Source organism: Lytechinus pictus, chromosome 2, assembly GCF_037042905.1.
Source record: "Lytechinus pictus isolate F3 Inbred chromosome 2, Lp3.0, whole genome shotgun sequence".
In the NCBI taxonomy this organism is placed as follows: Eukaryota; Metazoa; Echinodermata; class Echinoidea; order Temnopleuroida; family Toxopneustidae; genus Lytechinus; species Lytechinus pictus.
In genome coordinates, this window is record NC_087246.1 from 43,467,231 (window position 1) to 43,539,319 (window position 72,089).

General features: G+C 39.1%; 2 protein-coding genes and 1 long non-coding RNA gene across 4 annotated transcripts; 2 read left to right on the forward strand and 1 right to left on the reverse strand.

Moving 5' to 3' along the window:
* Positions 1-9,771: 9,771 nt before the first annotated feature.
* Positions 9,772-22,309, forward strand: LOC129271617 (adenylate cyclase type 2-like). Its single transcript, XM_054908922.2, has 3 exons — positions 9,772-17,071; positions 21,589-21,802; positions 22,176-22,309. The coding sequence occupies exons 1-3, from the start codon at positions 16,961-16,963 to the stop codon at positions 22,307-22,309; spliced, it is 459 nt and encodes a 152-aa protein (XP_054764897.1). The 5' UTR covers positions 9,772-16,960.
* A 7,700-nt stretch (positions 22,310-30,009) lies between these two features.
* LOC129279352 (uncharacterized) lies at positions 30,010-30,939 on the reverse strand. Its single transcript, XM_054915448.2, has one exon. It carries the CDS (start codon positions 30,937-30,939, stop codon positions 30,010-30,012), a length of 930 nt encoding a protein of 309 aa, XP_054771423.2.
* Positions 30,940-51,047: 20,108 nt separating this feature from the next.
* LOC129254221 (uncharacterized) lies at positions 51,048-57,818 on the forward strand. Of its 2 annotated transcripts, XR_010292607.1 has the most exons (4): positions 51,048-52,006; positions 54,348-54,514; positions 56,028-56,140; positions 57,068-57,818. It is a non-coding gene; the product is annotated as an uncharacterized LOC129254221 (long non-coding RNA). The 2 variants fall into 2 exon arrangements; XR_010292606.1 differs by having other exon boundaries at positions 51,048-54,514.
* The last annotated feature ends 14,271 nt before the right edge of the window (positions 57,819-72,089 follow it).

Genomic DNA, 72,089 nt, shown 5'->3' on the forward strand with positions numbered 1-72,089 from the left:
GAAAAAAGGATACAAAGTAAAAGGAAATAATAAAATAAAGAATGAAAGAAAGAAAGGATGAAAGAGAGGGAGGAAAAAATAAAGGGAGGAGAGAATAAAAAAGAGAAAATAATGGAGAGAAAGAACGAAAAGAAAAGGGAGAAGGAAGCAAAGAATAGTTTAAGGAAAGAAAAAAAGGAAGGAGAGTAAGACAAAGAAGAAAGAAAAATGAACAGAGAGAGAAGATCAAGAAAGAAAGATAGAGAATAAAGATAGATGGAATAAAAAAAAGGGGCAAGAGGAAGGATAGAATGATGAAGAAAAAAGGATATGAAAGAAAAAAGTACAATCTTAAAACAAACAAAAAAAATCCCATAATCTGACAAAAATCATAATGATATTTGGTGTTTCTAAATATTTTTTTTAAGAATAGAAATAGAATGTTTTAGAAATGAGGGGGGGGTCGGGTGTCCAGACACTTTATATTTTGGAAGCTTCCTTTTTTTTTTTAGATTAAACTAAAAATATGAATTCAATAGTTGTAATCATCTTTTATTTTGTTCTCTATGATATTTTTAAAATAATAATTATTTTTTGTACTAAAAATTGTAAAACTTCGCTTGTAAATTTTTCCAAATGACTTTGTAACTTAAAATGAATTGTCCTGACACAGAACTGGGTATACTTCTTCGTGGTCCCAAACATGTTAGTTTTAAGTTCTTTATTATGTAGACTATTTTTTTTTGTAATTAGTTCTCCTTTTTACTGTTTGTAAATTAAATTTATTCGCTCCGCGGCCCCTGCTATTTTCCAAAAACGATCCAGAGACCCGAGCTGAGCTCGGAGCTCCCGTCATTCATTACACTCACTTTCAACTTACACAAATAGGAGTACGTTGGGCACCGGAGGGTACTTCACGATGCGACAATCGCCAGAGAAATGCCCCGCAGATTCGTCGTTATATTATCAAGGCCATCGTACCCTCACAAATGATTTTTGCATTAAAATTGAGCTCAAAGTCTACCCTTTCACCTTATTATAATTTCTAAAACAGGAACGGGTAGATGAAGATTTAAATAAGGGAGAAAGACAGACATACCTTAAATGACCAATCTCCAACTTCTTCCGTTTGTAATTTTGTTGAGTCAAATCAGATTGTGACGTATTTGGTATGTATGCAAAGGGGATCATCTCAGAAGTTCAACCATACATAAAGGACGTACATCAGGAATCCATACGAAGAGATATGGATGTCAGAAGAACTGCAAGTCGTGTTTCAATTTTGAACAAAAACTGAGCTCGGAGAGAAGTTATGTGGGAGAACGTCGTTTACGGCGGTGCCTCGCATGGTCCTTCAAAAAATCTCTGACCTCAGATTTTACGAGGGGGCTTATCGCGTTATGTAAGCGGGCTCTAACTTTCGCCTGGCGGCTCGCCGATTGATGTTAGATATCGTTCCTTCGCCCGAAGGAAGCGATAACAAAGGATTAAGAGAGAAATTGGAAGATGGTTCTCCTTCTCGTAATAGCTTCATGCCCCAATCATTCCATTTATTTGATTGCTATAAATAATAAAAAGTGATGCTGCATGGCTGTGTTGTTAAATCTTTTCATGTGCCTTACCTCCCATATCGTACGCTATTACCTTCCATTTAATGCAGTACTTAGGTGATCCTACACAAGATTTATCACTATGGAAGACAGGTTTACTCTGTAGCAGTGGTGATGTGAGTCCATGAACAGTATTTATTCCTCTCTCACCATGCAACTATATACTCACACATATATATACATGTATATATATATATATTGATTGTCAAGTCTCACCTTGCAATTGTATATATTCTTTTGTGTCACCCCACAACTATAGACAGATTATGTTTTATCGTCTCACATGTGTATATGTTTTCTCCACTATTCTGGTTTCATTTCTGTGATATTGTTTGTCAGCTGTTTAACTTTGTATGTGTGTAATATACTAGTTTGTATATTTGATGTTCACATCATAGACAGTTATATATTTATCTATCAAATTATATGAATATGCATGTATTTAATTTTTGTTCTGTTTCTGTTTCCATATTGATAATTCAACATTCCTTATAGTCTCTATATAATTTTCTCTTAAAGAATCAAGTTTGCTTGTTATTTTCTTGTCTTTCATTATGCTTTGTTTTTACACATTTAGGTTAAGAAATGCACTGTTAAAGTTTTTGTTCAACTTGCTCTCATTTCTTTATTTCTGTATCAATTATATGCACACATGTTACATATGATCCTTGGGTAATACATACTACATGTGTGTCCATGAGGATGATTGGGTCAAAGGTCATCTAGGGTTCAAAGGTCAAATGATATGAGGTCATGTTTCAAATTTTTTGTTCAACTTGCACTCATTTCTTTATTTTTTAACCAATTTTGATCACACTTGGTTCAAATGATCCTTTGGTGATACCACATGTGTGTTGTTGAGGATAATGGGTCAAAGGTCATCTAGGGGTCAGAAGGTCAAGTTTTTTTTCAACTTGCTCTCATTTCTTTATTTCTCCATCAATTGTGTTTATACTCAGTACAAATGATCTTTGGGTATTACCACACATGTGTTCATGAGGATGATAAGGTCAGAGGTCATCTAGGGTTCAATAGATTGTATCGCTTTTCTTATTGTTTCTATATTATCTTGTGATTATTTGTTTACATTTTGTTTTTAAACTTTCGTTCCCATTACAAAATAGCTCTGTGTATCTCACTCAACCAAAAGCAAATTAAATAAACACCATGTCCAGATTGTGCACTTACCGGGACATCCCTGGGGGATCTGTGTCTGGTTGTGTGATTGTTCCAGTCATTTAAAATTTTGATTTGAACTTCCTGTAGCTTTTCTGTGATCAAGCCAAGCACTTGAACATGCCTTTGCATTACGCCAAACCCTCGTTGCAGAATTCGCCGCTGCAGATAATGGTTTTGCTACAGTCATATACCCCGATAACAAAATCCTCGGAGGAACCAAGATATTTCATTCCCAAGCGCTATCAATCCTGAATCGCCGATAATCCCTCTTATGTAACATTTCTCCTCTGCAGGCACAAGCCCGGGGTTAAACTATAAACAACAGCTGTGATATTGGTAAGAGCAGCTCTGCCTGTAGACAGAGTAGTGGGCCTTTTGGAATCAAATTGTTGTATTTGATATCTAATCAACTTTTCAAAAGCATATTGTCTTAAGAAATCCAATTTGTTTTCAATTTCGAACGAAGAAAATCGACCCAGAAATAAGGAAACTACAAGAGAGAATAAAAACGCCATGGCAGGCCCATAGACAATGCATGCACTAACCTTGTATACAAACATCCAGTTTGTATACCGTACACACTGATTGACATCTCGCATGGCCCCAGGACTGTGCATTGCTGAGTTCAGACTGAGGTCAAGAAACAGATGTTTAGATAATCAACAAACTTGCCTAGGGGAATTAGATTTAGCAAGCCTCGAAAAGAGAAGTGGTGGGTGTCTAAAGGGGGTTAGAAGTCTACCAACGGAGATTTTCGTCAAGGACATACTGTATGTAACAAAGTGGGAGGTTTGTTTAATCCCATCTCATTGTATCCCCTGAACAGAGTTCTGAGGATACTATGGATTTGGCCTCATCGCGCCGCGTCCGCCACCGCAGAGATGTCCTTGTGAGCGCTCTATCAGCTGCATTTCTTCTCCGATCATCTTCAAATTTGGCATGAAGGTCGAGTATGGTATAGCAAAGCCGCCTATCGATTTTGGTGTGGGTGGAGACATCGTTGCCATGGCAACAAGAGTTTTTGTGGAAATAGCAGAGATTTCCTTGTGAGCGCTCTACCAGCTGCATGTCTTCTCCGATCATCTTTTAATGTGGCATGAAGGTCCATTATGGTAAAGCAAAGCCGCCTATTGATTTTGGTGTGGGCGGAGACATTGTTGCCATGGTAACAAGAGTTTTTGTCGAGACTGGGGGATCCAAACGTCGTCCGTCCGTCCGTCACAAACCTTATGACACATAACTCCACAACCTAAGTCACTTTTCAACCAAACTTGGATGGTAGATGGACTTGGGGGACCTGCATGTTATGCTGTAGTCGGAGGTCACATGGTAAGGTCAAAGGTCATTTTCAGGTCAACGTTAAAGTTTACATGCAAGACTCTCTTATGACACCTAACTCTGCAACCGTAAGTCACTTTTCAACCAAACTTGGATGTCAGATGGACTTGGGGGACCTGCATGTTATGCTGCAGTCAGAGGTTACATGGTAAGGTCAAAGGTCATTTTCAGGTCAACGTTGAAGTTTACATGCAAGACTCTTTCTCCGCAACCGTAAGTCACTTTTCAACCACACTTGGATGGTAGATGGGCTTGGGGGACCTGTATGCTAAGGTCATTGTCGCCATGATAATTGTATTTATTTGTCAAATTTCAGTATGAGCTCTATATATCGCAATGACGGATGACCCGGTGGGTTCGGGGGATACATGTGCTCGGCTGCGCGACCCGCCGAGCATCTCTAGTTTTCATTGGTCTTTCTTTTGCCATTTCGTGACTTTGGATTCTGAAACCAATTGATGTGAGGGGCTATATGAATAAACCAATCTCTTAGTTATTGGCATGTGCTTAGTAAAGATCACTGAAGCTAGGCCGTGTAAAAATATTGTTCATTTTGACTGAGTGAAATTTGTGCAGTGCCCTTGTAAAGTTTGATCAGTTTCTTTTGGAACCCATTTTTTTTTTTTTTTTTGCAATGGTAAACAAAGACCCCCTAGTATATCGATCATCCAGGATGTGTCCTGGTCAGCTGCACGTATGGTCAGCAGCCTCAAAACGATGACAGCCATCTGCAAAGACACGTTCTAATACAAATCAGTGGAGCTTCCAAAAAAGAGAACAAGTCGGGAGAACTTCTTTTAGTGTTGTGTTATAATGTTGCTACCTAGCTACAGGGCCTTGCCTGATATGTCTCCGCATTACAACTTTTCGTGACGTCATATTCTGCATTGAAAATTGATATGCTTATGAATATAAAGTTAATTGGCATAAATGTATACATACAGCATGTAAGTGTGTATATATATATTCTTGAATATTTTCGACAATTATATAACAATACGTGTATTTGATTATGAAAGAAAAAAGAGAGGACTACTATTCCTCGGTGGAATGACACCAGACTCACATGACCCAAAAGTAATGTTGTTTCATGGTCTGTGACGTAATTTCACCACACCCAAAATGGTCGTATGGTGTTAAAAATCTATCACATGAATACTCTAAGCCCGGAGGGGGGTGATTGGTTGAACCGTATCTCCTCCCGGGATCCGCCACGCCCGGGCTCCAAAATCGCACCGCGTGTCGGGCCTGCCACTCTTCACGGACTCGCCGCACTCCCAACCCATCAAGACCTCGCACGGCGAAGTCATCGTCCGTGTTGTAGCCCGACATTCGACCATGACAGACGCGTCACGTGGGTCGTCTCGCTCCGAACGCCGCGTTCTGATTGGTCAACAGCGGCACACAGACTTACTACCATTAATATAGCATTAAAAACCCCGACGTGGTGTAAAAGCGATCTGTGGCGACTTACGTAAGCACAATGTTTTGCGTGTGGAGGGACCCTGGATCGAACCAGCCGAAACGTGTTTTTTTTTTTTTTTTTTTCGGGGGGTGGTGTGGATATATTTTTGCTTTTTCTTTAAATCATATTCCTTCCCCGTTCCTACCCAGCTTTATTCTCTTTTTTACTTTCATGTGAATTTCTATTTAGGCCTGTATTATTAAACCATGGAGCTATTAATAACTATGATTAAATCTTCTTCTTAATCACTTTTCATTTTCAAGTTCTTGATTACACTTATTTGGGCAAGGGTGGGAAGGGAAGTGAGTTAAAGGTCAAGTGCACAAAAAATCTTTGAATTAATAGAGAAATTTCCCTTTTTTAACACAAAACAGTTATATCATACACAAAACAATGGTATGCTAATAGAGTTGATTATGTCACTCACATCACATTCCTTTCTAAATTTTGGTTGCATTTTATTATATCAATTTTAGCAAATATGATATAAAAACTCTTCATCGAATCACAATATGTTACATTCATGGAAACTACGAATGTTAATGGAGGAATTAAAATCCCTCTCAAAATTTGTTAAAGAAAATTAGAAAATTAAAATAAAATATACATGTCATGTACATGTATCAAACAAAAAAATACACAAGAAATTAGAGAGTGTGTGACATAATCGGTTCTGTAATTTGCACATTGACCAAGATGAGCATATAATTGTTTTGTAAAATTAGGCAAATTTCTCAATGTCATGATAGTAATTTTTTTAATTTTGAATCATAGTTCTTATGAAATTTTTGCAATACTTTATTTTTCCTTAAATTCAAATTCATTTTTTGGTGGGGTGGACTTCTCCTTTACTCTTTGCATGGAATGTAGGGAATGCACATATGCAAATCAGTAAATGGACACATGTTCACTTTCCTTTCATCCAGGCCACTCCCTCACATCCACCAGGTTTACAGTCTTATAACAAAAATGATGAATTAATTAGAATACCATCACACCATACATGTATCTCCATGATCACACAACATTCACACAGTGCTTCACAACATATATTTCACTTCTGTTCATACATACAATAATTACTGTGGAAAACAAAAACAAGGTGTAATCACATTCGAATACCGTTTAAAAGGACAAATATATAAAACATGGCGAGTTCTTTGATTTGAATCGTGTGTAGAATTTAAAGTGAACCATGAAATAAGATTTTGGCATTCTGTCACAACTGAAATGCACTTTCGCACCGGGCGATTTTCGCCAATTAATTTTGGCACAATATAATAATTTTATTCCCAAATGTCTAATCAATCCATAACCTGAATTTCAGCCGATCTCGACGCCTTCGTTTGAATTCTCAGTTCGACTTCGCCTTCGCCGTAGTTGCTATATGGACTAAAGTTAGCGATCATAATAATGTGAACCTGCCTCGCGAAGAGTGGGGCAGTTTGCGCCGCGCCGCCTGTGTGTCCGCGCGGCAGGCTCACATCATTATGATCGCTAACTTCAGTCCATATCGCAACTACGGCTTCTTTGTTTTTTCCCCATTGCTTTCATACTTTTTTTCTTTTTCTTTTTATTTTACATTTTTTCATAATAATGTGAACCTGCCTCGCGAAGAGTGGGGCAGTTTGCGCCGCGCCGCCTGTGTGTCCGCGCGGCAGGCTCACATCATTATGATCGCTAACTTCAGTCCATATCGCAACTACGGCTTCTTTGTTTTTTCCCCATTGCTTTCATACTTTTTTACTTTTTCTTTTTATTTTACATTTTTTCCCCCTTTGACTCCTTTCACTTTGTTCTTTCTTTTTTCCCTTTTATTTATCCTTTCTTTACCTTTCGCTTCTTTCTTTTTTTTCCCCTCCTTTCCTTTATACTTCCTAATTATTTTCTTTCTTTAATCCTTTTTTTTTTAGTGATAAAGGGGACAAAAAAATAATAAAAAATAAATAAACTTGCGTCATTTTAAAATGTTTTCTTCCTTCTACATTTTTTGGGACCAATAGAAATAAAAAGCAGTAAAACAAAAATAAATAATAAAATAAAAAGCGGGGGCGATAAAACGAATATCAGCTAATGCAATGAAATATGTTGAACAAGTAAATAAAAGGGTTAATGTAAATCCTCCAAAACCAAATACTTTTTAAACTTCCCTTTTTATAGTTAAAATGAGGGGCAATATTTTTAAACGCTACTTTAACTAAATATCATATTCGTCCAACTTCAATAGCATTTTAATTCTCTTATCTGTATTTCTTTTATTAACCATAATCCTATACTCTTTATCACTTTTTACTTCCTCACTATTACCTTTAATCAATCATATATTTTTCAAAACAAATTACGACTTCAAATAAAAACCTAACTTTCACATTCCTTTCAAACCACAACCTTCTCTTAAAAAATTCAAATGTTTATTTCTTTCCCTATCTTGAATAAACATGTCAATCTACAACAAATTCTATTTAACTTAATCACACCCCCAAAACCCGTGGAATTTCCACGGGCTCTGCTAGTTAATAATAATAATAATCTATTTCATCATCATCCGTTAAAGTACAGTCCACCAGGTTGGTGTATCATCGTACTTGTAGAATTATGCAGGAGTATGTACAGTGCTGTGGAAGATCTATTCTACGTACACATGCGGTAAAAAAAAAAAAAAAAAAAAAAAAAAAAAATCAGGGCAGTCTTAGCGCAATTGGATTTTCTGCACCTCAGCCTTGAAGCTGGCTACTGAAGTGCAGTTAACTGTAATGGCAGGGAGAATATTCCACAGTCTAATGGCATCAGGAATAAAAGTTTTCTGATAAGTAACAGTGCGAGCATGTGAGACGTGTAACCTCATCTGATGACCACGAAGTGAAGTGGAAGTAGTAGCCTGGTTGAAGTACTGTACCTTTGGTACATCAACAATTGTGTTTACCAAGCGATAAACCATCACCACCTTTAACTGGGCTCTTCTCTCTTCAAAGGTGGGCCACCGTAGCTGTCGTAACATATCGGTGACACTACTAGTGCGACGATGGTCTCCCATGGTGAATCTAGCATATCGTCGCTGCACCATCTCCAGCTTCCGGGTGTTGTCCTTGGTGAAGGGGTCCCACACTTCACATCCATATTCCAGGACAGGTCTGAGGAGAGATTTGTAACATAGAATCTTTACGCTTCTTGGGCATGAGTGCAGGTTACGTTGCAAGGAGGCACGTGTAGAGTTGGCCTTCTTGGTGACCATGCTAATATGGTGGTTCCACTTCATGTTCTGATGAATATGAACACCAAGGTATTTTGCAGAGCTGACCTTTTGTAAAGGTTGATCATGAATGGAGTATGTCATGTTTAGTGGATTCCGCTTGTTGGTTACTGAGATAGTTTGACACTTCTGAGGATTGAATTTCATAAGCCAGTCTGACTCCCACTTCTGCAAGGAGTCAAGATCCTCTTGAATTTTGTTGGCATCATCCTGAGATTGGATCTTGCGGTAGAGTAGGCAGTCATCGGCAAACAGTTTGGTTGTTGTCTGAGATGAAATGCAATCAGGCAGATCATTGATGTAGAATAGAAACAGGAGAGGGCCGAGGACACTGCCTTGCGGCACGCCTGACGAGACTGGGATAGTATTTGAGGTACATCCATTGACGACTACTCTTTGAGTTCTGTTGTGGAGGAAGTCTTGAATCCAGCGCAGGGTAGTAAGACGAATGCCGTAGAACTTCAGTTTGTATAGAAGTCGGTGGTGAGGGGCTTTATCAAAAGCCTTCGAAAAATCTAAAAGGATCATGTCGTGCTGTTCGCCTTTGTCAAGTCCTTTGGCAAGGTCATCACAGGTGAAAATGAGTTGGGTGATACAAGAACGTCGCTTACGGAATCCATATTGAGCATCTGTTATAATGTTATTACTATCCAGTTGATCCATAATAGAGCTGCAGAGAACATGTTCTAGGACTTTGCACGAGATAGATGTCAGAGATATGGGTTTGTAGTTCTCTGGAATAATAACCAAGTACCGTAAGACAAAAAAATAATTTTAACAAAAAAATACTACGAATTGTGAGGATTTCCAAAATGTGACCCCCCCCCCATAGCATACACTCTCGGGGATATTTCGTTCAATGTATTGCCGTTGGTGGGCGTATGGGTCTTCCGACTGTTGATTGATAAAATGCATTCGTTTCGTGTGCAATTTTCTTTGCCCAGCGGTTGGTGGATTCATGTGTTGACCAGCCCAATGCTTTTTCTTTCTTCTTTCTGAGAGTGTATGATGTGTGGAGGGAAACAAATATCCATTTATATGTATCCAAGGAAGACAGAAACGTAATCTGGTCATTTGCCTGTGTCGGGGTATAATTATGTGCAATCATTTAAATTTATGTAATGCCCTGGAAGTCACATGTCGTTTTTCTTTCTCTTTCTCTCTCACACCCCCCCCCCCCCTCTCTCTCCCACCAGCCCTCACCCTCTCACTCTCTCTCCTCTCTCTTTTACTCTCCCCCTTTCTCATTCCTTCTCTTCTATTTTTTATTTCACCTTTGTATGTACCATCTCTCCCTTCTTTTATTTCTACCTCTCTTTTCTCAACTGCTTTAGTTCCCGTTTTTCTTCTACATACTGTACTTCTATATAATAATTTCATGCTTGTTTTAATACTTTGATTCGGGGTAATTATAGTAATGTATTGTATACGCTATTATGTTAATATAATCTATGTTATTTATGTATGTCCTGCTTGTTCTGTTACTCAGATATGTCCTGGGCGTTCCTTTCTTCTATGTTTGTATATATTTTATTCCTTTGTTTGAACGATTTGAATGTTAATAAAGTGATGAATTACTACAACACGGGAGCAACATTTGCCATTCTCCAGTCATCTGGGATAATGCCTTGATGGATAGATGCTTTAAAGAGTATCGTAAGCGCTGGGGTAATCTCATTAGCAGGTGTTTTCAGTAATCTGGCAGAAATTCCATCTGGGCCTGTTGCTTTATGAGGATCAAGTCCGGATAGCAGCTTATTGACACCAGTTGCAGAAATGTCAATTTCACACATGGATGGATGAGGACTATCACCTTTATCAGGGATGTTGGTGAGACACTCATCCTTCGTAAAGACTGATGCAAACTGTTGATTCACAGTGTTTGACTTCGAGGTGCAGTCAGATTGGATGATTCCATTTGATGACTTCAACGGAGCAACACCAGCTGTATCACACTTCTTACTCTTGATAAATGACCAGAATCGCTTTGGGTTGCTCTTCGAGTCAGGAGATATGATATTCCTGATGTAGTCATTATATGCCTGTTTACATGCAGATCTTGACTCTTTCTTTAGGGCTCTGTATTTCTCGAAATCTTCCTCGGTACCTGTTTGGCTCCTTGCCCTTGCATACTGGCGCTTCTTTCTTCTTGACAAGCGCTTCACTTTAGTATTTATGTTGATCTTGGATATCAAGAAGATTAGGTTTTATGGACAACCACATATCAGAGATAGAGCTGTCAGAGTTAAATCTGGATGTTAAGGACTGGCTGAAGGATATGCATTTCTCTTTCATCTGACGGACTTCTGCTCGTTTCCAGAGGTAAATCTTTCGCTTAACAGGTTTAGTCCGTTGAGGTGTGATGCGGGAATAGACCATTACAATATCATGGTCACCTAGACCAGGGAGTGGTTTGCATTCAGATACCAAGGAAGGCCGAATAGTCGTGAAAAGATCGAGTATGTTCTCATTCCTTGTTGTAAAATCAACCATCTGTTAGAGGTTACAACTATGAATCATTTCAATGAAGCGTCCACTCAGCCGTGCAGGGGTCCGTTGACTGTCTGAAGTTAGGGTTTCCCAGTCAATTCCTGGTAATTTAAGATCTCCACCGATCCAAATGATAGAGAGAGCAAACTGCTTCTAAGTACGAAGTATCACTGGAAGGAGGTCGATACAGGGCACTAATCACAAGAGATTTGCGTCCACTCAGTGATACTTTAATGAAGACATTCTCACATTGGACATCACTAGAAAGTTGTTGAAATGAAAAGCTGTCCTTTATCGCAATGAGAACACCACCACCAGGCCTGTCTTGACGGTCCCTTCTGATGACATTGTATCCCACTGGAAATATTTCAGAACTGTGCATTTCTGGTTTTAACCATGTCTCCGTTCCAATTATGATGTCAATAATAGACACATAACACCTACAGGTCTGTATGCGTGAAGAAAGCGGAAGATGATGTTATAATTGTAGATTTAAGAATTAATCATTAAATATACGTAATTATAAACATCCAAGAATATTAAAAAATAGATTTAACTTAACTTAGTTACACATTCTGAAAGAGGTGGGTTTTTAATTGTACTTGGAATTGCTCAAGCTGGGTAGTATTTTGTAAAGTCGGTGGGAGAGAATTCCATTGTGTTGGTGCAGCTTTCTGGAAAGCCCGATCTCCTTATGATTTGGTCTTGACAGTAATTTCAGAGAGAAGATTTTGTGAACCAGAACAGAGATTACGCCTGGGTTTATGAACTTTAACAAGTTCTTTAAGATAAGCAGGGGCAATACCATGTATACATTTGAATGTTAATATGAGAAGTTTATATTTTGTCCTTTATCGAATGGGTAGCCAATGAAGGTCAGATAAGATAGGGGTGATGTGTTCAAACTTTCCTTTTTGAGTTATAAGTCTTGCAGCAGAATTTTTGATATGTTGTAATTTGTCAAGAAGTGATTCCTGTATTCCAAATAGCAAACTATTATTATATAAGTAACTTAAGATGAAGGCATGTACCAACTTTTCTGTTTTCCTATCAAGATATTTTCTAATTTTTCAATATTTTTGTAGCCAAATTGCTGCAGCCCTACAAATATTGTTAACATGGGACTTCATTCCTAATTCATTCTCGATGATTAACCCTAGATCCCACGCCTTGGAGACAGACTGAATGATAAAACCAGTGACATTTAGAGTTGAAACATTATTTGAGTCTCTGTGACGAGATGTTATATGCAAGATCTCAGTTATAATTACAAATAACAAATCTAAGTTTAAAATCAAAGAAATTAGTTTGGTCACTACATGACAAATAACACATTTTGACAAATATGTTCAGATGCTCACAAAAATTTATAGCATCCAGCACTGTTTCCAAAAACTCTGAAGAATTTCAAGTAAAAATCTGAATTTCCTTCACATAAAGATTTGTCATTCTTCTTCAAGCTACACTGCCTCCTTCAATCTTGAAGATTCTTGCAGTATTGTAGTACCGGGGACCGGCAGGTGCAATACACCGGGTGAACACCCTACTCTTTAATGAATAGTGTATTGGTTTTAACGTGCATAGGTTGTGACTCCTATACACGGGACCAACATTTGCGTCCTTTCCGATGGACGGAATGTTTTCCAACTGCATTCACACCCGCACTGAACACAGCGGTGAGGCACGCTAACACACAACGCAAGCATCAGTTTCTTGTTAGACGTCTTCCGGCATGCTGCGGGACTCAAACCCACGCACGTTGAGATCTACGATCTTATCCGGAACAGGCGCTCTAACCGACTGAGTTACACTGCCTTTGCTTCCCCTGCAGCTCCGCGCTCTCCTGCGTGCCACGGGCGTTGATCTGATGCTTCCTTCTTTCTTTATATTTCCTTATAATTCTTTTAATTCATTGACTTTACGCTTTTCGCTTCGTCTTGAATTGAATTTGAATTTATTCACCTTTCCACAGATAGGTTCTGCTGGACTGTGAGGAGCGTCCTACCTTCCGTCTTAATCTTGTTTCAACTCTGTTGTTCTTGTTTTCGAGTTGGTTGATTGATTCCTTTGTTTCAATCAATCCCTTTGTTACTATTGTTCTTGTGAATTAATTATTTTTAATTAAAAAGAAAATTTCTTAGACCTTGTCTTAAAAAAAAATTTCTTCGCAAGAATTTTTTTTTCCGGTCTTCCTTTTCAGGAAAGTAAGTTTTTTACTTCTTTCTTTTTCAGGTCAGCTGCCGGTCTCCGGATACTTCCTTTTTTTTCGACTTCTTGTCAAAAAAATTATTTTTTTCTTAGCTGATCCTGTTCTTCGTCTTGGACTTAGAAAATTTTTTGAACAAACTTCAACACACACACAAAAAAAAACTCGTTTTTTCTTTTAGGTGCTCCCTTCTTTTCCTTTCAGGAATTTAGCAAGAGCGTCTCTCCTTGTGTTTTCTTAACGGACAAAAAAAAAGAATAATACATAATAATTTTCGTAATTATTATTGTTTCTTTTCTTGTGATAGTACCTTTCTTGTACTTATCCTCTCAGAGATATTAAATTAATTTAATTCTCTTCAGTTTGTTTTGATCTCTTAATTTGTTTGAAGTCTTTTGACTTCAGGGTTCTGTTTTTTTTTACCCCTTTACCCCCAATTTTCTCTGTTTCTTTCTACTCGCTACTAGATTCAGATTCTATGTCAGCATGAGCCTCGCGGATTCTTCCTTAGACGAGCTCAACATGGCCGCTGAAGAGGTGCCTAACACTGGAGTAGTGTTTCCTATCAGTGCTAATGTAGAAAATAACAGAGAGACCCCTCGTGGGCTCCAACAAGGGTGGAACCGTGGATCCAAGTCCACGTGCCCATGGGGGTGCAACCGTGGAAGCGCGTCCACATGCCCCACAGAAAAAGGGTGGAACCGTGGAACTGCGACCAAGTGCCCGAAAAGTGATAGCCAAGGTATCCGCGTCGGAACCTGAACCTATTTTGGGGAGCATCGTACTAGCTCAGAAAACTTTGACTCCTCCAGGGCTGTCAGACCCACCGGCTATCGGGTCACCTCAAGACCAGGGGGAGAGCACGGGTCTCTCTTCCCGGCAACGTCTAGGCTTGATGCCGTGTCAGACTCAAGGGAGCATCAGCAAAGGGCTACCAGCCCCTAGTCACAAGAGACTTTGTAGTCAGATTCGGCGGACCTTTCTTCTCGGTAGGTAAGCCCCCCGGGGAGAGCTAGGTTGAAGAAATCAGGGCCCGCCCTGTCTCTTGCTCCTTCTTCTGCTCCGCTGTCGGAGCCGCCAAAGAAGAAGAAGAAGAAATCCTCGGCCGTAAGCCCGGCACCTCAGGGCGGTCCGTTTTCACGGGCTCCTGCTTCTCTCGGGGCTCCGCCCGGAGAGGAGACGTGGGTCGATTCCCCCCCTCGGGTGGCGGAACAGGCTTTATCGCAGGATGATTTCATCCCTGATCCTCTGGGTAGCCTGGCTCCTCAGCCCTCTGTCAGCACGGCCCAGGACGCCATAGAAATCTCAAAGATACCTCCCACATATCTACCCCGCCAACGAGCAGGTAGAGGGAGAAATGGATTCCTTGTTTTTCTCGCAGCCACGCAAGACCCCTCAGGATATTCCTTTAACCAAGGATTTCAGGCTGCGTACGAGAGGGCGGCCTCACAGGTCAGCAAGCCTTCCCTGGATGTGTTCTCCCTTCACTGGGGGGGTCGGAGGTGCTATGCGTTTCCTCTCTCCCTGGTGATGATGCTCTCCTTTCTGACACTAGGCCGAGAGCCCATGATACTAGAAGTATCGCTACTTCTTGGGTTGTTTTCAATGGAGACATCTTAGGAGCCGCCTTTTGGCATTCTTCCAATTCCTTCACTTCCTTTTATCTAAAGGACATTCCTTCGGGAGAGACCTTGTTTGCCTCCTCTGCCTTTAAGGCAGCGTCCTCCGTGTCTTAATCTCCCTAAATTTTGCGCCCTTATTTTTCAAGACATGCCTCCTTTCACGTTGAATCCGTGTTGGTCTAGCAAATCAAATGAATATATCCCAGTTATTGACAGTAAATTATGAAAATACTTACCATGATTTTCTTATTTACGAAATAACTGGATATATTCATTTGAACCCTCCCACCTGCGTGGCAACATGTCTTGCGTTCAGGCTCATGAGAGGAAATGGACGCCAATTTGCGCGATGATCTTGGGATAGTGCGTTCATAGGGAGATGCAGTGCGCGCGCAGGAAAATCGTAATGAACTAGCAAACCAAATGAATATATATAGTTATTGCGTAAATAAGAAAATCATGGTAAATATTTTCACAATTTCTAGAAAATTAATAAAATTAAAATGTGCATAAAATGCACAAGCTACTCAAATACAATTTTTGTCTCACCTGCATAGCAGAGTGAGTCTATAAGCGCCGCTTTTCGGACGGCGGCGTCAACATCAGTTTGCTCGATTCCCACACCTTCGTTATTGTCAGGAAGCAAATTGTCGCGTTTGGGTCTGTGGAGTCCTTCTGGCTCCCCTCTCAGACTTTCCTTCTTTTCTGAAGATAAAGTTTGGTGTCCTTTCTGGGCTTTGAAATGCTGTCTCAATTAGACAGAGTGTGTTCGTAATTCTTCCGATGCAAGGCCGAAGGCCCACGATACTAGGAGTATCGGGTCGTCGTGGGCCCTTTTCCAAGGTATTCCACCTGACGATTTTTTGAGGGCCGCTTTTTGGTGTTCTGCCAACTCTTCATGTCTTTCCTTTTGAATGACACTCCATCTGAGGAGGTGAAATTTTCCTCCTCAGCCCTGAAGACAGCGGACTCCATGTCTTAATCTCCGTAGTTCTTTGCGTTCTTACTTTTTGCTTTAGACATGCCTCGTCTAGCATAAATCAAGTAGATGTTTCCTAGTTATTGAAGTAAATCTTTAAGAATACCCGATTTTCTTATTTACAAGATAACTGGATACATCTAATTGAGTCCCTCCCACAGGCCCCTCACCTTTCGGGGCAACATGTCTCAATGTCACAGGCTTAATTTGAGGAAGATGGATGTCAGAGTACATTGATCTCTGTAGTAAGACGCACAGGGAGATGGCGCTATCGCGCAATAAATTTTATGTCTATTGTTTCGGTGTGCGAGTTGATTAGCATAAACTAGCATAAATCAAGTAGATGTATCCAATTATCTTGCCAAAAAAAGAAATTCAAGTAAGTAGTTTCATGTATTTTCAAGTGAGAACAAAAAAAACAGTATCCTTGAAAATGTAATCAGCACAACAAGATTCAGATCAAAGAGCTAAAGGCTAGTTTTCATCTTTGTTGAAAAAATACATGTAGCTATAAATGTACGTGCAATGGCATAATGATAAATGATAAAATGAACAATAAAGTATTAGTTCTATTTAGTACATTGCTCTGCTGACTGGATTTAATTATGTTGCAGTGAAATAAAATATACTCCATTAAGTTGTATTTCAGATGAAAATTCAACTTAAAACAGTAAGTCCTTTCAAACATTATATGTATCAAAAAAATTATCACTGATGTAAAATTATGGATAGATACTAGTCCAAGAAATAATTAAAAATACAAATTTACATGTTTTAACTCATGTTTCTTTTTATTGTTTTGTTAGGAGCTCTATCACCAGTCATATAATCTGATTGCAGTGATGTTTGCCTCCATACCAAACTTCAAGGAGTTTTACACCGAGACTGATGTCAATAATGAGGGTCTAGAGTGTCTGAGACTACTCAATGAAATCATTGCAGACTTTGATGAGGTGTGTTCTCATTGTATCTTCAAAGAAAGATCTTTGCAGCTCTTTTAATGAAGGCTCAGTTTTCACAGTTTGTGTTGGAAAAATAATTATGTTATTGACACCTCTGTTTACATTGCTCTTGCTCAGCTTGATTCCCCCTGTTTTCATCAAATTAGACATTCATACTTAAAATTGTATTCTTATTTCATTTATTCTTGCATATCATGCTTTATTCTTTCATCCCATATTAAACAATATTTCATTAAATGCTTTGAGATTTGTGTTAGCCAATTATTTGTAGAGTGCTATTTTTTATTAATGTGACATATCGTGGCTGGGCTGACAAAACCTCATATCTCAAAATTAAAACATTTTGAGGGCAGCTTCGAAAAGGCTGCATTTAGAAATATAGCTATGGTGGTCTCATATTGTCTGGAAAACTCTTTTGAGGCAAATTTAGGTAGCTACCCATGTTTAACTCTAAAATCTAGCTTATTCTGAGCTGTCATCAGAATATTAAAGTTTTGAGACACAAGGTTTTATCAGCCCAGCCACAATATGAATTTTCTATTTTTAGTGAATATTTTATACGAAGCAAAAAAAACATCTTAAACATGCAATTTTGTAATTGTTAGACATCTGAAATTATCACTCATAAACCCAGTAAAGAAAATGTCAATACTGAATATATTATTCTTACAGTATTCATTCAAAACAATTATTTTTCTAAATCCGTCACAATATGTAATTTCAATATATGAGAGCACTACTTTACGGCAATAACAAGGACACATCTACTCTACACTACTCACATTGTGTTTGATGTGAACTTGACTTATTAATATAATCAGGCTGTTTGACCACCCAATAATTAAGCTATAAGATAGAATTGTAGATTTCAATCAAACTGAATTTATTATGATATAAAATTTTGCCAACATTGAGGCTCACAAGCTGTCAAAACATAAACATCAGCAAATGAGTATCAACGAGTTGTGGAATAATCTGTTTCAGTTCATTTTAGAATGATCTGAATAATCTGCAATTCCTATCCCAAAAAAGAACATAGTTCTGTGTTTATAAGAACAATTTATAAAGTAATTACTTGACTGATTTTTATGCTCCCGCAGACGAAGTCCGGAGGGGGCATTAAGCACTGCCCCTGTCCGTTCGTCCGTCCCCCCACTTGGTTTCTGCGCAATAACTCGAAAATTATTCAATGGATTTTTAAAAAATTTGGTGTGTAGGTAGATGACACCAAAATACAGACTAAATTTGAATTCGGAGTGCGCAGGTCAAAGGTCACAGCTCATTAAATATGCGAGTTGGTTTCCGCGCAATAACTCGAAACTATTTAATGGATTTTTAAAAATGTTGGTGTGTAGGTAGATGACACCAAAAATTACAGGCTAAGATCAAATTCGGAGTCCGCAGGTCAAAGGTCACAGCTCATTAAATATGGGAGTTGGTTTCCGCATGACAACTTATGAAATATTCTGAAGTCCCTCCCACCAGCTCCTCGCCTTGTGCAGCAACATGTCTCAGCTTTACGAGAGCTCGCAACGAGAATGCATGTTGCAACTGATTGCGTTGTGTTGAACGGAAGTGCGTATGATGGCGCTATTGTGCAAATATTTGTGTACTAATTATTTAGAAAGCATATTATCTGACAATAATATATCATATCAATTAGATGTATCCAGTTAGCTCATAAATAAGAAAATCAGGTATTTTCATGACATACATGTACATGTATGTACATTATACACTCTAAAATATATTGGGTAAAAATGCTCCATGAGGGTAATTATCTGTCCAACCAACATTGGGCATTTCTTTTGTGCATTTTTATTTCTCCAGTGTGATGAAATTTTTGCCCATTCTAAAGTAATTGCTGCTTATTTTTGTCTCGCCTGCATAGCTGAGCGAGGCTATAGGCGCCGCTTGTCCGACGGCAGCGGCGATGGCGTCGTCAACATTGAAATCTTAACCAAGGTTAAGTTTTTGAAATGTCATCATAACTTAGAAAGTATATGTACCTAGTTCATGAAGCTTGGACATAAGGGTAATCAAGTATTACTGAACATCCTGCTTGAGTTTCGGGTCACATGACCATGGTCAAAGGTCATTTAGGGTCAATGAACTTAGACCATGTTGGGGGAATCAATATTGAAATCTTAACCAAGGTTAAGTTTTTGAAATGTCATCATAACTTAGAAAATATATGGACCTAGTTCATGAAACTTATACATAAGGGTAATAGTGTATCGCTGAAGATCCTGCCTGAGTTTCAGGTCACATGACCAAGGTCAAAGGTCTTTTAGAGTCAAAGATATTTTAAGCTTTGTCCTGGAGAGTGAAGCCAAATTATTGAAAGCAATGTGAAATTGGTCATTCTATCTACTATGGGGAGTTTAAAATGGCCATTTTAAGACAGGGTATGGAGTCAGTAGTTACTACTTTGACTGGTTACTGGGACATATATATAGGATGTAACATTAATACACCTGTAAACTTCTTATTTGCTGTTATAGTATGTCTATGAGAACTACAATCCACATATACAATTTGGCTCCACTGATATTATTTTTTTCTCGCCTGCGAAGCGGAGTGAGACTCCCGGCGCCGCTTTTCCGATGACTGTGGCGGCGTCAACATCAAATCTTAACCAAAGATTAAGTTTTTGAAATGACAGCATAACTTAGAAAGTATATGGACCTAGTTCATGAAACTTAAACATCAGGATAATCAAGTATTACTGAACATCCTTTTTGAGTTTCAGGTCAGATGACTAACGTCAAAGATCATTTAGGGTCAATGAACTCAGACCATGTTGGGGGAGTCAATTTCGAAATCATAACCTAAGGTTAAGTTTTTGAAATGTCATAACTTAGAAAGTATATGGACCTAGTTCATGCAACTTGGCCATAAGAGTAATCAAATATTACTGAACATCCTGCCCGAGTGTCTGGTAGATGACCAAGGTCAAAGGTCATTTAAGGTCAATGAACTTTTGCCATGTTGGGGGTATTTGGTGTATTACCATCATAACTTTAAAAGTTTATGGATCTGATTCATGAAACTTGGACATAAGAGTAATCAAGTATTATGAACATCCTGTGTGAGTTTCTGGTCACATGATGAAGGTCAAAGGTCATTGGCCATTTGTAGGGGTATTTGTAGAGGCCCTGGCTGCTGCTTCCCGAGCGAAGCGAGGGATTTCCTTATTCGCGAAGCGAATTAGGCCTGGCGAGCGCAGCGAGCTAGGGCCTCTTGACATCTGAGCTGAATTATATATTCATTAGGAACTTCTTCCTACTGAATATACATGAGTCATGAATTTTACCGGTCACCTAGTAAACCAATGAATGTCAAGCTGTTTCGTCTGGGGTTCGGAATACTAGTAGTCCACTATTCTGCAGGGGATTCATTTAATTGCGGGACACTAAAAGGGATATAACCAGCAAAATGCTACAAGTAGTGGTAATACTGCTACTATTAGTACCAGCCGTAACAGACCCATCATCGACCCAAACATCCCGGGAGATCGGCCTGGTCAGACTCGAGTCAAGGGGAAACACCAACTGAACAATTCGACTCCCTCACTGCACCGCGGAGATCGATAATCGACACATGGTGGAATCGCATGAAAGATTACATTTTTTCCATATCCTGTGGGTAGATTTACAATAACATCTCATCCTTTCAGTGCAGATTTAATTTCATCGACTTGCAAATCCTTAAATCTTTCAATATTCAACATTTCAGAGGCATATTCAATGCTCTTTGATATTTCGTCGTCACTCTTCGCCGAGAATCCACGGGTCGCCATTCAAAATTAGCTCATGAATATTCAATATGACGTCATAGCAGCCCGCGCTCTCATTGGATGATTTTCACCGACCAGTTTTTGGTCGGAATATTGGTAAAAGCAATAAAAAAACAAGAAAGTCTGTGAAATTCGGCTCAGATGTCAAGAGGCCCTGGCTAGCTGTGCTGTGCTTCGCTATATCCCTCGCTTCGCTCGGGAAGCAGCCGCCAGGGCCTCGACAAGAGGCTAGGGTATTTGTTGAATTACTATCATACATGTAACTCTGAAAATGTATTGGTCTAGTTCATAAAACTTGGACATAAGAGTAATCAAGTATCACTAAACATACTGTGCGAGTTTCATGTCACATGACCGAGGTCAAAGGTCATTAAGGTCAATGAACTTTGGCCATGTTGGAGGTAATCATTGAATTGCTGTCATGACTTTCAAAGATTATGGATATAGTTTATGAATTGTGGACATAGGGGTAATCAAGTATGCCTGACAAGTCTTAGGTCACATGATCAAGTTCAAATGTCATTTAGGGTCAATGAACGTAGTATTGTATCATTAAATGAATGGTGTTTAAAATTGTGAATACTTATTTTATAGTAGTTTTCAAAGTCAGCACTGCTGCTATATTGAATCGCGTAATGCAGGTGATACTGCCAGAGGCGCTCCACTTGTTCATTTTATTAATATATTGGTAGTCTTTATTCTATTTCAGCTCCTATCAAAGCCTAAATATAGCTGTGTTGAGAAAATCAAGACCATTGGTAGTACATATATGTCTGCGGCTGGTCTGAAACAGCCAGAATCAGGAGTCAGTACCAAACAGTCTCTGTACTATGTAGGAGTCCTTACTGAGTTTGCTATGGCTTTACAGGATAAACTAGAACAACTCAACAAACAGGCTTTTAATGACTTCAAACTCAGGATAGGTAAGAACTTACAGGGTTGTATGTTTGATGATGATTATAATGATGGTGGTGGTGATGATGATGATGATGCTAACTATGAAATTAGGAGATCCAATGTAAATATTTGTTATTTCAGGGTAAAATATAATTTCCAAGTGTCAAAGATTCATGTGTTTTAGCAATTGAAATGTCAGCATTCAACTTAATTATAGCTAAAGAAATAAGTCATTTGAAATGAAGATAGTGGGATATAATGTATTTAAGTTTGAAAAATACAATGGATCCATATTTTGAATTAAGTATCATATGTTGTAATAAGTATCATATTATTAACAAATTATAATTCTCATCTAGGAGAAAGGATATTATTTTCCAATTAATAATTTTCACCCAGGTATTAACCATGGTCCTGTTGTGGCTGGTGTGATTGGAGCAAGAAAACCCCAGTATGATATCTGGGGAAATACTGTCAATGTGGCAAGTAGAATGGATACCACTGGAATGATTGGTGAAATACAGGTACAGTAATTGTTCAATTTCAATTTGATTCAAGATATTTATATTTTAAATTATTGTGGATATGAATTTCAAAATGCATTTTTACCAAATATTTTCTGTGTATTGATATTGTAATGTAGTTTAACCCTAATTAGACTGGGGCTGATTCAGCCTCCCCCCAACATTTTTTGTGATAAATCCGCTGCGTGACATTTTTTGACCCGCTGACATCTGCTCCGCCGACAATTTCTCCGGACAATTGCTCCGCCGACATTTGCTCCGTCAACACTTGCTCCGCCAATATTTGCTCAGCCGACATCTGCTCCGCCGACATCTGCTCCGCTGAAAATTGCTCCGCCGACATCTGCTCCGCCGACATCTGCTCCGTCAATATTTGCTCCGCCGACATCTGCTCCGCCGTAAATTGCTCCGATAATGTGACAATTATTTATTTATTTGCACTTTCATGCACATAACAATTGTAGCACAGACTGAAGGCGTCAATTTACAAATTTGTATATTATAATTTGCATGATATATTACATGACATACACAGGGGCCGTTGAATGGTTTTCAAAGTGGGGGGCTGACCATGTTAAAAATCACAATCATATGGTCATTTTTGTCTCACCTGCATAGCAGAGTGAGACTATAGGCGCCGCTTTTCCGACGGCGACGGCGACGGCGGCGGCGGCGTCAACACCAAATCTTAACCTGAGGTTAAGTTTTTGAAATGACAGCATAACTTAGAAAGTATATGGACCTAGTTCATGAAACTTGGCCATAAGGTTAATCAAGTATTACTAAACATCCTGCCTGAGTTTCATGTCACATGACCAAGGTCAAAGGTCATTTAGGGTCAATGAACTTAGACCATGTTGGGGGAATCAACATCAAAATCTTAACCTAAGGTTAAGTTTTTGAAATGTCATCATAACTTAGAAAATATATGGACCTAGTTCATGAAACTTATACATAAGGTTAATCAAGTATCACTGAACATCCTGCATGAGTTTCACATCACATGACCAAGGTCAAAGGTCATTTAGGGTCAATGAACTTTGGCCGAATGGGGGTATCTGTTGAATTACCATCATAACTTTGAAAGTTTATGGATCTGATTCATGAAACTTGGACATAATAGTAATCAAGTATTACCGAACATCCTGTGCAAGTTTCAGGTCACATGATCAAGGTCAAAGGTCATTTAGGGTCAATGAACTTTGGCCAAATTGGGGTATTTTTTGAATTACAGCCATAAATTTGAAAGTGTGTTGGTCTAGTTCATAAAACTTGGACATAATAGTAATCAAGTATCACTGAACATCCTGTGCGAGTTTCAGGTCACATGATCAAGGTCAAAGGTCATGTAAGGTCAAAGAACTTTGGCCACGTTGGGGGTATTTGTTGAATTGCCATCATATCTCTATAAGTGTATTGGTCTAGTTCATAAAACGTGGAAATGAGAGTAACCAAGTATCACTGAACATCTTGTGCGAGTTATAGTAGTTTTCAAAATCAGCACTGGTGCTATATTGAATCGCGTGATGCAGGTGAGACGGCCAGAGGCATTCCACTTGTTATGTTTTTGTACACAGTTTTGGAAAAAAAAGGGGGGCTGAAGCCTCCCAGCCCCCCAGCCCCTGATACATAACATAAAAAGAAAAAAAGGGATAAGCACAAAGGAGGGGTAGATATTCTTAATTCTTATTCATGGGGGGAGCATTTGTGTAAGTTTTATTACATGCCTGGTGATTGAAATGAAAAAAAAACGTGTTTTCATGTACCCGGTAATTACTATGACAGTACAAAAAACTTAGATATACCCCATTCTTAGCGTCAAAATCGCTCTGGCGAAATATGCTCCGAAGTGGAGATATTTGCTCCAGGTGAAATTCAACGGAACCCCACCTTATTTGTCGAAAACCTGTACTGTAGTCACGCAAAATGTTTACTGTCGGCAAATTTTGTCCCACACAAACATGACCAAGACATTCAGTAAGTAAAATCAATATTCACGAAAATACCAACTTGTGAAAGGCTACATGTCGTGTCACCTTCTCGGCACACCCCTCCACTCTGGTTTCCATATCCTCTCGTATACACAGTGCTCTGGTCTCCACATCATGTCATATACACTGTAGGTTTTAGATAAATATGATAATATATAATAGTGAGTTGCTCATGTGTTTTATGTTGATCATGATTGATTTCTTCACTGATAGGAAAAGGATAATTAAATTTTTTTTTTAATCCAAAAATAAAATCCATATGGTCCGCCAATAGTCGAATTATATTCATTATGATGTTATAATGTAAGTAACAATTTGTTGTTGATGTGGGATATAATTTTACACGTAGTTTCAAAAATAAAACAAATCAATCAAACAAGAGTTTCTTCTATAAATGATATACCTTTATCTGTATATGGCTGCCTATGTATTTTCCAAGAATGAACTTTATGAGAAGAAAACTTGTGTTATTGTACTTATTATCATTATCATTGTATCACCATCATCATCATCACTATTAGTATTATCATTATAATCATCATCATTATTATTATCACCATCATCAACATCATTATCACCACCATCTTCATGACTGGATGTGGTAGTGTTGTTCGTGTTCTGTTGTTCTCTTTAAACATCATACATTACCTCTGCCGTTGCACATCTCGGGCAATGGTTGCCAAGGACCCAATGTTGGCCCTTACATCATCCATTGCATCGAGTATCTCTAAGTGGTTTCCGATCAGCTGCGTGGTAGGGCCAGAGTTTATATCTTGGGCCGCCCTTTTCAGCCCCTGCCTTACATGCAGCACTGTGGCACGAGACTGATCCGGCGGGTGATTATGGGCAACACGCCCCTGGTGGTTGCCATAAGCTGGTGGTCCATCTGTGGCTATTGCCCCACTACAATGGGAACTCTGCTGAAATTCGCACTTCCAGCGAATTTGTCCTATTTGTGGGCTTCTTTTTTTACGTAAAGAAACCCTTCATGTCCGAGTTTGACCCCCCCCCCCTCTGATGTATTCGATTATTTCCATGGTGTATGTACACTGTACCAACGCCTTGTCTTCACATAAGACGTACACGCTGTGTAATGAAAATGACCCCCCCCCCGGCAACGCGGTCTAACACGCATGCCTATACCCCATCATACGTTCCTCGACGCTCCTAGAAAAAAAAATCGCAGTGGGGCGCCCCAAGTTTCAGGGAATATCATGGGCGTCCACTGGCGTATAGATGGGGGCGGCTTAGGGGGCCATGTTTCACGACCAAGAAAAAAAAGAGAAGAAAGAAAATGAAATGGAAAGGGTGAAATGTTATAGTATTTTCTGAATATTATGTCAAACTCTTTAAAAAAAATTGATTTCTGTATTAAAAATGTCAAAAATTTTGCCTGCTCGCTTGCATCTTTTTAGAACTATTGTTCCATCAGTCATTTTTGGCTCACTATGCCACTGTGAGCGTCAGACCAGTAGGCCTATAAATGATCCCAGCTCGTATATCGCGCTATTTAGTAAGATACGGAAAATGATAGTGTTTTTTTTTTAATGTATCGTTTTCATAACCTATGAAAAAAGTTTCAGCTTAGCTCCCCCATAATTTAATTGGCGAGATATGTATCCTTTTGATTAATTTCTGGAACGGATATCAAAATATTTTGAAATATTTTTTAAAAATGAAAGGAAGGCGAAATGAAATATAATACAAATACTACTACTAATAATAATGAAAATAATAATAATAACAATCATCTGGTTATCTATAATGCGCTTAAGACATTGTATGTATCTAAGCGCTGACATATTTATCACCCCGGTCATCATTTTAATCAGCTATTCCAGCCCACAATGTCTCCCTGGGGAGTATTCCAGCCTGTCACCGATGAGGCGCACACAATGCAGGACAAGCTGCAATGACTTTCACATCTTACAATTTAGCACCTGGGTTGAGAATGGCAAAGTGTGGATTAACGACTTGCCAAAGGATGCTACACCGCGTTGGGATTCAAAAACACGACCCTTTAAGTACAAGCCAAGAGTCGGAACCACTACACCACACCACGACGCTTCCACTTTAAACTTTAGTTAGCACTAACCCTAAAAAGAATAATAATAGAAATCTGCTTTTAGCGGCTGATCGGCGAAAATGTAAATGAAAATGCTTTTTCCACCCAAACCCCCCCCCCCCCAACCCTATTGGCGAAAGCTTGGTCCACTCTTTGATTATGTCTCAAGTTCACGATCACAAAATTTCCTTTTTCTGGTAAATATATCCAAAATATTAGATTAGCGCATCGCGCTCTCATTTCTTTTACGAAATATGCTTCATGTTTACAATTTTAAAAAATGTGTATAAATGTCCCTTTTCCAGGTCAATAACAGAGAGAGCAAGCCCGCGCGAATGTATGGTGTATAAGTTGCTGGAAAGCAGAAGAGATATTGTGTCCAGCACCCCCCCCCCCTCCAAAAAAAAAAAATTCTCTCCCCGCTCAAGACCGGAGTGAAACCAATGATAATAATATCTGAACAAAAATCCATATTCATAATTTCAAAGGGGAGTGTGCCATTCCCCTTCTCCGTTACAATTTGTCAAGTGGCAGCGGCAGGGAGAACTATTTGGGGTTTTTTTTGCAGAAAGCTGTGATGATAGAGGGAGAATGAAATAAATAAAACATTAACAAATAACAAGATCAAAACAACAAAACATTTTGTATCAGGATGAATTTCTTATCATTTAACATAGACCAACTTGGAGAAATAAAATGTTCATGCAATTGTCGTTTAATCGGAGCACATGACGGCAGAGCAATTGACGGCGGAGCGATTGTCGCGGAGCAATTGTCGAATAATCAGAGAAGATGTCGGCTGAGCAATTTTCATATAATCGGAGCAATTTTCGGCGGAGCAGATGTCGACGGAGCAAATATCGGCGAAGCAAATATGGGCGGAGCAAGTGTCGACGGGGCAAATATCGGCGGAGCAAGTGTCAACGGAGCAACTCTCCGGAGCAATTGTCGGCAGAGCAGTTGTCATATTTTGCGTAGCAATTGTCATGGAACCGCTGGAGATAGGGGGCTTTATTAAGAATTTTTAATGGAGAAGGATTGTCAAGCTTATCTGGGGTTAAATTTTGTGCTGATTCCAAAAATGTGAGTCTTATTGACCGTCCTCACAACATATTTGCCATTTGGGCCAATATTTGACCTAAAATGACTATTTTGACCTCTCTTTGGAAAATGGTCCCTGAACAGAATGCTTTTGGAATCTCATCCAAAAGGGTCTATCCTAAGTAAAAATGCACCCAGATTCCAGATAAAGTGGTTTTATTTGATAAATCACAATAGTAGTGGTCATTTTGGTCATATTTTGAAATTTAGAAATCCAAATCTCCTTTTTAAATTTACGCTGGATCATAACTATCAACCTCATGTAATTTATTCCATCACTTTGACCTATGAGGGTCATTTTTGCTACTTTAGATATTACTGACCATTCGCGCAGCTTTGCATTTATGCAAATAAGCAGAAAACCGAGGTCTTCAGCATGTTTTATCTTCTTCCCTTATGAAATGAAAATGCATTTAAAGGTCCATCTTGTGAAGAATTTTATGCTGATTCCAAATATATCAGTATTAATGACCCTTTTTATAGCTTATGGTAATTTGGCCCCCAAAATAACCAATAACATCAGTTGAATGAATAAAAAAATATGTAAAATGTCACCAGAATCGTTACAAGGGTGTGCTGTGACACCCAACACTGGTGTATTAATCCTTTAAATTAAACATTTCAAAGGTATTTTGACCTCATGTAATTTATTCCTGTTTTGACCTATGAGGGTCATTTTGGGTACTTTACTGTTCATTTGCGCACTTTTGCATAATAATCTGTGCAAATAGGCAGAACTTGAAGTCTTCAGCGTGTTTTATCTTCTTTCCTTATTAGATGGGAATGCATTCAAAGGTCTGTTTTGTGTAAAATTTTATGCTGATTCCAAATATATCAGTCTTAATGAACCTATTTACCAGCTTATGGTCATTTTGGCCACTTTGACCCCTGCCCAATGTGTATGTTCAGCCTATAGTGAGCATGGTGAGGAGACAAGTTACGACTGCGTTAATATTTATTATTATTAACCGTATCAGACATCTGAGCAGGGCAAATTTAATACATTATTGCTTGCTTATGACTGTGATCAAATGGTCGGTCAATAAGTTTCCAATTGTTTATCCACGGACCCAATTTATTGCCCGCTCAAGAAAGTCAATGAGAAAATGCGTGGCCAATGTAGCGGGCAATAAGGCAGAACTAACATCCGGGTATTCTATGCGCTTTTGTATGCGTCCTTGAATCGTGCAGTGCTATACGGCACAACGTTGAGACAACGCTGGATACTGCGTCCCCAGACCAGGGACGCGTCATTTCAATTACGTCACAATGGTAAAGCTCAGAGGCCCAGTCTGCTCAACATGACAAAATAGATTTTGTACGAAAATCTACTCATCAATTTTCATCAAAATTTTATCAGTTATGCGGACCTATCATGCGATGTGCATGAAACAAGATCAAGGTCAAAAGGTCACCATGACGTCATCTAGGCGCCATTCTGTAAAATCATATTATCAATCATATCTCCATCAATTATCAAAAATCAATCATATTTATATCAACTTCAGGTCAAGGGTCAACTGTTTATGTCATCAAAGGTTATGTAGAGGTCAAGACGTGCGCGTACGCACAAGTCTTGGTATATATTGTAAAATTTTCCGAATCACTTTTTGACCAAAATACATGTAAGAGTATGAATCAGGTCATTTTAAGCATTTCAAAAATTTGCGTGCACGCGCACGGTTATGCGCGTGTTCTCACGCTTAACGGCATTTAATATACAACATAGAATCGCCTTTCTTTTTCATATCAATGCATTGATAATATAATTATTAGCAATTTTATACCTTGATCAACCTTCTACAACAAGCAATAACGGAATTAGCCTTCATTGAAGTTTACAGCACTTGCGCGTGCTTCTACCATAGGCCAAATATGTACAAAAACATACCTGTACAAAATTCATTATAGCTCTTTAACAAGCCCGTTGACCCCCAAATTTTTTTTCATGTTCGGCTAAGGTATGAACCGTAGATATGATTTCATGTCTCATTTGACCCTCAATTATATCAAAAAGTTGTCATAATGACGTCAAATCTGCATTTATGCAAATTTGGTTGTATCTCCGTTATTAGTGGTCATTTTTCTTTGAAATTTTGCTATGTTGTAGCTGGGACGATTCTCTACAAATAACGTGGAATAATTTTCACTTTTGACCACAGCATCAGTGTTCTATTACCCGATGAAATTTTTGCGAAATTTTCATGGAACTTATATTTTGGGGAATTTTCGGACAAAATTTTTAATTAGTTGATTGGACGTACTCTGTGAATTTATAGCCCACTTCCTTTGTGCACTTATAGATAGGACATTTTTTTTTTTGCGTAATTTTTTTTCACTTTACAAAATGTTAATAATGAATTTTCAAGTATCCGCTGTGAGATTTAAATGCTCCTTGGTAGCAAAATTTTGTTTTCTGACATTTTTGTGCAATTTCACAATTCTTTTTCTTCTTGGTCATTTTTAGCTCATCCGGGCTGGATGAGCTTATGCCGTGGCATCTGTCATCTGTCGTCCTTCCACAATTTCAAAATGCTTCAATTCTGTTTGCTTTATATGATAGCACTAGTTGGAGGATTCAAAACTTCTACACAGATCTCTTCTCCGGTATCAATCAATGGTACGCTTTGAAGTGCCATGCTGCTCTCGGTTTCCGCATTCAGTATTGCTTGCAATTCGGGGTCAGACTTCTGAGTCTGCGCAATGAGCGTGTGTAAGACATTGACTTCAGGGCGTGATAGCGCATCAGCGACCTGTCTATTGTCACGCTTCCTGCTACGGCTCCGACTACGGCTGCGCTGGATACTTCCCACAAAGGTTGTGAGATCGCGAACCAGCCTGGTGAGTTCGGACACCTGACTTTCGAGATCGCTACAAGCTTTCGGAGTAGCTTCCGCATTTCCGGGCGCGATGGCTGAAATAGTGCCAGGCGTGTATGACTGTGTCTCAACAATACGATCAGCCAACGCAGCCAATTCGCTGAGCAGTAAGGCTTCGCTAGTAGATGCTAAAATCTGCCGGACATTAACAGGCAATCTTTGGAGGAATAGTTGTTTGAATATTCTTTTCTCTAACTTCTGCTCACCTAGAAGTTGATCCATGCGTCGTAGAAGCTGCCAGGGCTTGCGATCACCTAACTCTTCTTCAGTTAGAAGAAGCTGAACTCTACGCTGCCCAGAAGCACTAACACGCGCTATTAGGTTTTTCTTTAGATTAGAATATTGATCAGTAGCCGGAGGGTTGACCAAAATATCGCATATTTCCTGGGCTACATCTTCCGGAAGAGCGGCGATGACATGCGCATATTTCGTCGCTTCTTGAGTTATGGCGCGTGTCACAAACTGCGCCTCAGCTTGAGCGAACCAGACCAAAGGGTCACTTCTCCAAAATGGTGGGAGCTTAATCGCGACCGCTTGTACATGGTGTGCAAATGCGGGGACGGGTGGTGCTCCATCAGGACCAGCTTCATTATCACTTAGCATATCGAAGCGAATTATACATACAAATATATTCAATACAATATAAATTATATTCAATAATTATTGAATGACCTAAAGTGTCCTCAGACGTTTAATGATCACGTCTCGACTTAATGATCGACTGACTGTCGGATCTGGAATGTCCATTAGAAGGTCGACGTCCGACGGTGGGAAACGCCAGTGCTTGGGTGATGTCGAGCAGCAGGTCACGACGACGACGGGCTCTGCGTCACTGCGAGTTTCTGGTCGCGTCGGACTTCGGGTCACTCGGGCTTCAGATCACATCTGGCTTCGGCGGGGCTTAGGTCAGGTTCTGATCTCGCCGGCTTCGATCACATCGGGTGCAATCACGTCGGGATCACCAATGAAGAAACCGAGCAGATTCCTCGATTTAGAAACACACCCGACAGAAAAACACCGGAGTCAAGTGTTAGATTGATGACTTCTTTTAATATAGGAGAAAAGAAAACCCCTGCATTGTACAGAAATACAAACAAAGACACAATAAGTACCGATTCATATAATTACTAACATATTGAATTAAATTACAGTATGAATGGCATTTATGAAAAGATAATATATTTCTGTAAAGAATGCAGTTCATCAAATAAATTTGTAGTCGATATTCAATTAATGAATCAAAAATTAAATGACTAGCACATGTATATAAAATTTCACCATATGCAACAAATATATTATCAATCAATTAAATTGTATAATTGATATTATAATGAAACAATATTTTGTATATATATATTTTTTAAAGAAAATCTGAATCGATATACAAATCGATTAAAAATCTATAATCGATCACAATGCCAGATGAAATAACTATCGATATAATTTATTGGTTCTTAATTGAATCACATAAAAATACTTCACATTATCCATTAAGTAAGCTACACTCACCCTGGTCATGGGGCGGTAAAAATATGATTTACACCTACAGGTGCAGAATGCAGCTCGGAACTCGGGTGGCGGACCGCATTTGTAGTACGTGGCTTGGCTGATTAATTAAAATGCCTTGCCACGTACAAACAGAACATCGATTTATATCGAAGACGTATACCGTATGGTCAGGGTCCACCTTTCCCGATGACTAATCTACTATCAATAACTGGGATATACTCATTTGATTTGCTAGTTCATTACGATTAACTTGCACGCCGAATAAAAGTACACAGTTTTTCCTGCGCGCGTGCAGCATCTCCCTACGCACGCACTATCCCAAGATCATCACGCAAATAGGCGTCCATTTCCTCTTTTACTTTTGCCTGCCGCCGTGATCAGACGTATAGCTAAGTACACTCCCACTTTGCCCCTTTTAAAGTGTCCGTTGTTGACATATTTATCTATATTTTTACTACCTATTTCAATCCTTTGCCCTTCGGCTTCTGATGGATTTCATTTATATCTACCCTGCGTGGAGCTTTCGTGTTATTTATTCACGTTTTCTTTAATTAAATTGTGTGAGTTCCGAACCGTCAGTTTCGTTTTGCTCACAGACGGGTTGCTCTGCTTCCCTTTCCCATAGCTCCACGCTCTACTGCGTGCCGCGGGCATTAATGCGACGCTTCACCTTTCTTTATAATTCCTTATAATTCTTTACTTGCTCCTTCGCCTCGTCTTGAATTGAATTGATTTTAATTCCCTCTCCACAGCTTATGCTATGCTGGACAGGTAGGAGCGTCGCCCTTTGTTTGTTCTCAAACTTGTTTTCAACTTGTTGTTGTTCTTGTTTTGAGTCGGTTGATTGTTCTCTTATGTTTCAATCAATCTTTTGTTCTTAATTAATTGATTAATTGATCAATTGTTTAATTAACCTTTTGGTTAATTGTTTAATTATTAATTAATTTTAATAATTATTTTGTATTGACATTTTTTTTGGACTTTTTGTCTTTTAAAAAAAAAAAAAATCTCTTAAATTTTTGGGAAGGGTGGAACCGTGGCGCGGCGGCCACGTGCCTGAAAGGTGATAGCCAAGGCTCCCTCGACGGGACCTGAACCTATTTGGGGAGTGTTGTACTAGTATAGAAAACCTCACTCCTCCAGGCCTGCTTGACCCACCGGCTATCGGGTCCGGGTTAAGAGCGTGGGACTCTTTTCCCGGCACAGACTAGGCTCGATGCTTTGTCAGTCTCTGTCAGGGAGCATTAGCAAAGGGCTACCAGCCCCTAGTCGCTAGAGACACGTGAGCATGACCCCGTCAATCTCACGATTAACTGATCAGGGTGGAACCGTGGAATCGCGTCCACGCGCCCTTAAAGGTGGAACTATGAAATTGCGTTCATGTGCCTGAAAACGGCTTGATCAGATTTGGGTGACTTTTCTCATGCGAGTCTCATGCGAGATATCACGTCCCCCTCCCCGTCTCTTGTGCCCTCTTCTACCCCCCGGCGGGGGCCGCACAGAAGAGGAAGAAGAAGAAATTCTAGGTCGCTAATCCTGCTTTGCGGGCAGACCTTTCTTTCTGATTCTTGTGCCGATGGCCAGGCGTCGTAACTTCATGTTACAACAGAACGCCCTCGAGTATCACGGATCTTTATCCTCATGCTCCCTGTCAGCTAAAACCGCCATGTCAAGCACTGGGCAGGTCAAGCAGACATTCGCCATCTCACACCTCGGAGAGTCACCGGCAATATCATGATTCGCCGGCTCACGCACCTGCAAGGGAAATCCCTGCTAATACACAGGTGTTATCGACATAACGGCGTAGCCCCCCATTATGTCACCAGACTCCCGATAATTGCGGGTCAGGTGTCGCAACTCTCATGTTGCTTCACACACCCACGAGCAGTGCGGGTAATTCCCCCACGCTTCATATCAGCTTCAGCCGCCGTGCTAAGCACTGTGCGGTTAAAGCAGTCACCTGCCCTCTCACGCCGGGCATTTATTGAAACGCTATTCACTTACACGGTGACCCCCGTTTCTATGCAGGTGCTTCCGACATACGGCTTTCAAGCATCAACATGTCGGCAAGCTCTCGGTGACCGACGGCTGGACGTTGCATCCGTACAGGTTGCATCTATACGTCCCCGAGCATTACGGGTTCTTACCCTCGTGTTCTCCGTCATTATAAGACCGCCGCTACGCGACAGCCGAGCTTTATCAGCAGCCTCGCACCAACTGCCAGCTCTTTTTTTTATGAAATTGCCGGCCCTTTCACCCACACGGGTGAATTCTCGATATGTATAGGTGCTGCCGACGTATGGGTCTCACCCAGTAAGTCGGCAAGCTCCCGAAATCGCTGGTTGGACGCTGAAGCCGCTTTGCATTTTTTTGTCGGTCTTATTGCCGGTGTCGGGTATTGAGCGGATTGAGATTTCTCCCGCCAACCCGCACCCCGGGTTGCCGTCGGGGAGTTCACCTGCATGGGTATCCCCCATTAATATGCAGGTACTGCCGAATTCGCCCTCTACGTCAAGTTTCACTTACGGCGACGGCTCTTTCAGCGGTAACTCTCTCCATTCTACCCTCTAGGCGGGCCTGTAGATTGGAGGTAAGAATTTCTTACATACCGCATACCGTCTTTCTCTCGTGAGAATGTTTGGCTGCCTTTGAGAGGGCAACCTATCACGCCCGCGGACCGTCCGCCCAGGCGACGGGACCGTTAGCTTTTTGCCTGAACCTCACTTTCTATACGAAAGTAAGGGTGCCCTGTCTTTACCTTTAAATCCTACTCTTGTAAGGTTTGAGTCAGGGCTAATACAGACACCAGTCCTCCAGCGATCGCCGCTGTAGTGAGGACGACTCCGATATTACCACCATCACCGCTCAGCGGTATGTCTCACTATCTCGTAGCTCTCCGAGCTTATGAGCATGAATATCGGATCTGAATGTCACGGCGATTAATAGTTCACCTATACTTAGTAATCGCTATGCCTTCACCACCCGGTGCATTATGGTTATTTTTAACCTATTTATCTCATATTCGGGCGGCTCGTACGAGCCCTGCCCGAGCTGCCATCATCGGTAGTCCCCCCCGGACCCCGCCGGCAGCACCCGCACCGAACACCTGGAGGGAATCGGCTATTTATATGCTAGATACCCCCTCCTGTTGACATTCATAGCTTCTTCCCCGAGTCTTTCCCGGTCGGGTAAGCATCATCTCGGAAGAAAGAAACAGCCATATATCTCATTAGATTGTTGGCTGTGTACGTGCGTTCAGGCTTGTTTAAAGCCCCAGGCTTTTCTGTCGGCATTTCTATGCCTTCTTCCTGGGCGCACCCACTGTGCCGGGTCGGCGAGTTTACACCAAACTGTCCGCCGCCAGGCCATCGGTCGAGCTCTAAAGCAAGGTTTCCACTTTGTCGAGTTAACATCGCGAGTTATGGCGAGTTATAGCGAGTTGCCAAAATGAGGCACTCGCGATAACTCGCATAAAGCTCACCATGAAACTCGGGATAACTCGCGACAACTCGGCGGAGCTCATTCAAGCTCGGGACAACTCTCCTTGAAGTCGTGAGCTGTTTCAAAAATTTTGAACATGTTCAAAAATTTTGCTAACTCGCTGTAACTCGTGCTGAACTCACCTAGACTCGTTATATACTCGCAGTACTCGCAATAACTCGTAAGAAGCTCGAGATAAACTCACAATAACTCGTAATAACTCGCCACATCTGAGTATTCGCGAGTGCGTTCCGAGTTTTCAAGAGCGATATACGAGCATTGCGATCGTTTTACGAGTCAAATGGAGGTGCCCACGAGATTAGCGCGACTTTAGATCAAGCACCCCGAGTTACAGCGAGTTTCGTATGAGTTTATTCCGAGTGCGTTGCAATTGCTCAGAGGCATGCCAGCTGAATGATAAATGTCCAGTGATCTATATTTTCCCCACATATAAACCCCTCAAAAAAAGTTTGGAAATCTGAGTTTGGTCATTAATTTCTCCCAACTCCAAAATTTACACATTGCATATTTGACATCATTTAAAAGGTCATTCAATTTTCTTTACAATGATACCATGCTTGTTATGATCATGCCATCACGAAAAGAGCAGGATTCAAAAGTGTTGGATAAAGTCTGAATTGAAAAGCTGCAAAACGAGCAAAAAAGTTTGGAAATCTGAGTTTGGCCATTAATTTATCCCGACTCCAAATTATACACAATGCATATTTGATATATTTCAAAAGATCATTTGATTCTCTTTAAAATGATCCCATGCTTGATATGATCATGCCATCAAAAAAGAGCAAAATTAATAAGTGTTGGATGAGGTCTGAAGTAAAAAGCTGCAAAACGAGCAGAAGTAATCATGAAGGGTCAATACAGAACATGATTTTTTGTCTGTGTCAATAAAGATGAAAATCCATTCAAATCAAACCCCTGCTTTTTCATTTCATAATGTTTTGTTGTGGTTTATGTTTGTTTGTTGTGTGTTTGCTTGTGCAGAGGTGTGTTTGATTCCATTTGAATGTTGATGTTAAGGTGCATGAAAACAATTGCTGAGAATCTCACTCATCACCATGGAAGAAAAGAACAGTGACTTTCAATATCGTGTCATTTTGCAAATTTTGAATTTTGACCTTGCCCCGCATTTCAAGGCCCTGCACCTCCATGTGAGCCAAAATCATATCATGGAAAGTATCCTTTTAAAGAAAATAAAATGATCTATTCATTGATATTAATTCAACATTGATATTTACTAAAACCGAGGCGGGATTACCGATCAAACTCAAAAGAAACCGCTTAAAATACTCACTCATCACCACGGAAAAAGGAACAGTGACTTTCAATATTGTGTCTCTTTGCAACTTAATTTTGAATTTTGACCTTGCCCTACATTTCAAGGCACTGCACCTCCATGTGAACCATAATCATATCATGTAGGGTGTCATTTTAAAGACACTTAAATGATCTATTCATTGATATTAATAACAATTGATATTTACTAAAACTGAGGAGGGAGTTTTGATTAAAGTCGGATTTCCAAACTTATTTTGAGGAGTTTATTTTAAAGTGAGAGCACATTTTAACTGACCCACGCAATGTACACGTACTTTTAAAAAGGCTGTTTCCACTGCATTATTACAACTTTCAACAAATAAGGAGAGAAATATGCCTCGATCCAAAAGATCCAAGAGTTGTGGCCATTCAGATAGGGAAACAGCGAAAGAAGATGACATTCAAACAAGGGTAGAAGAAGTGCAGGAAGAGACAATTGAAACGGAAGAGGAGGTCAATGACGAGCAGAGCCAAGGTAAAAGAACAAGACATCAAACTAGACAATTAAGGTCCAAGTGGAGCGCCTCTGGCAGTCTCACCTGCATCACGCTATCCAATATAGAAGTAGTGCTGACTCTGAAAACTATTATAAAATAATTATTCATAAAAACACCATTCATACATTGATACAATACTACGTTCATTGACAATAAATGACATTTGACCTTTATCATGTGACCTAAGACTTGTCAGTGATACTAGATTACCCCTATATCCACATTTTATAAACTGTATCTAAACTTTGAAAGTTATGACAGCAATATAGTATTAATCTCCAAAATGGCCAAAGTTCAATAACCTTAAATGACCTTTGACTTTGGTCATGTGACCTGAAACTGGCATGAAATGTTCGGTGATATTTGACTACTCTAATATCCAAGTTGATGAATCATATCCATAAGCTTTCAAAGTTATGATGGTAATTCAACAAATACCCCCAACATGGCCAAAGTTTATTGACCTTAAATGACCTTTGACCTTCGTCATGTGACCTGAAACTCGCACAGGATGTTCAGGAATACTTGATTACTCTTATATCCAAGATTCATGAATCAGATCTATAAACTTTTAAAGTTATGATGGTAATTCAACAGATCACCCGAACATCACTAAAGTTCATTGACCTTTGACCTTGGACATGTGACCTGATATCCGCACAGGATGTTTAGTGATACCTGATTACTCTTATGTTCAAGTTTCATGAATCAGATTCATAAACTTTCAAAGTTATAATGTTAATTTAACAAATACCCCAATTGGCCAAAGTCCATTGACCCTAATTGACCTTTGACCTTAGTCATGTGACTTGAAACTCAAGCAGGATGTTTATATACTTTAATAACCTTATGTCCACGTTTCATGAACTAGGTTCATATATTCTTTAAGTTATGATGACATTTCAAAAACTTAACCGTAGGTTAAGATTTTGATGTTGATTCCCTAAACATGGTCTACGTTCATTGACCATAGATGATCTCTGACCTTGGTCTTGTGACCTGAAACTCGAGAAGGATGTTTTGTAATGCTTGATAAACCTTATGGTCAAGTTTCATGAACTAGGTCCATATACTTTCTAAGTTATGATGCCATTTCAAAAACTTAACCTTCGGTTAAGATTTGGTGTTGACGCCGCCTCCGCCGGCATCCATCTTTGAGTGCCAAAAATGTGCATTTCCCGCCCCTTGGTCGTATGAAACTCTTATCACTCGTAACAAAATCTTTATAACTCGTTCATAGCTCGCTTTAAGTCGTATAAAGGTCACCGCAACTCATACTAAGCTCGGCCTGACTCGTTTCGCGTTCGGTTCACTCGTACAACGAGCGTAGTGAACTCAATGTTGAGTCGTTTGTCACTCAAGCAAATTCCAGGGAAAAATGTAAATTTCACGCGAGCTAAGGCGAGTTAGAGCTCGCGCAGCTCGCGAATGACTCGCAACTCCAACTCGCCAAAGTGGAAACCTTGCTTAACAGTCTATCTTATAGACTGCCCTCTATGTGGGTCAAGCTTGCAGGCGTCTCCGCCGTCTCCTCCTTGTGTGGAGTGGGCTACGGTCGATGCATTTACCGTGCCCGTTTGTCGAGTCGTCTTCTTATTTAGAAGCTTTTTCACTCGGCACACTCAAGTCGCCTCGCAGGCTGCTTTCATCCTCCTTCCATGCAATGTATGTGGCCATGGTCACTGCGCGACCGAGGATGATGTAATCGTGGATAGATGTTGCGTGCATGCATATGTATATATATATATATATATATATATATATATTTATGTATAAAATGTATGCGTGTGTGTATGTATACTTATGCCTGTCTAACCACAATCACCACGACCCACTTTCTCTCGGGCCGACTGTGGATGAGTCCCTCCATGAAAGTGATTTACTTCACTGGAGTTCTATTTAGAAGCTTAGATTCTCATCCCCCGCTGCTTAGGGCGTCATTTTTGCCGCCCCTTGCAGCTTCTCGGAACTCCTTATCTTACCGATATCGGACTGTTCCATGCTGTCGCAACCGGTGCCGGCGGTGCTTGCCCTTGCGATCACCAGAGAAACCAGGCCTTGTGGCTGTTTTCGTAAACAACTGGTTCTCATCGCAGACTGAGGGAAATATTGGTGATTATTTTCCTCAAGTCGCCTTACTCCTCCGCTTGTTTCGTAAAGCGAGGACTTAGACACTCTTAGCCAGTTTCCGTCTCTAACCTTGATAGGACAGGGCCGTTGTTACCTCACTCGATTCCGTCGGGAACGTAACTGTTGAGGTATCATGTCTGGCGATGTCTGTTGGTTCAGAACATCTTGACCGACATCTCTTGATCATCGTTTACACGTAAGATCATGACAGAGACATTGTTCGCCAGCTCACCTCTGGCGTACGCTTGCTGCGGCTAGGGATTGCTCCGCTCAGCGGACATCCATCGCAGCCTAACCTTACGGGCCCTCTCGGCGATGGTGGCTTCAGCCAAACCACCTGCCACCTCTCCCGCCGCGGGCACTGCACCCTCGGGCGGGTGTTTTATTTAGTACGGGAGAAAGGGTATCCGGGGTCCTCTCTCGATCGCTCTGTCTATCACACTTATTATGTCGTGATGCGTGCCACATTTTTTCTCCGACACGCCCGTTTGAGCTGTTTTGACCAAACTGTTCTATTCTACATAGACAGCAGGTCCGTGGCATTTTCTTATTAACAGGATGGCACTCGGTCGCTTTTCTGGACACATTGACTGCCTTACGAGTGGTTTACTTCAACCTTACTCTCTGTCGTTCCATGTCCTTATCGGACCGCTGGAAACGTCCTGCCACAGCTCTCTATCAGAATTCTGCAGATGTTCTGCCCTCACGCATTTGAGACAGATATCAAATTCTGGGCGCTTTCTCCCACGCGGGGGCTTCTGAGATATCTCGCATTCCTTACGTTTGCATGGTTGCGGCTTGGCTTAAATTATTAAGCCGGTGACTTGACCGTGGCTTTTATTAGCCCCGCTGTTGCCTTCTCAGATTGATTGATTGATCACTTACTGAACCGTACAAGTTTCAGTCTTCCGATCACGATTCTTGTCGAAATTTTCAACAAAATCCGATCGTTTTTTTATCATCGGCAATTATCATCCCTCCGGTTACGGATGATTAATACCTTCAATCCGAATCTTACAACCTCTTGAGTTCTTCTCAAACGTTGAGCTTGTATGGCTTAGTCCGTCATGGCACCTGTCGGTCGTTCTTGACGCTTGACTAACTCCCTCTTGGGTCGGTATTCAGGGTATCTTTTGTCTGTCTATCAGTCGAGATCCCTGTATCTGTTTATATATAACCATTTACAGTACAAAGCTTTGCATACCTATGCATCGCTCCCGGACCGTTACCGGGATTGGCTTAGATTAGGTGTGACTTCTAACCCTTGTCTTGTTTGCCATTCTTCAGACAATCCCCAACTCTGTGCAGTTGGTTGTTTTGTCGCGCGAGCCGTTTGCGGCAGCTTCTCGAGACATCTTTTCACGCTGGATTGTTGAAACGATCAAGTCAGTTGGTGATGATGTTCTCCTTCTGACACTAGGCCGAGGGCCCATGATACTATAGTATCTTTCTTCTTGGGCTCTTTCTATGGAATCGTCGTATACGACATCTTGAGGACCGCATTTTTGACGCTCTTCTATTCCTTCACCTCCTTGCTCTTAAGGACTTCACTTCGCATGAGGCCTTATTTGTCTCCTCTGTCCTTAAGGCAGCGGCCTATGTGTCTTCATCTCCCTATTTTTTACGCACTTCTTAGTCTAGACATGCCTCCCTTCACGTTGAATCCGTGTTGGTCTAGCAAATCAAATGAGTATATACCAGTTATTGATAGTAAATTATGAAAAAACTTACCATGATTTTCTTATTTACGAGATAACTGGATATACTCATTTGAACCCCCCCACCGACCCCTCGTCTTGCATGGCAACATGTCCTGCGTTCAGGCTCATAAGAGGAAATGGACGCCTATTTGTGTGATGATCTTGTGATAGTGCGTGCGTAGGGAGATGCTGTGCGCGCGCAGGAGAAACTGTGTACTTTTATTCGGCGTGCAAGTTAATCGTAATGAACTAGCAAATCAAATGAGTATATCCAGTTATCTCGAAAATAAGAAAATCATGGTAAGTATTTTCATAATTAGCTGCAAGTGACGCTAAACGCGCCTTCCCGGAAGGGCTTGCCTGACATAAGTTATTGGACTATTTTAATAAAATAAATCAGGGCTTCCGAATGAGAAGGTGGGTAATAAATAAATATATTAAAACAATTGATACATCATGTAATCTTATTTTTAATATAGACAAATACTTCACTGTTATTTTAAAGCAATAATAAGAATATATTATAGCTGGACTACTTTAGTCAGCAGAGGAAATTATAAGTGATACGTTTTGTAAAGATTGTGACGTATCTAAAAACGGCGGCAAAAGAAACTAGTGTGTCTTTAATTAGACAAAACTAAAAATAAGGTTAATTAAATTATTTTGGTCGCTACAAAACTATCATAAAGAAATAACAATTCCAATTTACTTACAGTTTAACTGGTGACAAGAAAGCTTGGAAGACCGGAGCAGCCCATGTCCAGTACAGACAAATATGGTGCAACATAGCTAGAAAAATATAAGAAACTGCCACGCCTTGTTTCTAGATGTACAGCCTAAACATGCTGTCGTCGCCCGACCCTGTCGGCCTAGCTGATGCTACCAAACCCTAGCAGAGGAGCTGCTGCGGCGTCTCTTTAAAGAGAGAACTCGGAGGTCTTGCCACTCCGATTCCTAAGCTTCAAGTGACAACTATCAATAGACCAGTTCGTAATTACTCGTGGACAATTTTGATAGGCAGATTTCAAAGCAAAATATTACGTAAGCTTGCCTTACATAGCAGGATGAAGACATTGAATAGACCAGGTGACTAGAATAGCACACCAATGAACACTTTATGAAGGTATTTGTTGCATTCCTACTTTGAATGCATATCATAGCATGTTGCACAATGTACTTGACAAACTGTGAAAACCAGTCGTTCGTGGACGCGTTGTTGTTTTTTGTGGACGTAAATGAAAACCACAATTCAAAAGAATATATGAATAATCAAGACATCAAGGTTGGTGCTTATCTCATTAGATTTTAAACCACCATGTCACTTTAGTACAAATGACCTTCCTCTGATCATGCGTAGAATCTTTTGATCATACGCAGAAAGGAACTACGAACTGGCTTATTCTATCTAGGGTTCCTCCCATATAAGAATTCCGGTCTAAACCCAAGCTACTTAAATATTGCATTCACCTGCTCATAACAAAAACCTTGCAAGAAAACTATCTGAACCATCCGAGCATTGAATAGGGATCAGAACTTGCAAGAGAGCCTATTTAAAGCTGCCTAACACCGAGTTATGCAAGGTATGAAACACACAAATGAAAATGTGTTAATAGCCAACTGCACTGCATAACTCTGGACAAAAGCAAAAGATTCATGACCAAGACAAAATATTTGGGTCAATGGCATAGATAGACATGACTTGTAACACGACCCCCACTTTCTAGAAAATATTTCATATTTTTCTTTTTGAAATTACAGTCATTTCTATCTAAAGAAATAAAAACCTTTTATACAGTATATATATGCCTAAAGTTTTTATAATAAGGAGCTTTCGATTGTCTGCGACTGCAATGTAGTCCTAGTTCACTGGAAGTGGTGACACCGCTCGTTCAGTATCACGTTCGTACATTGATGAAAACAGTTTCGATTTAAGTCGACGTACCCGTACCAGGCCACAGCATATACCAGAGAGATAGCGAGCGGGCCGTGGGCCGATGCTCCGCCGGAGAATCCGGCATAGCATCACGCTACGAACCAATGGGGCGACAACATTTGCACTCTTGCGCAAAAAGCCGAAAAACACAGTTGTTTGGAAATAGAACATCAATTACCTATCGGATATGAAGTGTCTGAAAACAGGACAAACTAAATGTAATGGAAAAGCTGGTAACAAGCAGTAATTTGCAGTTTACCAGCCCTGCTGAATCAACGAAACTCAAATGTTGATGCGGCTTCATTCATTTTTGCTAAGCTTGGATGACGTCATCATGTACGAACTAGTTAGCGCTCGTTCGAGCACTATGACACCGAACGTCAAAACCCTTAAATACGAGTCACAGATTTGGGCAGTGAACGAGAAGGCTCGTCACAGAGTACTTCGCGCATGCGCAGTGCTCCCAAAATTCTTTAATCTCGTACGTCCACATGGCACGTCACAGAAAACGAAAGGTCTCCAATGTTCAATCCAATTACGTCTACTATTAAAGCATATATTCTCGACACCTTGTTGAGAAAATTACGTATATCCTATCTGGATAGAAAATTCAACGCAATAACAAATTTTGCCTGTCCAGCTTAATTTATCTGGCTATTCTGCTTAGAAAATCAGCTCCAACATTTTCAGAGCCTCGGATTGCTTTGATCCTAAATCTGAATGGTTGAAGTGACAAGGCCTACCTCATTACTCGACTATTCATACACTTAGCCTGGTTGAGATAAGAGAGTGGACGATGATCAGTCTCTATAAGAAACTCCTTGCCTTCTAGATACACATGGAATTTGCCAATTCCCCAAACTAAAGCTAAACATTCCCTCTCTATGGTAGAATGCCTGTTCACGGGGTAAAAACTTTCTACTCGCATAGGCTACCGGGTACTCATCATCATCATATTCTTGTAGCAACACTGCACCTACTCTGGTTGATGATGCGTCTGTACGCAAAATGAAAGGTTTATCTAGATCTGGCAAATTAAGGATATGGGCTGAACTAAGGCATGCCTTTAAATTCTGGAAGGCTTCTACCTCTTGTTCTCCCCAAGTAAGCTTGTTTGGCTTACGATTTTTGGTCAGATTTGTGAGCGGAGCTGCAATAGATGCAAAGGCAGGTATGAACTTGCTGTAGTAGCTTGCAAGTCCAATGAAGGATCTCATTTCCTTCTTGGTTTCGGGTCTAGGAGCATTAAGAATTTTCTCTACCTTGTCTTGTTGAGGTTTCAACTTGGCCTCTTCTACTACATGTCCTAGAAAATCTACTTGTTTACAACCTATCTGACATTTGCTAGGTCTAGCTGTATGACCTGCAGTCCTTAGCCTAGCAAATAGTTCATGCAGAACTTGCAGATGCTCTTGCCAAGTACTTGTGTGAATAAGTATGTCATCAAGATAGTTATGAACATTGGACATCCCTTGTAAAAGCGCACACATGATCCTACTAAAAGTTGCGGGAGCGTTCACTAGCCCGAATGGCATAACACGAAATTGATAAAGTCCATTGGGACTTCGAAAGGCAGTCTTCTCCTTCACCTCTTGCGAAAGTGGTATTTGCCAATAGCCCTTACGACAAATCCAGCTTGGAGAAGAACTTGGATCCTGAGAGATTAGCAAATATCTCATCTGGATTGGGTAATGGTTCAGCATCAAAGACTGTAATACGGTTAAGTAGACGAAAGTCGATACAAAATTTGTTACTTCCATCAGACTTCCTTACTAAAGTATGGGGGATGAAAAGGGGGAGTCTGATGGTTCTATTACTTTCATTCTAATCATTTTTTGTGTTTCCTCAATTACATTTTTCATGGAATGAGGCACAGGATATGGTCTCTGCCGAATTGGGTCGGGAGAGGTGAGCTTCACCGAATGCTCTCCTAAGTTTGACCTCCCTGAGACATCGGTCAGAACATCTTGAAAGCTAGTCAGAATGGACTTTACCTGTCCTAATTGTTCCCTATTCAGATCGGCACTTAACGAAACATCCTTAATCGTTTCTGTTGGTTCAAAGACCGGAAGTTGGATACTGAGTTTATGGGATATTGGTTCAGAGTCTATGACGCGAGACATTTCCTGTCCTGATCCTACTCTAAATTCACTTTCATCTACAATGGTCGCCTGTGTACAAATTTCTATTTGACTGAGCCTCTTCCTGACTTACATCTACTTCTCTTTCTATGTATTTCTTTAACTTATTGGCATGGAACGTCTTCATTGTTCCATTTACATCTAGCCTATAGTCCTGATCACTTAGTTTATGAACGACACTAAATGGTCCCTTCCATTGGAGCAGTAATTTATTGTGATCTGTAGGCAGAAGAAGAAGTGCCTTATCACCTGGCCTAAATTGTCTATCTCTACCCTTTCTATTGTAGTACTTAGTACTCTTAGCCATTGACTGTTGAGCTGCATCCAGTGTCATCTCTAGGCGTTCTCTAAGATCAACAGTATACTGATACTCTGTCTTAATTTCATGATTAGGTAACTGACCTGACCAAAGTTCTTTCAAGATTGATAGGGGCCCTCTCACACTGCGCCCATATATGAGCTCAAATGGGGAAAATCCCATAGAAGACCGAGGAGCCTCGCGATATGCAAACAAGACAGATGCAAGATAGCGGTCCCAATCGGAGGGGCAATCTGCACATATCCTACGCAGGATCTGCTTAAGCGTTCCATTGAAGCGCTCTACTAAGCCATTGCAAGCCGGATGGTATGGCGTGGTAGTGAGATGTCTAATGGAAAGTAGCCGACTGACCTCGCGAAAGAGACTCGACGTAAATTGAGCGCCTTGATCAGATAAAGTCTCGCTTGGTATACCAACTCACACAAATATATCTGCAAGTGCTTCTGCAACGGTAACTGTCTCAATATTCAGCAAAGCCACTGCTTCAGGATACCTTGTTGCACAATCTACAAGTGTAAGGATGTATCTATTCTTATGTGCGGTAACAGGTTGAATGGGGCCCACTAAATCGATAGCTACCCGTTTAAAGGGTGCATCTATGACAGGCATCTTTCCTAAGGGGACACGGGGTACCCTTCCTCTAGGAATTGTCCTCTGACAGACATCACAAGACTGGCAAAATCTGGTGACATCAGAATTCACTCCTGGCCAATAGAAATTTGATAACACTTTATCACAAATTTTCTTACCTCCTTGATGACCTCCCATCAGTCCTTCGTGGGCTAATTTCATCACCAGTTAACGGTACACTTGGGGCACGACAAGTTGGGTTACTGCATTACCCTGTATTACACTTTTTGGTTCAAATTTCCAATATATAGTAATCCATTTTCTATGAAACAATATGAATCACTTCTACTTCTATCGAGCCCAGACTTGGCATATGACCTTAACTTATCTAGTGTTTTGTCATCCTTTTGAGCTTTCCTTATGTCGTCTGGGGACATATCTGGATTGGGCAAAGGAACCTTAAGAGCCCTAGGGGGTTTCTTACCTTCCTTACTCTGTGCACGAGTTTGCATTGCCATTCCTACAACTGTAGCATCTTCACTTCCAGTAGAAACATCGGTTTCTGTAGCTACTTTTACTTTCGATTTAGGTTTGACTAAATCATCTCTACTGATACTACTACTATCATCTGACTCTTCAGTTTGTGTAGCAATGTCTACCCTTGCTTTAAGTCTCCCTGAATGACTACTCCCTGGTGGTAGTACATTATCTATATTCCCTAGAATTATATCAAAGTCTGGGGACTTCATACAAAGGGCTTCCACATCTCCAGAAAAGAACGGAGTGTGTATGTGAACTTTCGTGGTGGGATACCTACGAAGAGTACCATCTATCAAGATACACAACCTAGTCTTACCTGTCATTTCGTTAGACTTTACCTGTCGGCCTAGCTGATGCTACCAAACCCTAGCGGAGGAGCTGCTGCGGCTGCTCTTAGAGAGAACTCGGAGGTCTTGCCTCTCCGATTCCTAAGTTTCAAGTGACAACTATCAAGTCTAACTAGGGTTCCTCCCATATAAGAATTCAAATCTAAACCCAAGCTACTTAAATATTGCATTCACCTGCTCATAACAAAAACCTTGCAAGAAAACTATCTGAACCATCCTAGCATTGAATAGGGATCAGAATTTAGAACTTGCAAGAGATCCTATTTAAAGCTGCCTAACACCGAGTTATGCAAGGCATGAAACACACAATGAAAATGTGTTAATAGCAACTGCACTGCATAACTCTGGACAAAAAGAAAAGATTCATGACCAAGACAAATATTTGGGTCAATGGCATAGATAGACATGACTTAATTGTAACATTATGCATATTTTTCAAAACTCACAAAAAAATGCTTATTTGTTGACCGATTTTGATTTTGTTTTCTTGTTCCATCTGAGAGCTACATGAGGTTCACCAAGGTTATACACAGAATTTAGACATTTTGACTCAAAAATTATTAATGCTTATACAAAATTTATTCATAAATCACAAAAAATGTTTCCCTGTCATTTTGGGTTGTTGGGTTGTTTACAAATTTCTTATATAAATTTTTTTTTTGCACATTTTCTTGATATCCATATTGAACCATGACCTTTCTCGCAGAAGTCTTTTTTATCTTAACATTTGTTATTGGAAAACTTTCATTGTAAAGTTAAATGTCTAAAAAGCTATCATAAACTTCATCAACATTTTCTGTGTTGTTTAAACATGTCCAATCAGCACACTGTAATTTTCTACAAAATGTTATCATATAATTTTCACAAAAGTATCTTATAGAGTCATGGGTCTTTGAATTATTAGTGATTAAAGGACCTTTCATTATGACAAAAGGGTAAGGTGATCACTTACATCTGTTGTAATAATACCAGCTTCTAAAACATTTTCGGGCTGGTTATAAAATATATTATCTAATATCGCTGCCGAATTAAATGTTATCCTTGTGGGTTTATTAATCAATGGAAAAAATAATGATTACATGACATAAAATCTAAGTTCATTAAATCAACCTTAAAATCACCAATGATAATACATTGTTTTTTTTTCCTCATTTGAGACTTTAAACAGTTTCTATAATATCTTTTAATGACTGGCCAGGAGGTCTATAAATGACTGAAACTGAAACATATCATATCGTCAAACCCTCGTTGCACCTCGCCGCACCATGCAGCTCATGGCTTTGCTATGGTTCTATACCCCAATAACAAAATCCTTGTTGGAGGAATTAAGATATTTCATTCCCAAACGCTTTCAACCCTGAATCGCCCGATAATCCCTCTTATGTAACATTTCTCCTCCGCCTGCGCAGGCCCAAGGATTAGACCATAAACAACAGCTGTGATATTACATAAGAGCAGGTCTGCCTGTAGTAGGCCTTTCAGAATTGAATTATTGTATTTTATATTTAATCAAGTTTTCAAAGGCATATTGTATTTTGAAATTCATTGTTAATTTGTTTTCAATTTCGAACAAAGAAAATCGGCCCACGAAAAAAGGAAACTGTTAAAGAGAATAAAAATGATTGCTGGTGGGCCGCAGAGTTTGATTGAATCGTCACGCTGCAATAAAGAAAGGAAGAAAAAAAGAGATAGAATTAAAGAAAGATAGGAGCTGAGGAAGGAAAGAAGAAAGAAAGAATAACATTTAAAGAAACATATATAAACGTAAAGAAGGAAAAGTAAGAGGAAACACAGAAACGTAAAAAATGATCTAGGGAGAGTGACAGAAAGAGAAAGGATCCATGATATTTCACTCCCAAGCGCTATAGGCAAGCCGAGGGTTAGACCATAAACAACAGCTGATATTACGTAAGAGCAGCTCTGGCTGTAGTAGGCCTTTCGGAATTAAATTATTTGATTTGATATTTAATCAAGTTTTCAAAGGCATATTGTATTTTGAAATCCAATGTTATTCTGTTTTCAGTTTCGAACGAAGAAAAATCGGCGCCGAAATAGGGAAACTATTAAAGAGAAATAAAAATGACTGCATGCGTTGTCGAGCGAGTTAGCTTTAGTTGGCGCGCTGCGTATGTAATTGCAGTTTTGTTTTTTTCGGACCCATCGAGGTCAAGAAACACATGTTTAGATACTTACATAACTGGCCTGGGGTGATTTAGGTTTTCCATGGTTCCTAACGGGTTTGCCTTCTCCAAAGGTGGTTTTGCCTCGTAGATTTTATGTGAACTTTAACAAATACACTCTCGATACAATTTTGGAAAATGTCTAAATCAGGTCTCCTTTTAAATTAAAGATTTTTATTCACATATATTCCACCCCAGTGACCCACGCTTATTATCACGGTTACTATTAAAGGACAAGTCCACCCCAACAAAAAGTTGATTTGAATAAAAAGAGAAAAATCCATCAAGCATAACACTGAAAATTTCATCAAAATCTGATGTAAAATAAGAAAGTTATGACATTTTAAAGTTTCGCTTAATTTCACAGAACAGTTATATGCACATCCTGGCTGGTATGCAAATGAGGAGACTATAACGTCATCCACTCACTATATTTCTTTTGTATTTTATTATATGAAATATTCTAATTTTCTCATTGTCAAGTGCTACAACGATTAATTCCTCCTGAACATGTGGAATTAGCATTGTAAAATACTATATGGTTCAGTCAAGTTGGTCCTTGTCAAATCTATAAAAAATGAAATATTGTATAATTCATACAATAAAAAAACAAAAGTAATAGTGAGTGGTGGACATCATCAACTAAGTCACCTAGTTGTGCATATCACTGTTTTGTGAAAAATAAGCAAAACTTTAAAATGTCATAACTTTCTTATTATACATCCGATTTTGATGAAATTTTCAGCACTATGCTAGTTTGATTTTTCTCTATTTTTTCAAGTCAGCCTTTTCCTGTTGAAAGAAAAAAAGGGTATATTAAAGTATTGTTTCTCGTTATCCCTAAGCCATGTGTCAGGTATACCAAGTATTGTAATGTATTTTTTCAGGAATTAATTCATTCTAAAAAGTTTCTATAATTACGTCTCAAGTTTCAACAATTAAAATGAAGCCTTGTTAGAATATCTTGAGTATTGTTTATATTCTATTTTTTCATCATATCTTGTAAATGATTGGTTATCCATAATAATTAGGCAAACGCATTAGGTATGCTTTAGGCTTGTAATGCAATATTGCACTATTTGTCTTGCCCACCAGAGGTGAAGGCGAGACTTAGGGATCCAAATGTCGTCCGTCCGTCACAAACCTTATGACACATAACTCCACAACCGTAAGTCACTTTTCAACCAAACTTGGATGGTAGATGGACTTGGTCAAAGGTCATTTTCAGGTTAAAGTTTACATGCAAGACTCTCTTATGACACCTAACTCCGCAACCGTAAGTCACTTTTCAACCAAACTTGGGGGACCTGCATGTTATGCTGCAGTCGGATGTCACATGGTAAGGTCAAAGGTCATTTTCAGGTCAATGTTAAAGTTTACATGCAAGACTCTCTTATGACACCTAACTCCGCAACCGCAAGTCCTTTTCAATCAAACTTGGATGATAGATGTACTTAGGCGACCTGCATGTTATGCTGCAGTCGGAGGTCACATGGTAAGGTCAAAGGTCATTTTCAGGTCAACGTTAAAGTTTCCGTGCAAGACTCTCTAATGACATATAACTCCGCATCCGTAAGTCAATTTCAAATCAAACTTGGGTTGTAGTTGTACTTAGGAGACCTGCATGTCATGCTGCAGTTGGAGGTTGCATGGTAAGGTCAAAGGTCATTTTTAGGTCAATGTTAAATTTTCGTGCAAGACTCTCATATGACAGAACTCTGCAACCGTAAATCACTTTCCAAACTTGGATGGTAGATGTACTTAGGGGACCTGCATGCTATTGTGTTGGGAGGTCACATGGTATTGTCAAAATTAAAGTTTACGCAAGACTCTTATGACAAGTGTTATTCCATCCCAGTCATTTCACAATGAAGTTTCGATACAATTCTGTAGCGTGCCCTCGCAAATCACGATATATCTGGTTATCTTCATAAGTGGGCAAGACACAAAATCGCTTTTGCCTTGTCTCAGTTCACTTTCATTCATTTTACTGTATTTCCTCTCACTTATAGGGTATATGTTCTATTTTCATCAGGTCACTGAGGAAACAGCCAATGTACTATCAGAGCTTGGGTATACCTGTGAGACTCGAGGCATCATTGCTGTCAAAGGAAAAGGAAAACTGAAGACGTACATAGTACAAAGGATGAGTCGCTCCATTTCACAGTCAACCAATCTAAGCTCCGCCCTCTCATGATGATGGGTCTTGTTGCATAGCAATGTGTACTGTCTTTAATAACTTTTTCACTTGTTGAACATTTCTTTATTTTGAGGACTCCTGATAGTTGCCTAGCAACTGAATCTTTTGCCTGATGGGAAATGTGATGCTAATGTAGGAGAGCGAAGTCAAAATTCAGCTGTAGATTACAAACTTGTGAATTTGATACTCTAAATGATGGCAGTAGTGGGATAATTTACTGTTGCTAGCTGAAGTAGATTGACCATTTGCCACACATAGTAGCAGGAGTGGAATACCTAGTAACCGCAATTACAAAGGCAGTTTATAAACACTCGCGTTTGCGTCGCGTTCATAATCACTCGCGTTTTGGATTTTTTTTTAGTTCGGTGCGATTTTTTTTCTAACAGTGTCATCAATGGGACAAACATGCTGGGAAAATAAAATGAAATTGAAATTCGAGTTCCGTTTTAGGCCGGCAATTAAGTGCCTTAAATAAAATGTACTCGACTACTATATATATAAAGCAACAATTTTGTTGGTCCCCAGGGGGGTGTTTCATCAATATTGTCACGCGACAACTGTCAGCGCTGACTAAAGATTGCATTTCACGAAACTCTCGGAGCCCCTCTAATTGTCAGAGAATTTTTATTTTACAAGTTTCGCTGACTAATAATTTAAGCCGCGCCCACTCCCAAAGACATTCGTGAAAAAAATGATTAGTTTGTTGATGTTTTTGCCGCGACGATTCGAAATGAAACGAATAAATTAGTAGAAGCAAAGGTCCCCTGAGTCATGAATGAGGATTTTACTGTAAGTAAAACCCTTCAAAATGTTGTTCATATTGTATGTAAGGTGATTGAATTATTTGCGGTTCCTAATTATCAAATGAATTACAAGAAAAGAGAATCTTCTTGCAGGACCCCTGTCGGTACGATCGATAAACTTGACAATACATAATCCAGTCTAGTCCCATACCCGTGTTTCTGTGTCTAAAGAACTATCTCAGGTCCAGACCAACAACGTCAACGTTTATAGCCTGTCCATACACGTTTTTATGATCCGCACATGGTTGCAATTTCATGAATTTTGCAAAGAAAATTCTTTATATTGTTCTACCTTTATGTCATTCTATGTTACAAATCATAATTTTTCATTTCCCTTGGTTTTGTATTAATTTTGTTGCTCGGTGTGGTCGGAGATATCCTCGATCACCAGGCAATCCAGCATGTGCAATTGTTAATGTACACATATCCTATGGGGCCATCCCAATTCTGTGTTACAGATATTGGAATTGAACAGGAGCTAAATCACATGGTATTAGTGTGAGTGGTTAATCCGATGTTCTCAACTTGTTTTAGCATATATATTATAGGCTTAGGCTTAGCAAGTCACAATTCAAATGAAGTGTAGGCTCTCGACAGCAGGCAAGGATTCAGGGGGGTGGATTGATTGATTGATTCTTTATTATGATGTGTCGGAGGTGCGTTCACACCCAATAAAAATTAAAATCTATATATAAAAAAATATATAATATAGATCTAAGTTTTTTTGCACCTGTGGCTGTACTAGTCTAGTATAGGGCATAGATTTAACAGTGAGGCCTAACTTTTTACTACTCACTGTACTAGAATAGGCCTAGATCTATATTAAATTATCTTTGACTTTGCGCACCCACGTGAAATGAGCCATTGCATAGTTCCCATTGAAAAAAAGGTCGATTTTCCAATTTTGGGGGAGACGAAATAATGCTCTTCAAGTTCATTTCTGTGCGATTATGAAAATGAAGTTTTTTTGTTTTTTTTTCTTAGTCAATTTTTTAGGCAAATTACTAATTAGCACCCTATAAATTTTGACTCTCGATCTGCAATAACATCGGTGTTGTTGGGGTATATAAATTCAATTATTGTTGATAATGTCTCTTTATTTAAAAAAAAAATTATCGTACCACAAAGTAAGAGTCTAGTCATACCTACTTAAATAGCATGTAAAGGTTACAGGACCCAAATTTAGGAGCAAATGTAGGAGAATTTGCAATGGATCTCATCAAGCTCAAGTATTTTCCTGCCTTGAATCTCATATTAAAGTTCCATTGAACAAAGGTCAAAGTCCAGAAATAGCTGACAGTTTGATGGGGATGCAATTTGCTGCAGTTATGAATTAGGAGCCTATTCATTTTTTTATTAATTTGATCATGGCTTTTAACCGGCAAGGTATCCCAGCGCTATTGGTTTATAAGAAAAAAAAACTATTCTTTTATTTGAATTTAAACAAAATTATTGAAAAAAACATTTTATTGTTTGTATGGTTACTGTGTTAAAGGGGAATCCAGCTTTGGCCATAAAATGTTGTGTTGGGAAGAAGAAAAATAAAATAAACAGAATGGTGAAAGTTTGAAAGAAATCGGACAAGCAATAAGAAAGTTATAGCTGCTTTAAAATTGAGATCACTAATAGTATGTAGATTTCAAATTGGCAACTGGGTAAGTAAATTATGACGAGGGGCAAGGACAACTTTCCCATCTAGGCCATGTACTTTATTATCAGGGATTTGTGGTTTTCTCCTAAGTACCCATTCCCCTGGGGCAGTAATCTAAATATAACCCAGGTAGTATATTGTTTTATGTCCTCATGAAAGAAAAATATAATTTGAAATAAAACTCTTGGGAAAAATGACATTTTAGCCATAATATGTATTGGAGTACGTGGAGGAGTAGTCCTTGCCTTACATCACTATGACATCACATATGTGGCCAATTTGAAGTCTCCATGGGTATAGTGATTAACAATATTTACAACTTTAAAAAAATCATAACTTTCTTTTTGTCTGTCCGATATTGTTCAAATTTTCACCTATCAATTTGTCTGATTTTTCTTTTTCTTATAAAAACAAGTTTTTATTTGGGTTGGATTCCCCTTTAATGGCTGTCTTGTTTATAATCAAGTGGCAAGAATAAATTGTTGGTAAATTCTAGAAATTTCAGGATAATAAAAAAAGAAAAATGATTGGTATATCTGATCATTCCCCTTTATGAAATGTCAACAATATTCATTGAAAGTGCAATATTTTTCCATGATCACTGTGTAAATCTACATATTTTCTTTGCTACATGTACCGGTATATCAATGTGATATTATTGATATTTTAATTTCAGACTACGGACATTTGAACAAAATGCGGAAGGAGACGGGTCTGGAACTAGAAAGCTAGGCTCTGACTGGTCTACTACAGCAAGGAATGTGCCAGCGGACAATCTGATGAACATGTGGCAGAAGATTTGGCAATGGGTGAAGAAACACTGAGATTGAAATGCAACCACAGGTAACATGTAGACTAGTAAAATGCGATAATGCTTACAAATAATGAAGGATATTGTTTGGGTTGCAGAATGTTAACCCTAATTCTCCCGGGGGGGGGGGGCATAATGCCCCCCCCCCTCGACAATTTTCGCGATATATCTGCTGCGCAAAATTTTTTGACCTCGTTGCGCGCTGACTTTTTAATTTCAAGTCTCGCGCAAATTTTGAGACCAAATTTGTGACGCCCGGGTACGCGGTCACAACATTATGTAAGTGCATGTCAGACCCAAAATTGCTCATAAACGTGATTTCATGTACAAATCCAATGCAATTTATGTATTAAGCCAAAATTCATAAATGTATCATTATTTCTACTTTTACTGATTAAACTTAATTAATTTTGCCTTGTTTATGATCAGAATTAAGTTTGGAATGATTTCCATCGAAAAAACAATAAAAAACAAAAAGTAAAAAAACAAAGAAATACATAAGAAATTAAAAAAACAATGAAATACATAAGAAGTCGGTCTTGGTACCAGATTTTTTTTCATTCACAATTGTTAGGAATGCTATAAAAAATATTTTCACCAAAAGATAGCATTCTTCTAGGAGCTTTATTTAGTGAATCAGAGCAAAAAGTATGATTTCATGAATAAATTAGCATAATTAATTCATATGAAATAAAAATATATGAATTCAGTGAAATTTACCAATTTAAATGCGTAGATTACGTCATTCTCTACCATCATGCAAATTTTCGTTGCGATCGCGCAATCCGCGGCTGAGATCTTAAGGAGGGGCCATAATGCCCCCTCCCCCCCCCCCCGGAATGACAAGAATCAAAATACCCCGGGAGATTTAGGGTTAAATCATTAAAACCCACATCAATTACAATGAAATCGGACTGTGACCAGATTTTCTATTTAAAGTCAGTTTGTAATGCATAACATTACATAAACATGAAAGACATATAAGAGATTCAATATGTTCTGCATGTTAGCTGCAGGGTCAGCGGAACAGTTTTGAAAGTGAGGGGGGGTGGTGGGCTGACCATGCAAAAAAATCATAAGCAGATGGTCAATTTTTGTACATGGTTTTGGAAAACAGTGCGGGGGCTGAAAAACGTAAAATGACCATTTGGTTATGATTTTTTGCTCACTTTAAAAACCGTTCCGCTGACCCTGCAGCTAACATGCACCCACCCCCCCCCCCCCCATTTCCGCAGCCCCTGCTCTCATCCCTCCTTCCATTTATCACTACTTGCTCATGTGTATGTACATTCAAGCTACATTGTGAGGAATAATTTCACTATTTAAGTTTCTCAGCCGGAGCATATGTCATTTACTATTGGTTTAACATAACTTTTTTTAACATAATAAAAACTTGAACCCTTTATTTACCCCCTTCTATATAAAACCTGGTAATCGAAAGATGTTCTATTTCCTGTTTTTAGATGTCTACATATACATGTGAGAAGAAATACGAGATTATGGCAAATATTTTAATTAGTTATTTCAATACTATTTTTCCTTCAGGTGGAGGCTTCACCCAAACTTTTCAGACAGACACGAGATACAAAGTTACCCAAGTATAAATGGTTGAAGGTTTAGGAGAGCCAGACAAGAAGGCAGGAAATGTGATGTCACTTGTAAGTTGAAACACTCTTAATTATGACTGCCTCATTTTGGCGAAGAAAGTAAAGTCACATTAAAATAAATTTATATTACCGGTACTGTTCTCTTATTCTACCAGTCAATATCTGAAAACAATGACATCTTTAAGTGCTTAGATGCTTAATTGATTAATGGTGATATTTCTTGGACAGTTGTAAAACAACCAATATCAATCAATGCTAGATGGCGTGACTTGCTTTCTATTGCCAAATTAGTAAATGAATGTTCCATTGTTCTGCATTCCTATGAGACCCCCCCCCCCCAACACCATCACCATCTGCTTTGTCAGGGAGGAACACAGGAAGATTATCCCAAAAAGAACACAATTTTTATTTATATCTCTTTTAGGCCTGTATAAATGAGATAAAGGTAATGACTACAAAAGCAGTCATTAAACCTCACTAATTGAATTGATCTTGGTAAGGGGGGGGGTGCCTCAGGATCTTGCCTTTTGATTACACTCGCTTCAGAAATCAGCAGGTATGCTGCTGCTCCTGATGTTGTTTATTTATTTATGAAAACATGACTCTTGCATGAAATCAGCATTTGGCTCTAAATCTAGAAATAAAGACCAAATGTGATAATTTGGGATTTTGACTCCCTTTCTTTGGTAAACCAATGAGAAAACCCCAAGTCATTATAATCAATTGTGTATACATGTACATTTTAATCATTTTCTTATTCATTTCTTTGTTATTAACTTTTTTTGTTTTCGTTGTTTAATAAGGCTTTGGTGACAATATTTTAACCATTTAGAACTGAAATTATTATTTCAAACAAAAAATGTAAGTTTTAACAATGACAATTAAATTAGGAATAAGTGAGTTCAATATCAATAATCATGGAAATTAATATCTTTATTAACAAAATATCACATGCTCTATAAATTAATTCCATTTCAGTTACTTCAATAAACATGAACAGCAGCAGGAGCAACATCAGCTTCAGCAGCCGAAACCACAACTGCAGTAAGAGATGCAACAATCACACCGACAACATCAAGAGCAACAGCAAAAATACCAATTGCAGCTGAAATGCACCAACCACATTGGCAACATCAGCAGCAGCAGGAGCTCCAACAACCATGCAGGGAACATCAGGTGCAACATGAATAACTTCATTAAGAGATGCAACAACCACAGTGGTAAACATCAACAATAGTAGCAACAACGACAGTAGAAACAAAGCCAACGGCAAGGATTAAGCAATCACTTGATACAGGCAATAACACAAGCGGCAACATCAACAAATGCATCAGGAGATGCAACAGCCACACTCGTAAACAGCAGAAGTAGCAGCGATGACAACAGCAACCACACAGGCAACACCTTGAGCAACATCAGTAGCAACAATAACTTAACTGCACCAGGAGATGAAACGATCACACCCACAACACCAAGAGCAGCAGCAAAAACAACATAAATTCCAGCAACCACGATGACAACAGCAGCAGCAACACCAACGACACTAATGAATATTGAAAAACTTGTAAAAAAGTCAATGACACCAGTTTTCAGACATTATCGGACATTATTGATTAAAAAATGCACAATGATTTATTCGGGTTGAAGAAAAAAGTGTTTGAAAAAATGTGTTCATTTGAAGATGTTTCCTATGTATCGATTATTATTTATGAAAATACAGTTTTAAAGATAAAAATATGATTCTTGAAATGTCTACTTTTTATTTGTCATTGACTAAAAATACATTTTATTTGAATTTTCTTAATGAAATGAAAAATAAGCAATTTATTAAAATGTTATATTCAAAATCAACTGAAATTGATTGATTTTAGCTGCGAAGGCCCTCAAAAGGCTTTCTTTCTCTCTTTTTTTTCAGGGGGAGCCCCCCCCCCCCCCCCCCCCCCCCCCCCGCTTCCGCCGCCTATGGCTCTAAGGTTTAATTTGGCGTGCAATGGCCTAATTTACGTAGGAATCATTTCACCTCGTGAAAGAGTGAATGTTTCCAGATCGTTTCGTGTTCCAGCATCAGTATTATGATCTTCGGCCGCAGTCATGAATATTTAATATGTCATAATAAGGCATAAGAGATTCAGTGAAATTCAAGTTAGGTGTAAAGAGGCTAAGAGTGTCTTGAGAGAAAAGCACGGCAAAAAAAGTAAAAACATGACTTGCACAAGAATCTTTTTAAGGATACCGCGTACCGTACGTAGACCTAGCTTAGAAGTTAGTGTGTTTGTGACCAATAAGTTCAGTTCAGTACCGGTACCAAATCAAGTGTGCGGAGAGAGAAGTACATGTTGGAGTAAATGGGAGATAACGATGTGGGATGTAAACAAAATCAACAGAAATCATGTCAAATATGTGGAATGTGATTATTTTAAAACAGTAGTCAAAATTTGCTTGTTATGTTAAAACAGAAGTCGAGTACATTTTATTTAAGGCACTTAATTGCCGGCTTAAAACGAAACTCAAATTTCAATTTCATTTTATTTTCCCAGCATGTTTGTCCCATTGAAGACACCGTAAGAAAAAAAAAAATCGCCAAAAATCCAAAACGCGAGTGATTATGAACGCGACGCGAACGCGAGTGAATATAATAAGCCATTACAAATTACTGCCACTGATGGCAGCAGTGAGATAACTATTTGCAGCAATCAATGCAATTAGCTGAATTTAAGGATGTTCCACACTTGTGTTTGTGCACATCATGATTAGCGCATATTTTCACACTCTGCGCATTGACATCACAATGAATGAGCAGGTGATTAATCAGCTGTAGATATCAGCTGATTTTCCCTGTTACCTGTAGACCCGATTTGTTGTTTTATGAACCTAATTAGCGGGAAATATTCCATGGACCTTATTTTTTAAATACCTCTACAATTACAGAATACTTTACTCTGCAGTGCTGCAAAGTATGACAAATATGACCTCGAGTTTTAATTAATGATAGAGTGGTTTGGAATTTTTCTTCAAATAGATACAAACCATTGGCACATTTTCGTGTTCTAAGAAGCACATTTCCTCTAACAAAAGTGAAACAAGCACATGAGCCCCCATCTTTAATGTTTACACTTCTTTAGTATACCTTCCTCTACAGCGTTGCAAATTTTGGTGAAAATGACATGGGTTTTTAATAAAGTGCAGCATTATCCTACTTCTCATATTTATTATAGAAATTTCTAAGTTTTGTCTCGCCTGCATAGCAGAGCGAGACTATAGGCACCACTTTTCCGTCAACATGAAATCTTAATCAAGGTTAAGTTTCTGAATTGTCATACATTAGAAAGTATATGGACCTAGCTCACGAAACTTGGACATAAAGGTAATCAAGTTATACTGAACATCCTGCCTGAGTTTCAGGTCACATGACTTAGGTCAAAAGTCATTTTGGGTCAATGAACTTAGACCATGTTGGGGGAATCAACATCAAAATCTTAACCAATGTTAAGTTTTTGAAATTTTGTCATAACTTTAAAAGTAAAAGTTTATGGACCTAGCTCATGAAACTTGGACATTAGGGTAATGGTGTATCACTGAACATCCTGCCAAGGTTAAAGGTCGTTCAGGGTCAACAAACTTTGATCATGTTTGCCATAACTTTGAGATTTTATGGATCTACTTCATGAGACTTGGACATACGGGCAATCAAGTATCACTTAATATCCTGTGCAAGTTTCCGGTCACATGACAAAGGTCATATAGGGTCAACAAAATGTTGCCATGATGGGAGTATTTGTTGAATTGCCATCATAACCTTGAAAGTTTTGATCTAGTTCATTAAACTTGGACATAAGAGTAATCAAGTAATCATTGAACATCCTGCATGAGTTTCAGGTCACATACCAAGGTCAAAGGTCATTTAGGTTCAATGAATATTGGCCATTTTGGGGAATTGTTGGATCGCCATCATTACTTTGAAAGTTTATAGATCTAGTTCATGAAACAAAGACAAAAGGGTAATCAAGTATCACTTATTCTTTTGCACGAGTCTTAGGTAACATGATCAAGGTCAAAGGTCATTTAGAACATATGAATATAGTGTTTTTGTCTCACCTGCATAGCAGAGTGAGACTACAGGCGCCGCTTTTCCGACGACGGCGGCGTCAACACCAAATCTTAACCTTAACCGAAGGTTAAGTTTTTGAAATGACATCATAACTTAGAAAGTATATGGACCTAGTTAATGAAACTTGAACATAAGGTCAATCAAGTATTACTGAAAATCCTGCCTGAGTTTCAGGTCACATGACCAAGGTCAAAGGTCATTTTGGGTCAATGATCTTAGACCATGTTGGGGGAATCAACATCAAAATCTTAACCTAAGTTTAAGTTTTTGAAATGACATAACTTAAAAATTATATAGACCTAGTTCATGAAACTTGGACATAAGGTTAAACAAGTATTACTGAACATGTCATTTAGGGTCAATAAACTTTGGCCAAGTTAGGGGTAGGGTGTATCTGTTGAATTACCATCATAACTTTAAAAGTTTATGGATCTGATTCATGAAACTTGGACATAAGAGTAATCAAGTATCACTGAACATCCTGTGCGAATATCAGATCACATGAACAAGGTCAAAGGTCATGTAAGGTCAATGAACTTTGGCCAAGTTGGGGGGATTTGTTGAATTACCATCATAACTTTGAAAGTTTATTGGTCTAGTTCATAAAACCTGGACATAAGAGTAATCAAGTATCACTTAACATCCTGTGGGAGTTTTGAGTCACATGACCAAGGTCAAAGGTCAATGGACTTTGGCGATGTTTGGGGTATTTGTTGAATACCCATCATAACTCTGAAAGTGTATGGATCTAGTTCATAAAACTTGGACATAAGAGTAATCAAGTATCACTGAACATCTCGTGCGAGTTTCAGGTCACATGACCAAAGTCAAAGGTCATTTGAGGTCATTGAACTTTGGCCATTTTGGAGGTAATTATTAGATTGCTGTCAAACTTTCAAAGTTTATAGATATAGCTTATAAAATGTGGATATAGGGGTAATCAAGTATCACTGACAAGTCTTAGGTCGCGTGATCAAGGTAAAATGTCATTTATTGTCAATGAACGTAGTATTTTATCATTATATGAATGGTGTTTTTTGTGAATAATTATTTTATAGTAGTTTTCAAAGTCAGCACTGCTGCTATATTGAATTGCGTGATGCAGGTGAGACAGCCAGAGGCGCTCCACTTTTTATATCATATGAATGATGTTTTTTGTGCATTATTTTTCAATAGATGTTTTCAAAGTCATATATTGAATTGCGAAATGCAGGCGAGGCTGCCAGAGGCGTTCCACTTGTTTAGATTATGTTTTTGTCATCTTTCACACCAATTGACAGTGCTGCTCGACCTAAAAGAGCAAAAAAATAGCAATATAAATGGATTTTCCATCTGAACTATACAATTTTGAACTATGCCCAAGGCCAAGGCACTTCAATTAACATTACTCTGCAAGGACAAAATCCATAATGGGAGTGCGAAGTGCGAGTTGAAATTTTTGATACACTTTCATGAAAAATTTGCAATTTTAAGGAATTTTGTCTGTTTTCATGGTACTTTAATTCCCTTTTTTGAATTTCAGTTCTCACTTCTTTTGTATGTCCATTACTAATTTTACATCATAAACCTTTTTAAGAAGTGATATTCAATGCAGCTGTAAAATAAACGGGACACGTCCCATGCGCTTGGTTTGCAGGTATGGGTAAATTTTTAAGATAATCATGTCACATGTTTTGATGTATAAAAACATATACATGAACATTTTCTCAAATGTCTTTTTTCTCCTCCATCTGTCCTAACAGTTTCTGAAAGAAATTATTATATTCAATAACAATAAACATAAGAAAATTGCAATAGCAATAAAAATGTTATTTTAAGAGTAAAGTTTGCAGGGAAAGATTTAGTCTAGGAGATAGCGGGCTTTATTCAGAATTTCTGGTGGGAAGGTTTGACAAGCTTATCTGGGGTAAAATTTTGTGCTGATTCCAAACATGTGAGTTTTATTGACCGTCCTCACAACATTTTGGCCATTTTGGCCAATTCTTACCGAAAATGACCATTTTGACCACTCTTTGGAAAATGGTCCCTTAACAGAATTCTTTTCTAACCACATCCAATTAAAAAGTAAAAATGCTCCTAGATTCCAGATTAACTGGCTTCATTTGCCTAATCACAATAGTAGTGGTCATTTTGGCCATATTTTGACCAAAAATGACAATTTTCATGACTTTTTTTGTCCGAAATATCTAACAAATATTGATAAGAATTATGATTACAATGTCTTTAGAAATCCAAATTAATTTCTAAAATGTGTGCTGGATCATAACCTCATGTAATTCCGTCAGTTTTGACCTATTAGGTAATTTTAGGATTTAGACATAACTGACCATTTGCACCTATTTTCATATTAAACTGCAAATAGGCAGGATATTGAGGTCTTCATGTTTTAAATTCGTCCCTTATTAAATTGGAATGCATTCAAAATTCTATCTTGTGTAGAATTTTATGCTGATTCCCAATCAGTCTTAATAACCGTATTTTACAGCTTATGGTCATTTTGGTTAATTTTGGCCCCCCAAATGACCAATAACACCAGTTCAATTTATCCAAGTATACTCAGAATGTCACCAGAATCGTTACAAGGGTGTGCTGTGATACCTAACATTGTTGTAATAATTCTTTAAATTGAACACCTCAAAATTATTTTGACCTCATGTATAACTTATTCCATCAGTTTTGACCTATGAGGGTTCCTTTTGGGTCCTTTAGACATAACTGACTATTCGCACAATTTTGCATAATAAACTGCAAATATACAGGAAATTGAGGTCTTAAGCATGTTTTATCTTCTTCCCTGTAAATGGGAAAGCATTTAAAGGTCTATCTTGTGTAGAACTTTATGGTGATTCCAAGTATATCAGTCTTAATGACCCTATTTAACATCTCATGGTCATTTTGGCCACCTTTGGCCCCAAAAATGACCAATAACATCAATTCATCCAAAAATAGTTTGAATGCAGGGGCCGCGGAACCGGGGGGGCTTCAGCCCCCCCCCCCCCCCCACTTTTTGCCAAAACCGTGTACAAAAACGTAAAAATGACCATATGATTGTGATTTTTAGCATGGTCAGCCCCCCCACTTTCAAAACCGTTCCGCGGCCCCTGGAATGTTACCAGAATCGTTACAAGGATGTGTTGTAACACCTACTAACACTGGTGTATTAATCCTTTAACTTGAACATCTCAAAAGTATTTTGACCTCATGTAACTTTTTCCATCAGTTTTGACATATGATATATGGCCATTTGTGGTTCTTTTATTAGTCATAACTGACCATTTTTGATCAGTTTTGCATAATAAACTGTGCAAATAGGCAGGAAATTGAGGTCTTCAGCATGTTTTAGCTTCTTCCCTTATTAAATGAGAATGTATTTAAAGATCTATGTTGTGTATAATTATATGCTGATTCCAATATTATATCACTCTTAATGACGCTTTTTAACAGCTTGTCATTTTGGCCTCCAAAATTTATATTAATATTACCCATTGGGTCCGAATGACGGCGTTTTAAATTGCATTTGATCAACTTTCCCTATCTGATTTAGGGCTGATTTACGGGCGGCCTGCGCCTGTAAGTGTGAAAATGTCGTGATGGACCACCCTTCTGTAAGGGGATTAGCGGTGCCACGCATGGGGCAAAGCGTTCGAGAGAGTCAGTCCTCCTTCTGTAATAGCTCCATGCTATGTATATGCTAGATATCCCTCCAGTAGACATCAGGGCTTTTATCCCAGGCTTTTCCCGGTCCTGGAAGCACCTCTTCGGATGCGCCACTCGCAGGGAGATGAATGCCTTGCAAGGAATTGTGTGTGTTATTGTCTTTGGTGTAGACATTCATGTGGATGAAAAGCATAGATTATAGGGATGTATCCAGTTATTTCGTAAATAAGAAAATCAGTATTTTTGTAATCAAGTGTTGCTAATTGACCTATCATAATCATAATTATCAATTATAATGGTGACAATTAAAATAATAATAAAGTAGGTGGCACTCCCAGTACTAGTATTATTAGTAATATTGGTCATCATTGTTATTTAACATTCATGTATGTTACAATTGACATAAAGACTATTTAAATTAGTAAAATATTTAAAAATGCCTTGAAAATGCCTTCAAATTTTAAGGCTCAAATCCTCAAGGCTTTGAAAAAGTAGGCCTTAAAGCCAAGGACGAGCATCAAGGCACTACAACACCGAAACAGTTGCTACACCATACAAGCTAGCATAAATATGAAGTATTTTTATATGATTGCATTAATTCACAGTCAAGAAATCACGATGTAAGACTGAAATGATTGTTCTCATCATCTTTGTGCTATCTAGTTTTCAGGTAATCAATATTTCTGATTATTTATATGCATTTTAAGTCGCAACAGAAAGCTTTTCATGTCGACGTAAGGTTATTCATTCTTTAAGAAATAAGTACTCCTAGTTTCCATCCATAATGAATTATCTGTCTGAACCTCAGAAAGTCTAATGTAGGTAAAGGTAATATGTCATAAAATTTTGCATGTGTTGTATAATTATCATTATGTATCTGTTTTTTAGTACATTATAATGATATGATGTATCTTTTATTAACATATAAGATACTGCATGATATGGCTCCCACTTATCTCGGTGAACTCCTAACAATGCAATCACAAACCCAGTCCGGCAGACTTCGTAGGTCTCGTAATACCATGCTCTCATAAAGATTACACTATGTGATCGTGCCTTTGTTAGTGCTGCTCCCAAACTCTGGAATAGTCTCCCTTCCTCTATAAGAAATGTGTGATTCGTGACCTTGTTAAAAACTAAACTTAACTTCTGCCTTTTTCAAGAGAGTTTCAATGAATGTCACTTTTTATGATACATGTATAATTTTAGAGACCTCTTGTTTGCTTAACTTGTTTACTATTTTACATGCTAAGTATTGTAATGCGCATTTGATTATATACATACAGGATCTGCGCAAAATAAATATACAATTATTATTATCATTTTTATGTAATGTATTGTTATGGGATTCTATGTTGCATTCTCAATTAACGCGGTCAAACTTCACCTCTTTCGTAGCATTTAGCTAAAAATAGGTTTGATGCTATAGTCAAATGAAGTAAAACATTTAGAGTAAATTTATGGATCGAATTGTAAATGTGAATCAATTACTTATAGGTCCAGGAGGTAGAATCTGCCCCCGCCCCCCTCAAAGGAGTCACCACAGTATTTCAGGACCTGTTTCACTATGAGGCCGTTCTCATAACGCTTTCTAAAACTAGTTTACTGGAAACTGATACAGGAAACCAGTTTGGAAGATCGCTTTGCTAGCGTTCCCACTTGATCACACGAAATTGGTTTTCAAAATCACTGCACGTAAAGCAATCTTGATGATATGTAAATGCTCTCAGTGGGGTGACACGTTTCGCGCGAAATTTGAAACCGCAGCGTAGGCATTCGACACCTGTCGTGTGGAGTAGCGCGCTCAAAATGAGCAAAGATCGCTTCCCGTAGAACGATTGCGTCCTCACTTATGGTAAAACCAGTTTTACGAGGCAGAGCAATCTTGAAAACTACATCCCGTGGTGGTTTTCGGAACCGGTTTGGAAGATCGCTTTGAACGTTCTCACTACACGTTAAACTAATTTCCACTAAACTAGTTTTAGGAAGGTAGTGAGAACAGTGTCATAGTCTTGTAGTCCGTGGGCCAGTGTAGACCCCCCTCCCCCCCTTAGGGATTTTTCACAGTTTTTTTTTTTATCGTTCGGACCCCAAGGAATCGGAATCCACTTGTAGTATAAAATTGGACTCAAATGAAGGGTAACTGCATTTTATTCTAGTTGATGTATAATATGATGGGTTAATACAACCCGTTGCCATGGCAACAGTATATTAGTTCAATAAAATTTTAAAAAAACATGAAAAATATTAAAATAGTTGTGTTTTCACTGCTAAACTATTATTAAATTGAATATCATTGTGATTTTGCTTTATGCTTCTCATGCTCATTGTTCTATAAGCAGTTTCCATGACAACAGAATCAAATAAGTCTTTAAAAAAACATAGAAACTGCTAATGACATGATCACAATACATCCTGTCAATATGTGGTTTTGTGTTTGTTTGTGTGTGTAAGTTTCTTTGGCCATGGGCCAGCTTTTGTAGCCCCCCCCCCCCCCATTTAGGATTTTTTTCTTTTAGTTGGAAATCCACTTTTTTTTTTAAGTGGTAGGTGTGGCCTCTAGAGCCGTTGCCATGGCAGCGAGAGGTGAAAATGCTAACTTTTTTTAAAAAGCGCAATTACTTTTGAATTAATTTTCTGTTTAGTATAAAATTGGGCTCAAATGAAGGGGAATCGCATCTTCTTCTATTTGATACATAATATGATGGGGTTGATACATGTTGCCATAACAGTAAATTGCATTATATTATACAAAGTCCATATATGGCTAACGTTTTTTTCTGGCATGTTAAAAGTTAAATGAATGTCATGTATGACAAAATGATTAATATCAATTGATTGTGTTGTCACTCTAAAACATATTGATGAGCAATGTCATTTTCCTTTTGTCCTCTTATGCTCATTCAGTTTTTTTCAAGATATTTCCATGACAACAGATTCAAATGTCTTTTAATATCATAGAAACATCCACTGACAAAAAACCCAGTCTATATGTGGGTTTCTCTGTTTTTGTTTTTGGTTTTGGTTTTTTGGGGGGGAGAATTTTTGAGCTGTTGAAGACTTTGTTCTCTATGCTTCATTAACAGGTGAGGCTTATTACCATTAATAGTGGTATGAGCACTATAATGGTTACCATGACAACATACTACAGTAATGTAATATCCTTCTTGCTAAATGTGAACACATTTTGTAAGAGTGGTGTGATGCTCAGAGCAAATTATCTTGTCTATCAAATACATGTAATGAAAGCACAAAGAAACTTTCATGTTCATGTTCATTTTTTTTACAAACCAATACTATTCATCTTCCTCTTCCTCATCACTGTCGATGTCAACATCTTGGATGACAAACTGCTCGTCATCATCTGTGTCACCATCAATGTCAACAGTCAAGTCTACAAGCTCTTTGGGGAGGATGTCACCGTCGTTCCATTTATAGGAGAGTGATTGTCCTTGTATTTCCCATTCTTGTGTGTCTTGAGGCAGTGGTATCTCAGGGAACTGTAGACTGGCCCGATTCCAGATCATGGTCTGATAGTTGACACGTGAGATGTGCATCCTCAGTGATGATCTGCATGGAGGAAGCAGACTTGTATCGATCCCAGTATCACTTGACAGGAGTCGATTCTTTGGGGTGTACCTGGTCATGAACTGGGTGTACCGAAGTCTGCTGATGTTTTGAACACCAGATCTGTCCCCATCCATCACGCAGGTGAATGCTTCTAATTCATTGCACAGTTCTGTAGAAGGTACAGTGCTCATTCCCAGGCGTACAAAGGTCTGGACCCATTTTGGAGATTTCTGCATGAGACGGAATGGTCCGATCTTCCCCTTTCGAGCAAATGCACTTGTGGTGTCACAACCAATGAACGCATGGAACCCAAGCAATGCATTGCAATTGTCTTCACCGATGTTGCTCACAACTGCATTTATGTCAATCAAATGACGCTTGTCACCAACTCCTGTATCCATGAAGAGTGGTACATCGATGATCTGGGAATACTTCATCAAGATAAGGAACACATCAGTGTCAGGGGATCTAACAATGATGGCACCAGAATCAAGAAAATGTGTAGAAATGTCCAGGCAATGAAGGATGATTCTTGTATCGGCCTCTTCCTGCATGAAGGTTAGAATGAAAAACAACATGAAATGTAATATTTCTCTAAGTATAATTGTTCACATTGACATGTACATTCTTAAAATGGTATTTGAAAGTTATACATTGTCCATTTGAAAAATGTCAAAAACAACATATCAATAAATAATGCTACAATTAACCCTAATTCTCCCGGGGGGCCATAATGCCCCCCCCCCCCCTCGACAATTTTTGCGATATATCTGCTGCGCAAAATTTTTTGACCTCGCCGCTGCCTGACTTTTTACTTTCAAGTCTCGCGCAAATTTTGAGACCAAATTTGTGACGCCCGGGTACGCGGTTACGACATTACGCAACAAAATTCACAAATGTATCATTATTTCTACTTTTACTGATTAAACTTAATTAATTTTGCATTGTTTATGATCAGAATTAAGTCTGGAACGATTTCCATCGAAAAAAAAAAAAAAATGTAAAAAAACAAAGAAATTAAAAAAACAATAAAATACATTAGAAATCGGTCTTGGTACAGCATTCTAGGAGCTTTATTTAGTGAATCAGAGCAAAAAGTATGATTTCATGAATGAATAAGCATAATTAATTCATATAAAATAAAAATATATGAATTCAGTGAAATTTACCAATGCAACTGCGTAGATTACGTCATTCTCTACCATCATGCAAATTTTCGTTGTGATCGCGCAATCCGCGGCTGAGATCTTAAGTGGGGGGGCCATAATGCCCCCCCCCCCCCCCGGAATGACAAGAATCAAAATACCTCGGGAGATTTAGGGTTAAGTTAGATGGACATATAAGAAAATTATCTACCTGTGTTGATTGCAAAGCTGCAATCAAGTTGACATCAGTTTTTAGGCCATCACTGCTGGTCAACATCCAACATTCCTCTCCAGACACGAACATCACCTGCCGCCCTAATAGCCTACTGGCATACTTGTCTGTTTGCCACTCACGAAGAATGAGTTTGATGAGTTGTGTCTTATTTGTACTGTTTGCCAGGAACTGCTTGAAGTCGCGAGGAACTTTGGTCAAAGGACCACTGACAAGAAACTCTTGTGAAGTACCCCGTCGCTCCCTCTCAACATCCTTAAAACTGTTTTGTTTGTAAGTGCCTGTGACAAAGTCAACACGTTTGGCTTTTGGCATTTGATGAAACACTCTTTCTGCCAATCCACCAAATGTTTCTGGAACCTGGCTTATGGCTTGGATCACTGCATTCCCATCAATCACGTGCATGGCTGCTTCTGGAGCTTCAGGCAAATCAAGTCCTTCTTCCAATTTGTGGAGAAGCTTTGATTTGTCTGTCTTTACAGGTGAACCATCGGCTGATGCAAGGCTCCATGGTATGGGACCCAGTGGGTATGTCGTCACTTTTTCCAGACAGATTTCATGGGTCATTGCTATGAGTATCAGCTGCCCAAACACATTTCTTTCTGCTGCTAGCTCCTTTGTTTTCTTTGCTGAGCTTGTCACACATGTTTTCACTGCCATCGAAGAAAAGGACTTCAACTTCATTCTCTTGATTGGACAATGAATGCCCAATGTTTTCTCTACTAGCATTTCCTGCACAAAGGAATTGTATGATGCAGTCCCATGTTTGTCAACTTGAAGTACATCCATTTCTACATCCTCTGAAATTGGCCGTCCTGAAGATATGCAGTAAAGCTTGCTCTTATTTGGAGCACTGAAGGGATTCATGAAACCCTGGAAAGCCCTCACAACTTTACTAACAGCACGCTCTCCTATCATAATCTCTGCTGGGTTGGCATCTTTGTGCCTGCTTACTTCCTCGGTTTGTAGACCAGCACAGTCAAGAGTTCAAGTGTTTGAAGAAAAATAAATGAACCTTTAATAATAGAGTTAGGTATTGAAATATAATAATCTATTATTTTAATTATAAATTTTAATTTTCTGTTTCTGGAACAAATTATGCAAAAATATAATAACTGGGTATGGTTTGGAATATTAATTGAATAGATTGAGTAGGAAAGATTCTTGCAGTCCACAGTGGACCACAAAACATGGAAATTAATTTCATACTTAATGATAAACTTGTAAATGCAAATTATTTCACATATTCTTATGTCATAACAGAAAGAATGATTTAATGAGGAAAGACACATTGGCAATTGAAACAATATTATTTCATTGATTTTGAATGAATGATTTGATTTTTGGGAGTGCAGTGAGAAAGATTGTTAGAAGAATACATGTAGATACACTTATTGCATATTTTCTGGCTATCTCACACAAACTATTTTTACCTGTAGATAGCTGGCACGTGCATGTCGAGTGAAGCTCCATCTATTATAGGCAGCGAGATTCCGGCTGAATCCAATGATCCCTGGACCATGCCCACTGGCATGGCGGTTGTAGGTCTGTTCAATGGTTATGTCAAGTGCATTTCTTGAGTTTGGCACTTCTGACCGATTGACACTGATCCCATTCTTCTCCAGTAACTCAAATGCACCTGGATGTGTGTCTGGGAGGTTGAGTAGTGTGTTCAGGTACACTGCAGTATATCTTGCATAGTTTTGCTTGTCTTGGCTGAAGAAGAGCGGACACATCTCATGGAGACAGGCAATGTGCAAGGTAAGATCATTGGTCTTGGTTGCTCTGAGGAACCGCATTAACAGCCACACTTTGTCCATAAAGCTAATCCAAAATTGTGCATTTTTGCCACCATCCCCGTTACGCAGCTTGAGCTTGTATTGCTCATACTTCTCAAACCATTCTTGCCATTTGGGGTGTTGCTTCAAAGCTGTCAAGGATTCTTTGCTGGGGTTCTGAGCTACCTTGTTGATGAGTTCCACCTCCTCTTCGGCAAAGACTTCACCCTCTGCGTCCTGGTATGAAGCTAACAGCAGCCGCTCCAAAGCTTCAACAACTGTTCTGAGAACATATCTAGCCCTGTTGTAGTGTCTGCCAGAGAGAACTTTGTCAATGGAACCACTTGCACACACGCTAGACTCAACAATGACCTCTTCCAGCCCACTGCCCTTCATGTACTTCCCAAAGCACCAATGTATGTACAGGCCATGTGAAAAGGTCCAAGGCGGATGATGATATTCTTAAACTTGCTTGGATAACACCAGAGGATTTCATAGGCCTTCTTTGCTGCTGCTAGGTCAAATGTGATGATTGTGTATATTTGTCCGAGTGCAGCTGTTGCTTCTTGAGATATTTTCAAGACATGCATGACCGTTACATTATCGGTGATTGGTGAATTGACAGGAGGCATGTATTCAACAGTTGATTTTCTTTCCTCTTCTTGACAACCAGTAAGAGAAATCCATCCTCCCCAGCCTGGTACTACTTGCTGAGCTTCATTGACTTTCCTTGAAAGTATCCACATTGTATCTGATTCCTTGGCATCTGATGTACATGTGTTTGGTGGAACAGTAACAGGTCCAGAAATGCTTGGCTCAGTATGTTTCTTGATGAAACATTGCTCCATCACAACTGCCTGTTCTCTCACTGAGCGTTTCTTGGTCTTCACACGCCATCTTGGTTCATTTTGTGTTGGTTGATGCTGTGCAAGTTGATTGTCCGCAGGTTGATCTTCAGTAGGTTGATCATTTCCAGATTGATTGCTTGCAGGTTGATCATTTCCAGATTGATTGTTTGCAGGTTGAGATAGTAATTCTTGGATGATTATACCCTGTGTGGAATGTGTAGTTCCTGCGCCAGATGGTGTTTCTTCATCAAGATCAAAATTATCCCAGCAGAAGTGCACTAGTTGGTTTCCTACCTCTTTGATGCTTGGAGGGATGGGACTCTCACTACCTTGAGTAGCCATATGGATTGCAGTAAGAATCTACAGGAGCTTTGAATAGGAGACACAGTGGCCAAATCTATTGATGATCCTGACGATGTCTGCCCTTCTAGTCAAATGCCAGATAGACATTGCAAGGAGGATGTGTTTAGGCTGCATCCACCTTCCATTTGTTACAGCATACACAATATCCTGCCCAATGGACTTCACTCTGCGGGACTGATCAGATGACAAATGTTCAACCTTCTTTCCGACAAGAAGTAATGAGAGAAAGCTAGACAAGTGTTCTGGTGGTAGTTCCCAGTTATGTATTGCATCACCTGGGGAGGGGCCAAGGCATTTCT

Coding starts and splice junctions, on each gene's coding strand:
- LOC129279352 (XM_054915448.2), bottom strand. CDS start 30,939: ATGCTAAGTGATAATGAAGCTGGTCCTGATGGAGCACCACCCGTCCCC.
- LOC129271617 (XM_054908922.2), top strand. CDS start 16,961: ATGTTTGCCTCCATACCAAACTTCAAGGAGTTTTACACCGAGACTGAT. Junction 17,072..21,588: donor TCATTGCAGACTTTGATGAG/GTGTGTTCTCAT, acceptor ATTCTATTTCAG/CTCCTATCAAAGCCTAAATA. Junction 21,803..22,175: donor TGACTTCAAACTCAGGATAG/GTAAGAACTTAC, acceptor ATTTTCACCCAG/GTATTAACCATGGTCCTGTT.